This window comes from Vicia villosa, linkage group LG3 (assembly GCF_029867415.1).
Source record: "Vicia villosa cultivar HV-30 ecotype Madison, WI linkage group LG3, Vvil1.0, whole genome shotgun sequence".
Lineage (NCBI taxonomy): Eukaryota > Viridiplantae > Streptophyta > Magnoliopsida > Fabales > Fabaceae > Vicia > Vicia villosa.
The window spans coordinates 176,630,358-176,702,446 of NC_081182.1; the positions used below are offsets into that span (position 1 = coordinate 176,630,358).

At 35.7% G+C, this 72,089-nt stretch overlaps 3 protein-coding genes and 1 long non-coding RNA gene across 5 annotated transcripts; all 4 read right to left on the reverse strand.

The window, feature by feature from the left end:
• Positions 1-3,921: 3,921 nt before the first annotated feature.
• Positions 3,922-6,060, reverse strand: LOC131656948 (zinc finger protein ZAT1-like). Its single transcript, XM_058926493.1, has 2 exons — positions 5,826-6,060; positions 3,922-5,640 (listed from the first exon to the last, which is right to left on the reverse strand). Exon 2 carries the CDS (start codon positions 5,476-5,478, stop codon positions 4,171-4,173), a length of 1,308 nt encoding a protein of 435 aa, XP_058782476.1. The 5' UTR covers positions 5,479-5,640; positions 5,826-6,060; the 3' UTR covers positions 3,922-4,170.
• Positions 6,061-25,710: 19,650 nt separating this feature from the next.
• LOC131662606 (uncharacterized) lies at positions 25,711-27,421 on the reverse strand. Its single transcript, XR_009301736.1, has 3 exons — positions 27,249-27,421; positions 26,296-26,397; positions 25,711-26,205 (listed from the first exon to the last, which is right to left on the reverse strand). It is a non-coding gene; the product is annotated as an uncharacterized LOC131662606 (long non-coding RNA).
• Positions 27,422-28,078: 657 nt separating this feature from the next.
• On the reverse strand, positions 28,079-31,277 carry LOC131662605 (uncharacterized). Of its 2 annotated transcripts, none has more exons than XM_058932423.1 (3): positions 30,566-31,277; positions 29,897-30,050; positions 28,079-29,660 (listed from the first exon to the last, which is right to left on the reverse strand). In XM_058932423.1, exons 2-3 carry the CDS (start codon positions 30,042-30,044, stop codon positions 28,396-28,398), a joined length of 1,413 nt encoding a protein of 470 aa, XP_058788406.1. In that variant the 5' UTR covers positions 30,045-30,050; positions 30,566-31,277; the 3' UTR covers positions 28,079-28,395. The 2 variants fall into 2 exon arrangements, with proteins under 2 accessions (XP_058788406.1, XP_058788405.1); XM_058932422.1 differs by having other exon boundaries at positions 28,079-29,771.
• Positions 31,278-42,084: 10,807 nt separating this feature from the next.
• LOC131662607 (plant intracellular Ras-group-related LRR protein 7-like) lies at positions 42,085-47,750 on the reverse strand. The gene is made up of 9 exons (XM_058932424.1): positions 47,490-47,750; positions 46,231-46,300; positions 46,054-46,100; positions 45,427-45,535; positions 45,249-45,334; positions 44,532-44,622; positions 43,843-43,928; positions 42,551-42,637; positions 42,085-42,469 (listed from the first exon to the last, which is right to left on the reverse strand). The coding sequence occupies exons 1-9, from the start codon at positions 47,586-47,588 to the stop codon at positions 42,359-42,361; spliced, it is 786 nt and encodes a 261-aa protein (XP_058788407.1). The 5' UTR covers positions 47,589-47,750; the 3' UTR covers positions 42,085-42,358.
• Between the last annotated feature and the right edge of the window lie 24,339 nt (positions 47,751-72,089).

Genomic DNA, 72,089 nt, shown 5'->3' on the forward strand with positions numbered 1-72,089 from the left:
AAAACGTTTTTTAAAATATTATAATTTTTTATATTTTTTTTAAAATTAAAATAATTATTTTGATATCTTATAACATAAATATATATTATTGACGATCAAAACATAGTCGAAATAATAATTTTTTAAAAAAAATTTATCTTAAAAATGATTTTTATGAAAAGCTATTTGAAATAGTTTTAAAAATAAGTGATTTTTTGAAATTTTAATATCCAATTTTTTTTCTAATAAAATCATGAAATATCTAAAATAACATTTCAAGAACAACTATTCAAACCAAATTCTCATTTAATGTATTTATGAAAAAATTTGTAAAGTTTTTTTATACAAAATTATATAATATTATAAAAATCATTTTTAAACAAAATAAAACAAACGGGTTCTTAGCACTAATTTTTATATGTGAAACTGTAATACCAACCAAAAAGAACTAGGGATGTCAATTGCATTTCTTAACAGAAATCTTTGTGGAAATTATCTATTTAGAGTTCTGAAGTCAGAGATTTTCTTTCGTTGAGACAAAGATGGAAGGAAAATATTAGGGGCGTGGAACGGGAAAGCGTCCTCCGCACATTTGCTACCAGTGACATCCCTAACAGAAATCAAAGGAAAAACATAATGTTTTTATAGTTCATAATTCTAATGCTTTTTATTTTTAAAATTTCTAAAATTCAAATAAAATCTGATTTTTTTTCAAAAAATACAAAACACAAAATTGCCACATTTACTTCTCATCGGTAGCGATTTCCAGACACAAACACAAACAATTTCCAAACGAAATTTTCGGTAGACTCTTTTGAAATTTCCTGTACAACCAAAATTTACGGCATCCCCTGCTAAATTTACGGAATACCGTAAATTTCAAATTTACGTGATACCGAAAATTTCAGTATAATTTTCGTTAGTATCATTTTTAAGATTTTTTTCTTGCAGTGAAATTCAAAATTTCAGATGACACCACATCTCTTACAAGGTTGAAAGAAAAGATGAACGATTAGTGTAGCAGGAGGCTACACCTCCTGAATAACTGCATGTCTCTTGACGACGTGGTTGGCACGTAGAGCCGTCAACTAAGCCCAATAATTAAAAGCCCTCATTATTTGGCCTTTTTAAAGCCCCAATATATCAAGCCCTTAGTTATTGAGATTTATTTTAGGGCCTAAAATTCTAGGCCCCTTACATAATACTTTTTTTTTTGGCCCCATAGAGGGGGCCTTATAAAATAATCTCAGCCACTAGTTTATTTCATTTACTACTCAATTTGACAAATAGATGTAGGAAAGATCAAAGATATGCTTTTAAGGAAGATTAAGGGACCACGATCTGTGGTACTTCATCAATATATATATATGCTGTCAAATGTTATTTAGCTGTTGGTAGAACTTATAAACCTTATCATTCAATAACTTTTTATTTTATTTAATTGCTTTTCATATTAATAAAAGAAGAAGGGTATTCCAATTTACTCCATGGTTTATATCCCTGTCATTTAATCTATATATAATTCTGTTTTGCCATTTTTGTCAGTTATGGAAGGGTTGAAGTCACATAATTGAATTATTTAATACTTTTTAATATATTTTTTTTACTTTTTTAATATATTTTTTACTTTTTAATTTAATTTTTTTATTTTTTTTTTAATTTTTAATATAATTTTTATAATTTTGAATATATTTTTTTAATTTTTAATATAATTTTTATAATTTTGAATATATTTTTTTAATTTTTAATTTAAAAGTTATTATTATTTAATTTTTAATTATTTTATTTGGGGCCTTATGGCCCTCTTTTAAATTTTGGGGTCTTTTAACTTTGGGGTCTATGTATTTGAGGGCTTACAATTCATTGATTTTTTTTAGGCCCCTTCATTATGGGGCTGGGGCCTAAATTAATTGGCCCCTTAAATTGACACCTCTATTGGCACGTAATAACACTTCTTATATGCCAAGTGATATAAGGGAAACTAGTAAACTACCCGTGCTGCCGCACGGGTATATTTATTTGATATTATATATATATAGTTTGTTTAGATATTTAGAATATTGAATGATAAATATAATTATATAAAAAATTAGATATTCATGAGTTTGTATAGGTTAAAATAATTTTGTATAGTTAATTTGTATTCAAATGCATATTGAAAGCAATTTTTATCAAAAAAAATATTGTGTGAATTTAACTAATCGTGTTCCGTTACAAATAAGAATTGTTAATTAAAATGAAATGGTTATTTAATTGATAGTGCCCCGTGAGAAAAATAAAAAATTTTGACATTTGAAAATAAGAATTTTGTGTCTCAAATAAGTATAATGTCAACTAAAACAAAATATGTATTTTGTTCATAGTGATCCGTGAGAAAAGTAAAAATTTTGACATGTGAAAATAATTTTTTTAATAATTATGAATAATTTTGACATTTGAAAATAATTTTTTTTAATAATTATGTTAATTTAATTTATTAAAATTGTGAATGAAAAAATAATTTGTATAAAAAATTAATGATATTCATGAGTTTGTATAGGTTAAAATAATTTTGTATAGTAAATTTGTATTCAAATGCATATTGAAAGCAATATTTATCAAAAAAAAATTTGCGTAAATTTAACTGATCGTGTCCTGTTACAAATTTATTTAATACGATATAGATTTTATTTAAATATACATCTAAATTTGAAATGAGTTATTTAATTATAAAATGAATAATAATAATTTAAATTTAATTTGAATATTTGAAAATAAAAATTTTGTGTCTCAAATAAAGATAATTATTAATTAAAATAAAATGATTATTTTATTGATAGTGCCCCGTGAGAAAAATAGAAAATTTTGACATTTGAAAATAAGAATTTTGTGTCTCAAATAATTATAATGTCAACTAAAACAAAATATGTATTTTGTTCATAGTGATCCGTCATAAAAGTAGAAATTTTGACATGTGAAAATAATTTTTTTAATAATTATGAATCATTTTGACATTTGAAAATAATTTTTTTAATAATTATATTAATTCAATTTATTAAAATTGTGAGCGAAAAAATTAAAATAAAAGTGAAAATATTGGAGAGAAAAATGCAAGAGAGAAAGAGAGAGAAAAGTAAGTAGAAATGAAATGAAAAATAAATGTGGAGAGAGAAGTGAGATAGAATAAGAGTAGTGTAAGAAAAATAAGAAAATAAATATGAGTAAGAAAGTTGAAATGTAAGAAAGTAAGTGTAAGAAAAAGAAATGTGGGGGGAAATTTGAAATTTGAATGAAAAGAAGAAAAGGAAAAGGTGAGGATATGTGGGAAGTGTAGAAAAATAGTTGGTTTATGAAATGACCAAACAAACCCTTAAGTAGAAAATTAGTTAAAAAGGAAGGGCAATAATGTAATTGTGCAGGACTATTGTTTTGATTGCTAGATAATAGACAAAAGAGAAAGATGTCTGGTCAGGTTTTCATGGTAGGTGACTAAACAACTACCTTCACTTCCCTGACACCCCTTCATTATGTGTATATTATCAAATTTTGCTTTCCCATTCTACATCGTCTAAAATTTAACACAGTTAAACCGCAATTAAAAAACCTAAAAAAATATTTAATTTACCACAATTAAATCTTAATTAACTTATAGAGAATCTCTAAACTATCCTCTGAAACTTAAGACTAATGAAATTTGAAAATAATGTGTTCAACTAATATGATCAAGACTTTTCAATGTATGAGTCGTCTCAAAATTTTATATATTCGAGAAGCTAAACTTGTGACTCACTCAAAATATTACTTTCAAACCAAAATGTCACTAGAGGAAAATTTCATACGTATAGAATTTTGCTATGGTCAAAGTTGTGAAAAACAAGCCAACTTACAATTCCTCAAAATCCAAACAAGAAACCATCATGACCTTAAAATTTGCAGCATAGCATCTTATCATTCTTTGAAGTATGAACAAAGTAATCATCATATATCACTCTCCAAAAAGTTACAATATTCAAAAAGTAAAAAAAAAACAGTATCAAAAGTTTCTTGTAATGCAAGCTACTTGAAGAATAAGAGCAGAACAAAAAATAAGCTCAAAAATCAGAACATGATTCCTGTAAAGAATTAATGAAATAACAGCAAAAACAAATTCTATTTCTATACAGTTTCGAATCTTCACTCAAAAGTTGAATCGAACTGAACTACGAACTAGTGCTAGTTTGATAGTAGACCTACCATTGACTCTTGCTTGAAGTTACTTCCATCTAACCACCATGGTGTGTAAATCTCAGAATGACCATTTCTTTCATCAACAATACTTGCATCAGCAGGAAGATTAAGATCAAGGAAGTTCCTTATTTCCGAAACTTCTTTGATTTCATCGACAACGTCTTCTTTTTCTAAGACTCTTCCCTCATCAGAAACATTGATCTTCTTATCTACTTCAGCATTGCTTTCATTTTCACTGTTTTGATCAATCTTTAAAGCAAAACATCCTTTGCTTCTCTTGTGACCAGCTCTATGACCTCCAAGAGCTTGATACGAATGAAAAACTCGGTTGCAAGTAGCACACTCGAATTTTCCCTTCTTACGAGACTTTTTCGCGCCGATTTCAGCTTCCGATGAAACCTTGTTTTCACAATCATAAAACTTTTCCTTCATTGAAGTATACTTGCCTTTACTAGTGCTAGTAGTACCTGGTTTTGATCTTACATTAACCTCAAATGCTGAATCAGAATCAACCTCATTCTTCATCTTATCCTTAACAGAAACTCTTGTTTTCTTCATCTTCAATTCATCATCCAAAATTTCTAAGCTTTTCTCTTTGGACTTATTCGAAGAAACTAAATGAGTTAATGGAGCTTCTACTTCTAATTCCATAGAGTTGTTATCATTATTATCAGAAGATTCAGCAATAGAATTGAGACCAGACCAAGATCTTACATCTCTACTAAGCATCATCAAACTCATAGCAACCTCTTCTTGTTCATGTTCATCCTCCTCAGAGACCGAATTCGTAGCAAAATTCACAACAGAAGAAGAGCTCTTACCATTTACATACCTAGTTTTCAACCGTCTTTTCGATCTTCTCTTTCGACTCGGAAGAACAGCAGCAGCAGAAGCATCAGTGTTAGACTCTTGTTCATCCAACTCGAAACCATTGTTCTTACTACTCGAATGACACTTCATGTGACCGAATAAAGCTTTCCAAGACTGAAACCCTCTACCACATTCCTTGCACAATTTGTCCAAAACAACATCAAAAGCTTCCTCTTGATCATCACTAGCTGAATCATTGAGTACTCTCCAAGTTTTCTTTGGATTCTCTCTAAGACCATAATACCCTTCAGAACAACCTTCTTCTTTCTTCACTGTTGTTGAAGCAGAAACAACAACAAAACTCTCATCACCATCATCATCATGATCATGTGACCTCATGTGACCACCTAATGATCTACCACAAGGAAAACTCTTGCAGCAGATTCTGCAAACGTGCTTAATCACTTCTTGATCTTCTTCCATTGTTGATCCTCACAATTTCAAGAACTAACCAGAACAAAAAAAATATCAAAATTGAAACTGAATTGGGTTATCAAAAGATGAAAACGAGCATGACCCAGATGAGATTATCGACTGGAAATCATCAGGAGTTGAATCAAATCATCTATCTTGCAAAACCCATATCTGAAAAGTGATAAAAATTCAAACTTTCAAACTCAACAAGTGCGCAAAATCGATCTAATAAAGGAACAAAAAGAACAAAAAGAAGCTATAGTTAAGCTAAGTGAAGTTGTGTATAGCATTTGGAAGATGGGTTATGATGAAGAAGGAGAAAAAGAATGAAACTTGAAGAAGTGGAAGCGATTTACCTTTGGTGATTGTTGGTGATGAAAGCGATTATGAGAAAGCGTAGCGTTTGTTTGTTTGTTTCTTTTATTACTTTTTTTGTCTCTTGAATTGGTTATATGTATTTGGATTTGGAGGAGAAATCCATGCATGGAAGCAAAGATTTTTAAGGGTTGAAATGTAAATATAGAAAGTGGGAGAGAGAGGAGAGAGAGAGGGTGTATTGAAGTGAGGATTCTACGCTACTCCTTGATCCAATGGTATGAGAATTGTCCATGTCAGAGTCCTAATAGTTTGAGGAACATGTTAAAAAAATCTATGTATTCTAAGATATTCCTTTCTTTGTCTTGGTAGATGGGTTAAATAAATAAAAAATATTTGACTTCTAGTAGATGTTCTTATGATGGTGGATATGTTATATGACTAACTCTAGAGTAGGTAGGAAGTTTTTTTTTTTTTTTTAATTCTCAATTGCATCTAGCCTGTTAGGTTTACATTTGGGCCTATAGTATTTGTGCGTGTATTTTGAGGGAAACGGATTGTGTAACTTTCACGAGGGAAAGTTAGACTAACTTTCAGAGATTTTGGTTCATTGGATCAATTGAAAGGTACTCAATTTGCCACGTTACTTTCTCTTTCACTTTTTCTGTATTGAAAAAAAGTCGCATAAACAGCCAACGAACATGAAGACCGCTAACAGGTCGATTTTCAGTTGGTGATCCGATTTGGCATCCGCCCATGTCCCTCCTTTCACCACATTTCTTCGTTGCTCCGACCAAAGTTTCACCACTATGTCCGTCAATTTTTAAAAGAAAAAATAATTTAAATAAAATAAGCATGATGTCATTTCACAAATTTCATCTTCTTCCTCTCTTTGCACTTCCAGCCCATCTTCTCCATCCCTTCTCACCGTCCTCATTCAAGCCACCACTTAGGATTAGAATAGTGATGATAGAAGTGATGATACAAGTCTCAGCATAATTGATTCCGATGAGGAAAACGCAATTGACGGAGTAAGGAGCGGTGGTGGTAAGTAGTCGGCAATCGGTGGTGATCGGTGTTTGCATTCACTCAAAATGTGAGTATCAGATTTCCTGCAGTTACAGGAGGACACTGTAAAATATTTGAGCCATCCGATTTAGAACCAACAATTAAGATTTTTTACTATTTGGAATCATAGTCAATATTGTAACCATTAATGAATTAGATTAGTGAAGAACTGGAGATAAAATTTAAGAACTGAAACACAAGAGGTAGTGTTGAAGATGGAAATGTTTGGTTGAATGAGTAATTAAAATGACAAGAAGGCGACGCGTAGGGCTGGCAATGAACCAAACTAACTCGAAAATAGTTCGAAACTCGATTCGGAAATTAAATCGTTGAACTAGGTTCATGAACCAAATGAGCTGAGTATGAGCTAAAAACTAAGTTCGTTAACTAAATGAGCTGAACTTGAACTATACATAGTTCGACTCGTTAGGTTCATGAGTCAACTCGATTATATATGAGATTATTATATTGTCTTTAAGAGTAGGTTTAAAGATTTGCTCTAAATCTTAGTATCATATTTTATTTTAATCTAACAGTTATAATTGATAATTTATATTCTCAAGTGAGAAAAATATTTTTACAAATAATTATACAAATAAAATTAACATCGTATAAATTTCAATCTTATAACTTTTAATTGATTTCTATATTTTTTATTTAAAAATATTAATTTAAAATGTCAAATATATATATATATATATATATATATATATATATATATATATATATATATATATAATAGACTTTAAAAAATTATTTTTAAGTCCGTGAAATAATCGAGTTGAACCTAACAAGAGTAATCTAACGAGTTGAACCGAGATGTTCGTGAATTTCTAACACGTCGAGTTTGAGCTGAAAAAAAAGTTTGTGATAAACTCGAACTCGAACTCAAACTCGGTCAATTCTTAACGAGTCGAGTTTGAGCTGAAAAAAAATTTCGTCTTAAACTCGAACTCGAACTCGAACTCGGCCAATTCTTAACGAGTCAAACTGAGTTGAGGCGAGTTCGACTCGACTCGACTCATTTCCAGCCCTAGCGACGCGGTAAGGATGGTTTAGTATTAGCATGTTGGTTTGAGGATGATGATGCGGTAACAATGCTTGAGTCGGTTGGCTTGGATAAGGACGACATAGTAGTTGCAGAGATGACGATGAAAATTTTTTATGTATCATGTTTTCTTTTGAAAAACTTACAACAGGTGGCATCATGTAAAGCATGAGATTGATCAAATGATTCAGATTGGTTGAAAGTCAGGCTGCAGTTGGCGCCATAAAGTCATACAATCCAATCCTGTATTTTGAGATATCGGTTCGTCTTTTTTAAAGGTGAGAAAAGTACAAAGAAGAGGGATTTGAATTGTATTGACGTTTAAAAAAATTTATGTTGGTTTAACATAAACTCAAGTCAAACAAAAATAGTAAAATAAAAGCGACAAGGGGAGAGAATTTATCTTGGTTCACCCAACAACGCGGGGGAGTTATGTTCAGTGCCCTCACATTTGAGAGATTCTCACAATAATTCAACTATTACAAATTCACTGTGGCATCTCATGGTCCATCTAAAGAATATATTTTATTTCTCAAACACAAAATTGACTCCAAATGAGTATCTTTGTCTTCTCAAAGAATTCAGATTCATTGCTTGGTCACCATGTGACTAAACTCATCAGAGGGTAACAACTTGATATTCTAACAGAGGATCATCTAACACATATTCGATAATAATTTTGTTTGCGTACATCATGTTATCATCTAAACAAAATTGAAGATTATTGTTCTTTGAAATAAATTTGGTTTAACATTCTAATTTCCTTCACTATCTTCCACCCATCTTGGGAATTTGTTAGGCGTTGTAAGGGTTCGGTCTCACTTGACGGAGCCTTAAAATCTTTGGAAACTTTACTTATTGCTCTTATTGATTTCATGTATTGATATGTGATTGTCAAGTCTTTGATGTCATTCTCTAATGCTACAGTCAGTATCTTTCTGAATTCTCAATTTGTTGATGGAAATATGGCCCTCCCTTGCCAACCAATGTTTCCTTGATCTTGGTCCACTTCAAAAATTATTGGGGAGGGGAGCATTAGCCTAAACGTTATGGACTTGTATCGTCTTAAATTGAACTATCTAAGCATAATCAAAGAGTTTGTCACATCCTAGAAAAAGGTGGGCTCTGATTGTAGGGATGGTGACACGGTGATGGGCATATGCTATATAGATACCTTTTCCATGTTGGTCGTCTTACACCATGAAGGTGTTATCCATATTTGATTAGTTTATGTGGTTTTTTTCTAGCTTTTTATTTGTTTGGATACTAACATTGATATTTCTTTTTAATGCAACAACTATGTCACAAAAGAATATTTTCAAGAAGTTTCAGGCTAAATGGGGTAGTTCTTCTTGTATGGTATTGACCTAGCTCACGCCAAATCTTTTCTAGAAGGTGGTGGAGGTAAAGGATCTCCTTGTACACCTCTAGTGATGCCTTCTTGATATTAGGCCGAGAAAAATGTTACTTGCAGCCTCTACTATATTCCTGTCAACACCTAGTGGTCTTCGTTCCCTAGTACCAGATGTTGTTGTTGATCGGGTGCTAATCCTAGGCCTTAGATGTCATCGAGATTTCATAGTGGAGTGTGTTTCTCACCCTTCAAGAAGGATGGCCCTGACTTGTGTTGTATTTACCTAGGATGATGAATTTTCTCTCTTTAAATAGATGCTTAAGGGTCACCCCGTCAAAGCACAATAGGAGGCATGTGCTTCCACGGTAAAAGATGATAGTTTAAAGAATGTTCCAGCTGACAAGGAAAATAAACGAGTCCATGTTGTTTCCTTTCTTCAAAAATTTCAATATATGCTTTAAGCTCATCAAAAGGGTGAAATACTTTAGTGATCAAATTCTTAAGCTAGCCAACGAGAAGCGTGTCTTTGTATCATATCGAAAATTTCTCTTTTAGAGGAGAAAAAAATTGTTGAAAACCATCACTAGAGGCTCGAAGAGAAATAATGGGTTCTTACTACAAAGAACTATAAACTATGGAACAAAAAATTTATGGAACAAATCTGATTCTTAAACCCTGGTATGGATCTTCGAAATGGTATCAAATGCTCCAAGAATGTAAACAATGGGAGAATTGATTGAAATTTTGTATTCAAGGGTTGTGGTGGGTGTGTGTGGTCTTTATACTTATTTATTATTAGAATTTTTTGATGGGGTTATGCTCTTTGTACCTGGTATCCCTTTTCGATTGTAAAATTGATATTTGCCTCGGGTTTGTATCTCGACTTCTTAAGCCTTCTATCCAACCTATTTTGGGCCACATGATTAACTTTTCCTATATTTGTGGTTTCTAATTTAGATTTTCGTGTATATCTTTGGAATAAGCATCCCCGGCCAAGGGATATCATTTGCCTACTCCATTTTACCGGACTTATGGCCTAAGAGAGAGGGTGGATCACTATGGGGAGTCATTTGGTTTTTCTAGGGATAATTGAGATAAGGAGTTCATTTGTGATCTTTGGTGGCCCATTCAAAGCTTCAATCGTCCTCTATGTAAGGAATCATGCCTCGATATCGCTTGATCATCAAGGGACCGCTTTATTCATTTTTTTTGTTGGCAAACTATGCATATAAAATTCATGTCATTCAATGCAATGTTTTATTGTCTTTCCTTTGGCAGAAGATATGGACTCGGGTCAACATATGTACCCTTTTTGGTTCATGGCTTGGAGATTTTCTCAATAAGAGTTATTTGGATTATTTGTCTTGGGCTTGCTCTTAGTATGGAAATATATTGGAAAAGACCTTAATGAATTGAATAAGAAAAAAGCATTACTAATTCTACTTCGAAATGCTTAAACTAATTCTAATTGCATGAAATGTAAGAAATGATTCTAGCTTTTGGATGTAGAAGAATACTTGTGATCAGTGCATTTTGATGCACATTCCTCTACGGTTGTACCTATACATTTCCATGGTTTGCTTGTCTTATTTTTGTATTTTATAATGTTTTTATATTTTAAATTATTTTTATTGTTATTTGATTTTCGTATTTATTTTTCAGCTTTAGTAGTCTGCATGGAAACGATCATAACTGGAGTTCCGGGAGTCCGATTTAGGCGTTCTAATAATCGCCGGAAAGCTAAGAAAAAGAGCTACAACTTTTATGTTAGAGTCAAAGTCAGAATCGGAACCTATATTTCCCAGAATTGCGTTTAAAGCTGCAGCACTATTTAATTTTCAGTTTTTGGGTCGTTTAGTAGTGGGCCTGGTTTTGTCATTCGACCCAGTTGGGTCATAAACGTTTTTTGGCTGATTCCTAATAGGTCTAGCAGCCGTGTTACTGTTTATTACGTTTTACTATTCACAATTTTGTTTCCACTCTTTTGCTCTGTACGCTTGAATGGAGAACTAAACATCCAGAGTCGATCTACTGTAATCGAATTCCAAAAGCTTTGAGGTTTTTATTTTATCAATTCAATTTCGTTTCTCTTTCAATTATATTCTATGAATTTGCATTTGCTTAATCTGTTATTTCGTGGAATATTTTGATTAATTTCGTATGATTGTATTCCTAACTGTTAATCGTTGTTTACGTCGCTTCGTCGTTAAATTGCGTTTCTATATCGTGTTTGCTTAATTCGCGATTGTATTAACCCGTTTGCTTAATTCGGAATAGGAATCCAATCTGTTTAATATCTTTTACGCTTGTCAATTGATATTGAAATCGAATAGAGATCGAAGCCGCTTAGGGAATTGGTAAGGTAGAAACCCATGATAAGCCGGAACCGAAAACAGTAGATTGGCTTAATTTTATAATCACTTTTTCAAAACAACTTATTTCATTAATCGCTTTTGATAATCATTTTTTCTATAATTCGAACCTAAACCAACCCCCCTAAATCGATTTACCTTTGGTTAATAATCAACGAGAATCCTTGTGATACGATACGCGAGTCACTTGTCATTTTCTACGGTTTTATTCAAAACAACTCGTTTTTGATCCGCGCGCGACAGCGGATCAAATTGGCGTCGTTGCCGGGGATTCTTGTGAATATTAACTGATATTAGCGTCCTAGGTGTAGTGTTTGTGTGTTTTGGCCATAGTTTCCTCACGGTTTTGGCCAATTCGCGTTTAGAGTCGAAAAATTCAGTTTTTGAAAAAAATTGTGTTTGATTGTAAAAAGTTTTTTCCTACTGGAAGTAGAAAAATCGTACGATTAATACTCCTTTATTCTAGAAGAGTAAGGGAATTCGAGCCAAAATTGCCAAATTCATCGTTTTTCTATTTTTAATGAATTTTTTACCATTTTCATAGAGTCAAAAAAATACAAAAAAAAATCCTAAAATTCTAATTTGTCTTAATTAGATTAAATTTCGTGTTTTTATATTTTTCTGAATTTAGTTAATCGTTTTTATTCTTTCTATTCGTTTATGCATGTATGGGACATAATCGTTATTTCGGTGTATGTTGAACCCATGGCTGAACAAAGAACTCTAACGCAGTTGGCTGTCCCTAATGTGAACTATAATGGTTTATGTATTGACTATCCTGCGGGTGATGCACCTTTTGAATTGGAATATGGTTTAACACATTTGTTGCCTAGGTTTAATGGTTTTGCAGGTGAGGATCCACATATGCATCTGAATGAATTTCAGGTTGTATGCTCTGCACCTTTCGAACCTTCACTAGAGGATATTGTCAAACAAATGGCTGCAAATAATCTTCAGTATCAACAACAAATAGATTCTACTCTTCAGACTTTGCAAACACAGATTGGACAGCTTGCCACTTTGATGAATGTCATGCAGCAAGCTCAAGGATCAAACCAACAACCCTTGGAAGAGCGTTCTATTTTTCAAATAGATTTTCTTTCTGAAACAGTTGATGATACTTGTAATGATTTGCTTACATCTGATTTTCCATCACTGTCTGATTTTGATGATGTTTACTCATGTTCTGATTGTACTAACACTAACATTTGTGTTGTATGTGCTGAGATTGATGCTGCCTTGCAGGGTAACATATTTACTACAGGTGAAATTGTTATCGATGAAGTTGTTCATGCAGCTGATACTCTTAACATCCCAGCTGCCCCAAGCACTCCTTCCATTGAGCAACCACCTTCCCCCGAGTTGAAGCAACTTCCCGAAAATTTGAAATATGCTTATTTAGAGAGTAATGAAAAACTCCCGGTTATAATTTCTTCTAACCTTGATTTTGATCAAGAAAATAAGCTATTGCATGTTTTGAAGAAGCATAACAAGGTGATTGGGTGGACTTTGACCGAAATTCTCGATATTAGCCCATCTATGATTTTGCACAGGGTCTCAATTGAAGGGGAAGATGAAACAAAAATAGTGAGGCAGCTCCTCAATCTTTTGAACTTTGGTGTTGTAGAAAAGATCACGTGCCCATTCAACACTTTTATTTATCAAAGATTCTTCTTTGATCCTGGAATAAAAGGCGAAGGCACTAATAAAAATTTCAAATTCAATGGACATTACCCAAAGCTACTCCATGAGATCCCCGCTTTGAAAGGAGAAAATGTAGAATATATCTCTCTGGGAAAGGCTGCTTATGTGATCACATATCCTCCTTGACTCTTCGGGTGTGCTCTTTCCTTTCTCTCACTCTTATTTTATATTTATGTTCTTTTATTGAGGATCCACATATGCATCTGAATGAATTTCAGGTTGTGTGCTCTGCACCTTTCGAACCTTCACTAGAGGATATTGTCAAACAAATGGCTGCAAATAATCTTCAGTATCAACAACAAGTAGATTCCACTCTCCAGACTTTGCAAACACAGATTGGACAGCTTGCCACTTTGATGAATGCCATGCAGCAAGCTCAAGGATCAAACCAACAACCCTTGGAAGAGCATTCTGTTTTTCCAATAGAGTTTCTTTCTGAAAATGTTGTTGATACTTGTACTGATTTGTTTGTAGATGATTTTCCATCATTGTCTGGTTTTGATGATGTTTACTCTTGTGATGTTTGTACTGACACTAAAATTTGCTCTGTTTGTACTGAAATTGAGGTTGCCTTGCAAGTTGATATTCTTACTACAGATGAGGTTGCAAATGAAGTTGTTCATGTAGATGAAGCTCTCGACACGGCGGCTGCCCGGATCAAACCATCCATTGAACAACCACCTTCCCGGGAGCTGAAACCAATTCCTCACAATCTTAAATATGCTTATTTAGAGATGAATGAAAAACTTCCGGTTATAATTTCTTCTAAACTTTATTTTGATCAAGAAAGTAAGTTTTTGCAGGTTTTGAAGAAGCATACCAAAGGAATTGGATGGACCTTGGATGACATTTATGATATTAGTTCGTCCATGTGTGTGCATAGGATCTCACTTGAAGATGCAGCAAAAGTAGTGAGGCAGCCTCATAACCTTTGGTTCCTTGATGTTGTGAAAGATGAGAGCACCTTCACGTGCCCATTTGAAACTTTTACTTTTAGAAGAACATTCTTTGATCCTGGAATAAAAGGAGAAGGAGCTAAACCACTTTTTAAGGATGATGAGCATTACCGAAAGCTACTCCATGAGAGCTCCACTTTGGAAGAAGAGAATATAGAAGACCTCTCTTTGGGAAAGGCAGCTTATGTGATCATATATCCTCCTTGACTACTCGGGTGTGTTCTTTCCTTTCTCTCCCTCTTACTTTAATAATTATGTCCTTTCATTGAGGACAATGCTTGTTTTAGTGTGGGGGAGGGAATTCTTTGTTTTATTTTCTTTTGTTTTCTTGTTTTGTTTTCAGTTAAAAAAATAAATAAATATGCATCGTTTTGAAAGTTTTAGGCTATAGACTGATTTGAGTCGAGTTTGCGGAGACGTGGGAAAAATTCACAAGATCGGTATTGTTCTAACACCGTAAGTCTCCTGCATATGGAAATCGATTTGAATTTTTTATTATGTTTTAGCCTTAAATTCTCATTCTCTGACAGCTCTTGAGTAGTTTATTTCAGCAGTCGGCACCATCTCTCACACACTTTACGCAGGAAGCCGATGAATATAAGTGAATGTTCCGAAAAGAAAAGAAAAAAAGAGAAAAGAAAAAGGTAATACACCTTCTAAGTTTGGTGATCCTCACCCGGTCACTTAACCCAACGGTTGTGTAATCTTCAAAAAAAAAGTTTTCAAAACTCTTTGTTAGTTGGTTCAGCGGTTTCTGGTGCTGAACTTGGTAGGGAGGATTACGGTCCGATCCCCCGCAACTACATCTGAGTAAGCAAAGGGTTATGCCACGCAAGTACCGGAACCCCGTGCAAAAGGATCAGAGTCACTAACCGGTCGTCCTGCTATAAGTGTGTGGAGATAACGGGCTTAATGTGATTGCGCTTGAATGAAAAAGAGCAAAAAGGATGAGTAAGTTAGGCTATGGTATAATAATATGATTTGAATTGGTTTGTGTATTTAGGAGGCTTATGTCTGCATATCTGTGGTTAGTGTTCTTACGATGTCCTTAGTGTGCAAGATTAGTACCTGTCGATGCAAACTTACCGGAAGAAGATTGGTAGCCTAGGATGAGTAACTGTTGATGTATTTCTGCTTTCTTTGTTTTGTTTTTCATTTTGCTCGGAGTGCAAAAGTTCAAGTGTGGGGGAATTTGATCAGTGCATTTTGATACACATTCCTCTACGGTTGTACTTATACATTTCCATGGTTTGCTTGTCTTATTTTTGTATTTTATAATGTTTTTATATTTTAAATTATTTTTATTGTTATTTGATTTTCGTATTTATTTTTCAGCTTTAGTAGTCTGCACGGAAACGATCATAACTGGAGTTCCGGGAGTCCGATTGACGCGTTCTAATAATCGTCGGAAAGCTAAGAAAAAGAGCTACAACTTTTATGTTGGAGTCAAAGTCAGAATAGGAACCTATATTTCCCAGAATTGCGTTTAAAGCTGCAGCACTATTTAATTTTCAGTTTTTGGGTCGTTTAGTAGTGGGCCTGGTTTTGTCATTCGACCCAGTTGGGTCATAAACGTTTTTTGGATGATTCCTAATAGGTCTAGCAGCCGTGTTACTGTTTATCACGTTTTACTATTCACAATTTTGTTTCCACTCTTTTGCTTTGTACGCTTGAATGGAGAACTAAACATCCAGAGTCGATCTACTGTAATCGAATTCCAAAAGCTTTGAGGTTTTTATTTTATCAATTCAATTTCGTTTCTCTTTCAATTATATTCTATGAATTTGCATTTGCTTAATCTGTTATTTCGTGGAATATTTTGATTAATTTCGTATGATTGTATTCCTAATTGTTAATCGTTGTTTACGTCGCTTCGTCGTTAAATTGCGTTTCTATATCGTGTTTGCTTAATTCGCGATTGTATTAACTCGTTTGCTTAATTCGGAATAGGAATCCAATCTGTTTAATATCTTTTACGCTTGTCAATTGATATTGAAATCGAATAGAGATCGAAGCCGCTTAGGGAATTGGTAAGGTAGAAACCCATGATAAGCCGGAACCGAAAACAGTAGATTGGCTTAATTTTATAATCACTTTTTCAAAACAACTTATTTCATTAATCGCTTTTGATAATCATTTTTTCTATAATTCAAACCTAAACCAACCCCCCTAAATCGATTTACCTTTGGTTAATAATCAACGAGAATCCTTGTGATACGATACGCGAGTCACTTGTCGCTTTCTACGGTTTTATTCAAAACAACTCGTTTTTGATCCGCGCGCGACAGCGGATCAACTTGCAATTGTATTTCCTTATGGGGTATTTCCTTTGTTGTATCTTGTATTTATCTATAACAACTCTTGCTTCTTGACTACTCTGTTGGGACATGTTGTTCCCAACAAGTCTTGCTTTAATCTAGCTCAAACATATTTTAGATTCACATCCAAGCTCTTATGGGGGCTACTCTATTCTACTAGAATTATCATGCTCTTCCATGACCTCACTCTTGTGGAACTTTAATGAGACTGAAAATCATGATTTGTACGTTTTATATTAGCCTTGTTGGTAACTACTTCATTTTTTGTGTATGGTATTTCATCTTTAAATGTATCGTCGAGACAATCTCTAGAGTGGCCAACTTGGAATGACTGATGATGAATTTGTAAATGGAATTACATTCTAATACGAGCAATTGGGTCTTGACGCTCTGCCTATCTTGTTTTTGTCTAAACATCATCTACAGTTTGACATAGCCCAAAGGTTTGGCTCTTGATCATCCTTGATAAGGGAGAAAATCTCTATGGGTTAAATGTAAGACGTCAAACAACCCTGAGTACATTAGTTAATAGGATCTCCCTTATTAACTAGGACCAAGCGAACGTCAAAGTTATCCATTACTACCCTCGTCAAGTGAAGGACATGATGGTTTGCTTTACCAATAACTAATTCCTCATCAAAGAGCGACTAATTGAGTATCTCATCAACCCTGAGTATATTTTGATTTGTACATGTCTTTGTGCTCCTTAACCTTTCTCGAGAATTATGCATCTTCTTCCTAGAACTCATCATTTCCCCACGGGTGAAAGATATGTTCCCTATAATTGTCCAAGAGTGCATAACTTTATGTACTTGGATAAGGTGGCACATTAACTTCCCTGATAGAGTTGATATTGTTTTGTTTTTATATGTAGAAACTTTTAAGTTCACTTTAAATTTCTTGATTTGCCTTCACCGTCTCTTCATATTGGATATAATTTTTTGCTCATTCGAGCAAGTCATTGAAATTTTTAGGCTCTTTGATCCTCGTGATTTAAACATATCTTGCCCCTTTTGAAGTCATGGGTCAACACGTACCTCTTTATCTTATTGTGTGCCCTTTACCAAGATAGTTTGTTTAACATATCATCCTTTTTCTATCAGATCCCAACCATATCTTCCACATAGTTTGGTTGCCTCCTTAATAGGCTGAAGTGAATCGTGAAACATTTACACAATTTAAATCATGAGTAAAGGATTATGGATTTAAGCCTTTGACCTTGTCATTTCTCTTTCCTTCAATGTGAGGACAAAAAACTTTCACTTAGCTAGTCTTTTTGCCTCACAGAAGGTGAGGATTATGTATACGTCCTCAATTTATTTATATGGGTTGGTCATTCCTTCGTATGTTCCCATCGCAAAAGTTTGTTGTCGATCCTTGGGTTGAGGCAACTGTTGATCCGCTAGGTGAAAGTATTTATTCTTGGAGTATCCTCTTCTCCCTAGGAACTTTCTAAAGAATAAGATTGTCCATAATGTTCTGAGGGGGATCAATTTTTCAAGGGACATTCATTGGTTCTTTACGGGGGGAAATGAACTTCAATGCCTTTTACTGTGGCATCGTGGTGCTAAAAAGGCTTCCAATATCGCCTTTTCTACGATGGAGATCTTTGTTTGCTTTGAGCATATCCATTTCTCCTAGATATAGGGGAGGAAAAATGCTTCGAGCTTGTTCATTTATCTTCATGGAAAGGAAAATACTTTCCTCATCTAGTGGTGTTATGCATTGATTTACTCTTGAGGGTTTCACCGAATCTACATGGGGTTGGTTCTCAGTTTTCTCGACCTTTATCAAATGTTTATTCTTAGGACTATTATGGACGAACCGAGGCTCCCAATAATGAAGACAAAGTGATCAGTATGTCTTGGGGGTTTTGGAGTCACCCTTACGAACGCGCTGGCAACATTGGAACAAGGCATTAGTTTTCTCGTGACTAGAGTACCATTTCTCTTGTTCATGTGATTCACCATTAGCTCTAGAAATGAATCAAAATGTGAAAATGTTTGAGGACATTTTCCATATACATGTCCAATGATATAGTATAACCTTTATCTTTAAATGTTGTTGAGGATGATGGATTTGATGATGAAATCATTAACAGATTCCTTAGAGCTTTAAAATGATCTGATGGCACCTTTCTCTTTAAGTCTTGTTGGGGATGGTAAATCTAATGGGGAAATTTGTTACGGGGTCTTTGAGCTTTATCTGATGGTGGAGGTGTACCTGCAACCTTCTATTCATACAACTATCCAGGATACAAATGCCAGAAGATCTCGTATAGTACCATCTGACGGTTTCTCAGTTAACTCTGATCAGATGTACTGCTAAAATATAATCATTTCAAAATAATTCATTTTTAATTGATTGGAAATTAAATAAAATACTCTTTTTTTTTATTAAATGCTCGGAGATATCTATTTTAATATATAAAAATCAATTACCACCAAATTCCCTTAATTACCCTAATCACAATCAATTAAACATGGTTTTACATACCCCTGAGCGTCATTTTACATCTAATCATGATTACATTCCAACATCCAATTTAATGCAAAACTGAACACGCTTTTTTATTGCATCGGTGCATTTTCATTGGGTCATGCAGACATAGAGCCAAGTGAAGTCTGCATAATTTCAAATTTGCATACCTTTTCCATTCCTCTCATTCAATTTCGTTTGCCTCTTGAATCCTATAATAACTACATAATGCATCTCTCATCCACAAGTTCAACCCTAAACCCATTTGCTTTATTCCATACACAACATTATTTTTTCCTCTCATTCAATTTCGTTTGCCTCTTGAATCCTATAATAACTACATAATGCATCTCTCATCCACAAGTTCAACCCTAAACCCATTTGCTTTATTCCATACACAACATTATTTTTATTGCTTTTACGATTTAGTGTATTGGGAATTGTTGAACCATTGTATGAGTCCCTCCATCTATCTCTTTGCATCACCTTTTCTTCTTTCATTCTCTGTTATTTATTTTCACCTTCTTCATTCTTTGCATTCTCAATTTTTTATTCTCTTCCTTTGCTCCTCATTCACTGCTCTGCCATCATTCAGTTGCTCTGCTTAACTTCAGATCTTACTATTCTGCATATCTACGAATTTGATTTTCAATTTTAATTTCTGATTCTCTAATATAATTTTTGTTTGTTTCAGGATTTTAAATTCAGATACGTGAAGACAAAAGTTTTGCTTTATAATAGATTTGTGATTTGCACCATCATCTGCATTCAGTTTCCTTACCTTTAATTCATTAATGTATTTTTTTTGCAGTGACAAAGAGTGGAAAATTTGACTGCATCAAGGATATTAACGACCACAAAGAAACGTGGAGTTGATTTAATGAGATAAGAAAGAGAGTATGGTGTTTACTTGATTTTATTACAATAGAGAAGACATAAATCAGAGAAAGAAAAAATGATTTTGGATTGAAATAAGCACTTTTATAATTAATTTTGGAGATAAAAAGTTATTTTTACGTTGGTGCACACAAAATTTACATCACTGCATTCTCTTTCCTTCCTCATGGTTACTTCTTTTATTTATTTTTCTTTAATTTTTAATTAAATGGTGACATGTCATTTCTTACTTGATTTGAAAGATTCAATATAAAAATAATTAAGATTATTTTTATTAATTATTATTGTTAATTAAGAGTCGTTAGTTTTAATTATTAAGATTTAGTTTTTTTAATAAATAAAGTGAAAGGTTTTAATTTTCCCACTTTATTTTTCTAAACTCTTAACTTTTCATTGTTCTACATTACTCTTACTTTATTTTTTTGAAAAAGAAAAAAAAATATTAGAAATATGAAAGTGGAAAAGTTTAATTACAGAGCATTCCATTGAGAGAGATATATTTTGTTTATTTTTTATTTTTATTAAATATTTTGTTATATTATATGAGTATAGAATGAGTATTATCTTCTAAATATTGCTTTAAAAATTTAGGGTGTTATTATATATATATATATATATATATATATATATATATATATATATATATATATATATATATATATGACCATAAAATTATCTACTATCTATATAAGAAAATCAATAGCCGATTTAAGGTCATTTTTCATACCCTAATTATCTCATTAATCCACAGAATCTTTTTACGGCTATATAATTAACCTTCTTAATTATTTATTTTTTTCCAAAAATTGCAATTGTCTTTTGGTATTGAATGAAAATATGAAAAATGAATGAGAATATGAAAAAAAGACAATAATTGAATGAGAATATGAAAATATTAATTGAATGATAATAAGAAAAATATTTATTCAATGATAATAAGAAATCGGAAGGCAATAATTTTTTATAAATAAATATTTTACATGGACAATAACAATAGGTGAATACACAAAAATCACAAGATCATTTTGGTCCTATAAAAATGGATTTAATAAATTAAGTATGATTTTTTATAAATTTATCTTAAAAAAATATCATAAATTAAAAGAAAATAATTATATTTAATATTATGACTTAATACAAGAAAAAAATACTGAACTCCTTCTAATAAGAATTTCTGATGATTAATTTTGATTTCAAACTAATAGATAAAAAATATTTATTTAATATTTGATCTAAATTATCTTAAAATAATTGAAATATTCTTACATTACCAAAATATAATACGGTATAATCCTTTTTTTTTTAATTTTCTTATATATGTAATTCATATAAATACTTATTAATAAAACGTTAAATTAATTAATTCAATTTTATTTTGATTTTCAAATTTGTTTTTGATTTAGAGTGTCAATTTTATAGGCAACAATAATTTGCTTCTATAAAAATTGTTTCAATCAATTAAGTATGATTTCTTTTATAAATTTTTTAAGCAAAAATATCATATACCTGATAAAAAATGATATATATTATTATTACATGATACAAATAAAAATAAAATTGACATGAAAAAATGTTAGCATTTATTTATGATAAGATGTTAACATTTATTCTAAAAGTTGATACATATATTTGTTTTTATTAAAAAACGTGAGAAAATTTTGATTGATGAATAAACAAATTTTTTTTATGAGAGACACAAATTTATTTCTTTTTTATATTTAAAACAAAAGGCCAAGATATCAACTATTATATATTTATTTACTATTTATAAGAATATTATATATAAGTAGTGTACATTCTCATATTTAATTCTTTAAAAAGAACTTTTAATATATTTAATTGAAAAAAAATTGGTATATGAATTTCACGGGAGAGTTTAAAATTGGGATTGCAATTTTCTCACGTAAAATTTCAAAAGGAAGGATAAGATTTCACGGGAGAGTTTGACTACGATTCTCTCCTATAAAAAATTCACCAAAAGTAAAGTGTCTTCATGGTTCGGGGGACCATCTTAAATTCCAATAAATTAAATATATGATTCACTGAAGTTCAACGGAGAGTTAAAAAAGGATTAGGATTTGATTTAATTCATAAATTAAATATGATTTTTCAATTTATTTAGTTCAATCTAAATTAAAAATTAACTACACACAAATAATTATAAAATGCATTAAATTATTACGTGCCAAATATTTACGTTCCAATTAAATTATTACCATTTTTATTATGGGACTCTTTACGTGCCAAATATTTATGTTTCAAATAATTCAATCATGCTTTGTTTCTTTTTCCAATTTAATTATTTTGATTGTCAATGTTAATTGTAGCTAACAAGTCTTAAATGCATTATTACTTTAAATATTGATCATATATATATATAATCATATTTGACCTAAAGTCTTTTCCTAAACCCTATTATACTTCCAACAGTTTTTCTCGGTTAAAGAAATTAACATATTGGAAATAGAAAATTAACCTTTTGAATTCCCACTCTATTCATTCATCAAATTTTTGTTTTGATTTATAGTAGATTTATGATTCACACCAACCTCTGCGTTTGGTTTACTTGCCTTTTATTTATTAATGTATTTTTTTCAGTGACAAAGAGTAGAAAATTTGACTACATCAAGGACATTAACAAAAAAAGTGGAGATGGTTCGATGGGAGAACAGTCTCATTTTTCATTAAATTTTTATAATAATCAACATTTATTAATAACAATTATACATTAATCAACCTAATAAAAATATTATGTTGAGTTAACAGCCCCAAATTATTAATCATAGAAATAATAATATTTTTAAAATTAATATATAATAATAATAATATCTCTAAAACTTATTTATGGCTAAAAAAATTCACACGATTAACTTTTTTTTTTGTTTTCCAATCCTAATTTATTTAATAAAATATTAAATAGTTTTATTTTATTTTATCGCAATAAAGGACCCAATAGAGGTAGATTTTAGTTGTAGTAGGTTTTAGTTGTAGGTGGTAATAATTAATAGTTTTTTTAATTAGAAGTTTGAAGAAAATGTCATTGGGAATATGTAGTTTTAGGTGATAATAATTAGTCTTCTTTTTTAACATTTGCAATTATTAATATTTTTTAAAAAATAATTGATCTACTATTATAATAACTACTATCATAATAAGAAAATCGATGTCTACCAAAATTAATTTCATGTCCAAGTTTAAACAAATATTTTAATCCGATTTTCATGCCTTCAATTGTCTTTTTTCATCATCAACTCATATTAGCATGCCTTATGTCTTTAATATTTGACAATATCTAAAAACAATCATTATTTCTTTTGCATGCTACAAGTTTTCCAATCAATTCCAATATCTAAAAGTAATCATTACGGTTAATTAATCATAAAAAAGTGAAATTTATATAACTCTCTACCTTCCATACAATATCAACAAATATATAGTACCTTGACATAATTCAAATTCAAATAGAGGAATCAATATAAAATAATTGTAAATAAACATACAAAAAAGATTTTGTATAGAATTAAAAATTAAAAATCAAATGCATATAACACCTTTCAATACGCATGATTGTATCTTTCCCATTGAAAATAGTTGACATTACTTCTAATTTATATTCATTTCTTTAATATCTATAAAAAAAATATTTGACATTAATTCTAATTTATATTCATTTCATTAAATATATCAAATATAAAGAAAGAGTTGGTATATAAATCTTTTTCTGTCAAGATTATAAATAAAATTATACGTTATTTTTTATTTAATAAATGTTTAATTTTTGTTATTGGATATGCAATTTGAATTAAATATTTTTGCTGTTTTTATTTCATTACATTATTATTTTTGATTCGGTATGAGTAGCTAACACAAATATGAGAATTTAACGACATATATGTGATAAGTAACATTAATATTAATAATATACATCTTTTCTACAAATTTTTCTTTGGTAAATCAAATTAAATATATATTTAAAGTTAAATAATGAGATTTAAATGTGTTGCATTGAATTATAATATGTCATTTCATTATTTTTTGTTTCTTGACTTATATAGATGTTATAATTTTTTTTTGCAATTTTTTATTTTGATAATTTGAATTTGCAATTTGAATCATGCTCATAAAAAGGCGGGTAGACATACTAGGGGTGGAAGCCCATAAAAATTGTTGATAATGTGCGTCTGCGGAAAAAAAGGCGGGTAGACATACTAGGGGTGGGAGCCCATAAAAATTGTTGATAATGATAGTACATAATAACTACATTATCTCAATTTTTATTTATTTTTTTACTTTTTATCAAGAATTATATTTTTTCAGAGTTAAAATTCTAATCAACAATAATAATTAATTATTTTTAATATTATTTTAATTTTTATCTAACATAAATATCATCATTGAAAACAACTACAAATTGTCGCTTAATTGATATATATTTTAATATAATTCTTTAACCATAACCATATTATATTTATTTAATATTTATACCGACTTTACGTGACCCGTGCGGGCGCACGGGTCCTTTACTAGTGTTACTAGGAAAACATAAACAGTAAATAAACATTGAAAAAAAATTGTTACTAGGAAAACAAAAGTAATGGAATACTTGCATAATATTTAAAACTCAATAATAAAAATTTTATGGGAGATATTCTAAGAAAACATGTTAATAAATCAAGTGTGAAAATATTATTTTGAAAATAATGCATTTGATTTATTAAAAAAAATTAAAATATTTTTTCAATACAAAATTTATATATTTAAAATACAGCTTAAAGATACTAGTTAACATGATTATATTTAATTTTCTTAATGTTAATTTTTTTAACTTTAATCATATATATTTTTATTAGAATATAGATGTTCACATATATTATTTTTAGGATTTAATGGATATGCACTGATATTATAAAATAGTTTTACACTATTATCTAATAGAAAACCACCTGTCTATCATATCATTAATTTTTTTAAAATAAAAACGTGATGTGGCTAAATATTGATGTTGAAGGATAATTTAATATTTTTAATATGTTTAACTTTTGGGGTTCTAGTTTATTTTGTTTACTTAATTATTAAGTTTATTTTTGTTAAGGCCTACGTGGCAACCTAATTTTTCAGTGTATAAATAGACTAGTAGTAGTTTTAATTTAAAATTTAATCATTTTTCCTTGCACTTTTGTAGTCGTTATTGCATAGTAGTAATATTATTCTTTCACAACAAAAAAATCTTAAATTAGCTAGGGCAAATACACTAGCTAATTCGTATCTAATCTCTATCAAACAAAAATAGTTGGAGATTTGTTGGGGATTAACTACAATATATGCCCTAACATGGATTGAGTGGCTAATTATCTTGGCAAAAAAATTTCTAGCAAAATTCAAACTAATATTAAATTATTCCTAGCTAAACCATAACAAAACAATAGCAAAATTTCGAAGTTGAATTTATAATTCCCAACTAAACAGCTACAGTATAACTACAAAAATATCATAACAAATCTCAAGCTAAATATTTAAAACAATTTTACAACTATTTTTTATTTTCTTTTTTAAATAAATCTTAATTAGACTAATTCATACTTTTATAATTATTTAAATTAATTAATTAAATTATTAAATATAATATAATTTTTCTTTTATTACTAAAATAAAAATACACTAGTCATTAAATAAACAAAAAAATTAATTTTTAATATATTTAACAACACTAAAACAATAAACATCACAATAATATTCTAAAATCAATTTTTTAATATATTTAACAATACTAAAACATTATACATTACAATAATATTCTATTTTATTTCCAATTCAGAAATCACAACTCAGGTTCCATATTAATTCTGGTTTCCAAAATAGATTGGAAAACATTCTTTCACCTTGTATCTCCATGAATTTTTTCAGGTACTTTACTTTGCATGGGTGCTTTTGGCATGGATCGAATCAATGAAAGAATTGGCTCCAACATTGGCGCCAAATGTGTTTTGACAAAAGAAGTCATTGCCTTATCCACATCTTTCTTGATATCTTCCTCCATGGTTCTGGAATGACTAGTGACATCAACAAATGGGGCAGACATAGTTCTTCTAACATCTAAGCTACGATCCATAAATGTATGCCTTGTCTTTTTCTGGCCAGAAAATTCTACCCACACTTTAGGATCAATCATCGGATGAGTGGAAGAGTCTTCTCCATACTTTTCCAATATAGTCGTGTCTTATGACTCCTAAAAAACACATACGAAGAATATTTTAACTATATAACCTACATTCATGTTAAACATTACACATTTAATTTTTAAATTTTAATAACTTACAACAAATAACTTCGATCGTTGAGAGACATATTCTCCATCTTTTTTCTTATGAACTCGAGCATACACGTCTCTAAACGAAAATGTATGTTTCAACTCCTCCTCCTGCAATTCACATTTAAAAAGTATTCATAAACCACAATTTACATTATAGAATCAACAATAAACAACAATGACAAATTGTAAACAAAAATGTTCAATGATTAGCAGCCAAAAGTGAAATAAATGCTTCATTTCTATATAGATGCTCATGGAAAAGTTAACAACACCTAACAAATAAGTTTCTTGACTGAATTCAATAAGTTTCAATCTTGTAGACATAATATTAGAAACAGAACCAGAAGCATTTATGAGCAAAAACAATGAAAGAAATAGAACCAGAACCATTTGATACAATCAATATGCATCTTTAATGAGAAAGCACACGAATTAATTGAAAACTAAAGCAAAAATAATGAAAGAAACTGAACCAGAACCATTTGATCATTTTAACTATAATAAAGTGCAAGTCAGCCCCAAACAATAAGCTCATAAAATCTCATCAGAACTTATCATCCTTTTCTTATGTTCACCTAAGTTTATTGAACCTCCTGTGTGCAACACCGCATCAGGTAAGGCAGCCCTGTTATAACGATTTGCATCGGATTTCTTCTTCCACTCTGGTTTCAACCAAATGTCAACCAAACCGTCTCATACCTCTACCTTCATTCCTTTCGGACCATGACCCTTAGTGTCAACCAAATTCGTTCAGTTCACTTCTCGTAAAGCTATTTTTCTTGCATTTTTTAAGTGATCGGGATACCGATCCAAGCATGTTCTTTCCCATACAGTTCTTGCCATATTACAATCATAATCGGATGTAAATTTATATTTATCCTACACCATTATTATAATATAAGTACAAAGAATCTTATCTATAATTAGAAAGTATAATGCTATAAATTATAAATACTTACCATAAAATCCTTAAATAACTCATCCTTTGCTTCAATCGGATAATTTTTCCACTTTTCAGCTGGAATATGCATCCTCGTGATCACTCTAGATTAGTGATGGATCGAAGAATTGTTCTCTTCTTCTTAATTGATTATTTTAAATCAAATTGGAAAATAATTTTGATTTATTGATTGTTTACTTTTATCGTTTGTTGTTGTTTGTTTGTGGTTTGCACTTACTAGCTTGTTGATTTCTTATGGCTTGATATTATTATTTAGTTAACTGTTATTGTTTTTTGTCTTAGATATTTTACTTTTGTGTTTGAATGAGTTTTTTCCATAAGATGGTGTACTATAATATTTTGTGGATCTCTTTGATCTAATGGTTAAAAAAATGTTAAGCACCATACAAGACTAATCTCACTTATGTATGTTAGAAGAAACCCACATTTACATTAGGTAGATCATTTGAACATCAGAATACTAGTATTTTATCTGTCTCATTCATACTTTATATTCAATATTTTATACACATTCTAAAATATATTAAATTTGTTTTAATATTATATAGATTATCAGAAATTTTGAAAAGCAATGCAATTTATTCTTTGGCCTGAATTATGTTTACTCAAGATCTTCCTCTGTTTCCTTTGGCTTTAATATGGTTATAATTTATTAAAGTGTTTATCTGACTTGAAGAGTGACTAGGAGAATAACCCAAAAATCGAATTTGTATGCTAAAAAGTCTCTTTACTTAATTAGGTATTATTCTATTAAAAACTGAAACACATATTATTGCATCCATTGCTGTTCAATTGACTTCCAACTTGATAAAAGAATGCAAATATATCTGTAAGAATTTTTAATTTTCATTAGGGATCAAATATTGACAAATTACATCATAAAATGGTTTCTGTTCCATAAACCATTATCTCCCTCCCTCTAAACTTAAATCCACACCAGTGTGGAAACTAAACATAAATTAAGGAATAAGAAATTTTACACTTCCAAAAAAAGGACTTGAGAAGAATAAATGGGACATTAACTCAAACGAAATCACCTTCCAAAACAATATTTTACAATGAAGGCTACTTTTCCAACCTTATGTCAAATGTACAAAAGAAAATACGAAATCTCATCAACCTTGAGGCCTTATGCTAACTGAGATTCAATCCATGAAACCTCTTCTCATGTCTTGCCTTCGACCATCTCCAAAAACTTCTTCTATCATGCTACATGTTGGTAAAAAGTCCATCTTATTTTTAGAGCAAGATACAAAGCCAGAATCCCATCCGGGTGCATCACAGGGCTCCAACACATACCCTTGGCTATAACCATTGCTTATTCCATTGTAGTTACTGGTCCAATGATCACCATTTCCACTCTTCACTCTGGTCTCCCGTGAAGCAACTCCCATGTTATGTGATGTGTACTGATCATGACAAACAGATTGATCCTGGTGTTGATTCAGATGAGGGGAACCATTGGGGTGATGCATCTCAACAGCATCATTGTTCCTCCTTGTCTGATCTCCGAATCCGTTAACAGCACAAGTTTCATCTTCAACAAAATCAACCTCATAATCTTCCAAATGATTATCATTGCAGTTATTGACAAAAGTATCATCTTGACAAACAGGGTACTCCGCAACAGAATCATCATCCTCATGATCATCATTACCTTGATATTCATCATTATCGCTATCAGCACTTAATAGGGGGTTACTGTTCTGCTCTGCACGCTTCCGAAGCATGAAGACATTAAAGTAGTAACTCACTATCTCCTTTTTGTTTCGTGAGGGAAATACAATGGAAAGATAATTCCAGAAATTCTTGTTGGATGATGCTGGATTATTATAGACAACCTTGTGAAATAGATGTTCATCCTCTATTGTCCACCTATCAGCAACTTGTTCTCCCATGTCAGCAAACCCCAATTCATTGAATTTCTCAATCCCAAAGGTTTTAAATAGTTTTTCTCTTTCTTCCATTATATGTTGTCTTGCACATCTTATAGATCCCCTATATTCGCAGTTGCAATCTTTTCTTCCCTTTCCAGCTTCATCATCAATGGTAAATAACTCCATCTGAGGCATAGGGATTATACAGGTCCCCATCATTCTTTTTTCAGCTTCATCCCTGTCACAAACAGTGAGGTTCGAATCTGAGACAGCATTAGCAGCTTTTGGCATCCATGGGGGAACATCAGCTTGATGATTAGCTCCAATTGAAACAGGCTTGCGAGGAGATTGGTCAAGGAGTATGGAGTAAATGTCCTCGTAGCGAGTTAATGTCCTTATGGGTCGTTCTGGACTGAAATATAGTGGCCGTTCCGGACTGAAGTACTCAGGAAAAAGAGGAAGATGTATAGGCTGTTCTGATCGGTGATACTCTTCAGAAATGCCATTGGTGGCCCAAGAAGAAGCAGGAACACCTATCACAGGAAAGCTTGTTTCAGATTCCTCAGTCCCACTAGGCAGTACATCACAAGTTTCATCAGCAAGCTTGTCATTACAATCGCTACTACCTTTTGCATATCCTTCCTCTATTAATTACAATGTAGACAAACTAAATATAAGTACAATTTATCACAAACTAGAAACTCTCAGAAATGTATAGTTTTTACAGTTTGAATTTCAAATTACACAAAATTAATAACTAAACTCCCACCTGAAGTTTTTGGTAAATGGGTGTAGCAATCATCTTCAGGAAAAACAGATTCTGATAATGGTACAAGATCACTGGGACTTGCATGTTTAGGGTGCTTGAAGGACACCTCAAGCATCTCCTCAGCATCAAAAGGACGTTTCTGCACCATGATTACCTGCAAGAAAGGATTCATTCAAGCATAAGACAACAAGCTTGCACCACACGAGAACCAACAAAGTAGTTATTTAGAATTCATGCATCAAAACAACCAACAAGGTAGTTAAAAAACAAAGTAGAAAAACATCCTCAACATCTGTTTAGGTTGACCCTCAAAGTTTTTGCCATAAAAGGAGTACATTGGACTAAATGTTGACCATCATGTTCTTACTTCGGAATAAAAGAATGTCTCAAATCAAAAAACACTGCAACTCTGACATATGAATATTATTATAAAATTATTATATCATCATCATAAAAGAGGTGGGCCAACTCAGTGAAGCACATATAAGGACAACTCTGTAACTTCACATTAATTACCCAGCATCTCATTATTCACTACACAACAGAGACACATGCCACTTCACTGTCAAAACTTTAAATATAAAAAAATAAATAAAATAATATTTAGAATCACAAAAAAAATAAGAGTATTAATTACAGTAAATAAAAAATTTAATAATTTAATAATACCTTAAAATCAGTCTCTGTCAAATTAATGGCAAATCGCTGAATTAGGAAGTAATAAACCCGGAGAATCGTAATTACTCAAAGAAATTGAACTTTCCCCAAATAAATTCAATAAAACAAGAAAAGCCCCAAACTGAGAAAACCCTAACCCTAATTTTTTTTAAAATCGAACGATATCAAACAATTGACGAAGAATTACAACGATCAACACCAAGATCTAACAACCCCCAAAGAAATTTCCAGACAACAAAACCAAAATCGAACCCGTTGAATTAACCCTAAATCGGAAACAACAAAACGATTCAAACAAAAACGAATAACCCAAATCGAACAAAGAAAAACTCAATCGATTTATCGAAAACACAGATCGAGAAGATTCGCGACGGAAACCCTAAAAACCGACACGGTAAACCGACGACGACAAAATTACGATCGATCGAAAGAGAATTTCACGATCTAAGAGAGGATCGAATCGATCGGAGAGAAGGAGAAGAAATTGAGGGTGAAATCGAGGGGGAAAGAAAGGGGATCGAGATCTGAAAACGCGGCGCAAGAAGAAAGGGAAAACTAGGGTTTGATGTATTTTTAATTTTTTTTAGGGTTGGTGAGAGAAAGAAAAAAAGGAAACGACACCGTATTGAGGGAAAATAAACTCGTGTTGTTTTGCGTTTGTTTGTGCGGTGATAGAGAGAGAAATAAAAGAGATATTTGATGGGAAAAGAATGGGATGTGAGTGCGGTATATATGGGACAGTGTGGGAACGAGGTTGTGGGTAGATTCTAAATCATGATTTTTTTTGTTAATTGGGTTATTCACACGTGGCATTTTGTGAGTGGGTGATTTCTATTTTTTTAATTTTATTCTTATTTTATTTATGGGTCAGGAAATTCGGAAACAATAATTTTGGGAATTTTTTTAATTTGTTATATTTTAAAACCTACTACTATCATTTTTTAAAAATAATATAAATCCTCTCGCTCTTATCCTTATTCTAAGAAAAAATAATTTTTTTAAATTCATAGAATCAATGTATTTGATCTATATTTGAATCAAATACATTAATTATTGAATAAATAAATTTAAAAAATAAACTTTCTTTTATAAAAAGGATCAAAAAGAGTAAATAACTTACTTTTAAAAAATAAATTATTTGTTAAATACAATGTATTATTAAAAAAATAATAGATAATATATTATTGGAATATATCATTGTATCTCGTTAGGTGAGCTCGGCTCCATCATCCTTCTTCTCTTTTGTGTTTATGAGCCTATATTCAACAATTTTCACTGTGGCAAGTATCAAATACTTGTGGAAAATTTTTACATGGCATCCATTTTCTAGAAGCGGAGAATTAAAACACATGTTTAACATTGAGAAATTTTACATGTTAAACACATTTTATTTGTCATTAGTGTATGATTTGGTTAACATATTAGTAGCATATTTGAAAGTATGAACTTTTTCAAGTATTATATGTTTATATACAAGTAACTCTTTGATATTGTGAAACCTAGCATTAATATGTTTGATCCTAGTATGATACACTTGGTTATTTGTCCAATAAATGGTACTTTAACTATCACAATGCAACTAACTCTATCTTGCTCAATTCCTAATTCATTACTAATCTTGTAATTCATAAGGCCTCTTTAACATCCTTATATACTACCATGTACTATATTTTAGTTGTAAACATAGCAGTTATGAATTGAATTGATGATTTACAATAAATGGGTCCATTTGAAAGAGTTAAGACGTGTCATGTTATGGACCTATTATCGTTCATATCATGTGCATAATCTGAATCAACATATCTTACAATTTAAGGATCGTCGTGTCCACTACTAAACATGATATTGTGACTTGTTGTACACCTCGAGTACTTGAAAATCCACTTGGCTACTTTTCATTGACGCTCGAGTCACCTAACTTGTTGTATCCTTTAAGTTTGGACATAAACTTGCAAGCTTGAACTATAGCTTGTAACAAATTTGGTGTACTCCAAAGTCCAAACCATATCATACATTAAACAACTGAAATCACTAGCTTAAGAAACCTTTTTATATACAAAGTTTTTTGTCTTTAAACATTGACCAATCGAGAGTTTAAAGCTATTCACCTATAGAATAGTCACAACTTTCAAATGTTGCATGTTAAATATGTCTAACATCTTTTCAACATAGCTTCTCTAAGAGAGACATAAATTTTAGCACTTATATATCGATGAATTTTCATCCTAAGAATCTTTTTAGCTACACATAAGCCCCTTGTGACAAACTTTCCCAACAAGAATTATAGTTTAATTTTATTCATTAATAATTTGCAACAATCAAATTATCTTCCATATATAGTAACAAAAAAATAAAAAGAACCACCATCAATTCCTAACATAAATACAACAATCATACTCACACATCCAGTAGTTAATTAGAAACTGTTAGAACAAGATTGAGAATCTTTGTTCAGAATCTGGTTTTGATGATAACGAACATATATTTTATGAGTAACAATTTTATTACTAATGGTTTCATTTAGTGCACAGAGATTATGCTTATACAGGTTGCATCAGAATCAAACATGAAAGAAGAACCAAACATTCAGAAGATTAACTAAAGCCGAAACATCAGATGTTCTGATCAAGAATATGTCAAGCAAACATAAGACCACAGATCAGAAGCAAGAGAAGCAATAAGCAAGAGAAGCAATATCAAGGTCTACATACAACAGTCTCAATCAATACATCAGAAACTGCAACCCCCAATGGTTGGCCTAACAGTGGAGGCTTGGGTCTTGAGAGTGTGCTCCTCTCAAGGTTCTGAGTTCGAATCCTGCTAGGTGCTATCAATCCTTGTGTGGGCCAGTCCAAAAAATAAATACATCAGAAACTGCAAGGAAATAAACAAGAAAGATCAACTACAAGAAGCTTTGCAAACATAAAAAGATCATGTAAGAAGAAAGATTAGAAGTTCTTAAGCAAAAAGTTCTGAAAACACAAGGCAGCGAGATTCAAAGAACAAATAAAAAAAGAGTCACTTGTGAACCAATGAAGAATCTAAAGCTCAGCATACATAACAATTAAGTAAAATATAAAGAGCTTAGAACCTAAGGGAGAGCCGTTAGAAACATCATCATAAGTAAAACGATTGCAACATTAAATGGATCAACTCCCAAGGCTGAAAGAAGAAGTAACCTACATGCAACACATTGAAGAAAACAAAAGCATGGTGGAAACACGTCTACATTTATTACGCTTTTCGAAGATCAAGATAACAAACATATTCAACAGCTATAAAAAGAAGCAAAGATCTCTTATGAAGAGCATGTTTTTCCTAGGAAGTTAATCTGCTTAAGAAGAAGATCGAAGGAAGACATCAAAGAAGCAACTTTCAATGAGAACTGATGTTCTTAATCTGATTAAGAAGAAGATCGAAGGAAGACATCAAAGAAGCAACTTTCAATGAGAAGTGATGTTTTTAATATGCTTAAGAAGAAGATCGAAGGAAGACATCAAAGAAGCAACTTTCAATAAGAACTGATGTTCTTAATCTGCTTAAGAAGAAGATTAAAGGAAGACATCAAAGAAGCAACTTTCAATAAGAACTGATGTTCTTAATCTGCTTAAGAAGAAGATCGAAGGAAGACATGAAAGAAGCAACTTTCAATAAGAACTGATGTTCTTAATCTGCTTAACAGAAGAAGTGAAGAAGAAGAACTACCTAAAGAAGCACTCAACATATAAAACTGAAACTCTCACTCTACTTACTATCAAGAAAAGCAAAGATCTCGTTCAGAAGATGCATACAAGTAGACTTAAAATATTATTCACTCACTCATAGTGATTACTTGTAATTGTATCTCATAGTATGGACTTAGAATAGGAGACAATCTGCTTAACTAAGAAGCACACTTGTAATTTCCAGAAGATAGATGAACGTTATATCCTGCTAGGATCCTTTAACGATTCAGTATCAGAAGTTAGTCACAGCAGTTGGCTATGCAGAAGTCAGTCACAGTAGGTAGCTGTGCAGGTTACTAGTGTGATGAACGTTATATCCTGTTGGGATCACTGAACGGTTCAGTCAACTAGGGGTTAGTCACGAGCAGTTGGCTTGTGCAGGGTTCCTGAGTCAATGGACGTTATATCTCGCAGAGATCACTGAACGGGTCATTGTCCAGATGGTTAGTCACAGCAGTTGGCTGTGCAAGATGGTTAGTCACGACGGAGGTTCGTGCAGATGTAATCATGATTTGGTTATAGTGGATTAAGACCTCTGTTAAGAGGCAAATCACCTGAAGAAGGTGAACCAGGATAACAATGAATGTGTCTTTTACCTCTGCTTATGTCATTTTAACTTAGAACTTACAAACTTCAATCTGCAGAACTGTACTGAACTCGTCAGAAGTTCTGATATCTCTTAGAAGTTAAAATGAACATCTTATTGGTTATGTAGTTTTACACTTCATGCTTCCGCGACATCAAAGCATAATCTAATAGATGACTTAATCGAAGTAAGAAAAGACGTTAAAGAAAAGAAAGGGAATTTTAATTGATAAAGAACACAATTCAATCCCCCATTTCTTGTGTTTTTCTCCACCTTCAGAAACATGTATGGTATTTTCACTTAAGGTTGACACTTAAATATGCTTAAATTGTAAATATCACTAGGGTTATTTGTTGATGAGATAAGATTCCATTTTAATTGCTTATACCTAAAAATCCTTTAAGAGCCAAGCATTCAAACAAGGACATTTATCCATTTCAGTTAGAGATATGTTCATTTTTCTTCTTCCAGACCATGATATTGTGGCATCTCTTGAATTGAAAAAATTCATATGAATATAGTGTTCCACATGAAACTTATGAAAGTTCAAATCACTGTAAGTTGTCCTATTATTTGAGTGCAAATAATTGACTTTTTTCCCATTTGATTATCTAGGTGAGTCTTTCACAATTTAAACTTGGTAACGACTTTAATTTTTTGATTCAAAATGTATTTGAACTTTGCGAGAAAAGTCATTAATGAAAGTCATCAAAATACTTGAAACATCCATTAAGGTCTATTTGGTAGGTCCTTATACGCCAAAATATGTATAGTATAGGGTTTCCTTTTGTTTAGTGCTTATGGGTCTTAAATCGAATAGAACATTATTTCCCAAGTACTCAATACTTACACAAATCCATCTTCCAACTGCAAACACCCTTCTATAGATTCATCTTGCCTAGTTTCATCATCATACGCTCACTGGGATGACCCAGGCGTGTGTACTAAAAGGTTGCATCATTATTAAACTTAAATAACGTAAGATCACCTACAATAGTAGTCGTTAACAACTTGTAGATGTTACTTGTAGTCCTGTTTTCTCTCATTACTGCAAAGGCATCCTTGCTTACCTTCATAATGTCTCTATATCCATCAAATATATAAAAGAAACCATTTTCCTATAGAATTCCTAGACGAATCAAATTATTTCTCAATTCTCAAATGTATTTTACATCATTCAACCTTCGCACACTTTCATTCATCATAAACTTTCTACTTTGTATCATTCGAGTGGTCTTACATGTTTTATCATCACCCAAATAAACAAATCCAAAACTATCAGACTTGATATGGTGAAACACTCATTATTTTGCGTTATATTCTCATATTAGCAAATATCACAAACACACGAGTGTTTTGATCATAATTATTTTTTAGGGAAGTTACTCACTTGTATATTAGCTTTATTGAGTTTTTCACTATGTGAATTGTTATGAACAAACTTTATTTTTTAATTTAAGGAACTCCTAGAGTGTGAGGAAACTAATTCTTCTAGTGTGAGTCTTATTGGTTGCAGAAATCAAAATTGAATATAGTGAAAAGCCTTCAAAAGTGAAGAGATAGTACTAGCTTCAAGGTGTGAAGTGAATTGAGTCAAATTCACCATGTGAATCTCCTTCCATACTCTCTTTACTTTCAAGAATTTACTTCTTTATTTTTGTGTTATTAGAAAATTTTCAAAACCTTCATAATTCGACCCTGCATCCCACTTTATAGTACTTAAATTTGAAATTTTAAAGAGTTTTTACTAATAATATATTTTTATTTTAAGAATTTTTTTAAAAAAATTGAAGATTTGTGGAAAAATTGAAGCTCTTCCCCTCGATCAATCCTTATTCTTAATGAAAGAAGAGAATACAATGTGTAAAAGCTAAAAATATCAACTTCATCAAAGAAACCAAATATCTCACCTAGAAAATGTGGTAAAGGTGAATACGCCAACTGGAAACTGGAGGGTGTATGTAGATTTCAGTGATTAAATACAACATGCCCAAAGGACCATTATCCCAACACAAGCTAGCATAAATAGGTCGATCAATGGATCTTTGTGCATAAGCTCCTAAGAGAGGAAATTTTAGTACCAAATTAAATTATACTTATAATGTTGGAGAAATAATTTTCAAAATATTTATTTGATGAATGATAACGGTTAAATTCATTTAATGAAATTTTTGAATCACAAATGATTGTGTGGGTGTAATGGTTAAGGTGTTTGATATAAATTGAGACATGAGTATGTTGGTTTTTGATCATTTTTGAAATTTATTTGTTACTTTAACAAAATAAATGACAAAAAGAAAAACTAAAAGTTACACCCTATATATATAGAGAGAGAGGAGGGTTATATTTACTCAGGAGTAAGTTATTATAACTTACTCCAAATCTAAATCATCGATTCTTTTCAATCTAGTGGTTAAAAATAATAAGTAATTAAATGTGGAGAGAGAAAACTATTACTTATTATTTTTAACCATTAGATTGAGAAGAATCAATGGTCTAGATTTGGAGTAAGTTATAATAACTTACTCCTGGAGTAAATATAACCCTCCTCATATATATATATATATATATATATATATATATATATATATATATATATATATATATATATATATATATATATATATATATGAGGAGGAGGGATATTCTTACTCCAGGAGTAAGTTATCAAGACTTACTCCTCATCATGACCATTGATTTTTTTCAATCTTATGGTTAAAATTAATAAGTAATTAAATGTGGAGAGAGAAAAATAATACTCATTAATTTTAACCATTAGATTGAGAAGAATCAATGGTCATGATGAGGAGTAAGTCTTGATAACTTACTCTTGGAGTAAGAATATCCCTCCTCTCTCTCTCTCTCTCTCTATATATATATATATATATATATATATATATATATATAGATATATATATATATATATAGATATATATATATATATAGGGAGCATATTTATTCCTCTCATCTCTCATTTTAAAATGCTCTCACTTGATATGCTCCCTATGGGAGCATATCAAGTGAAAGCATTTTAAAATGAGAGACGAGAGAAATAAATACTAACCATTGGATTCATCAAGAGAGAGAAACTAATAGGCACATTAATGCATTAACATTCTCTCTCTTGATGAATCCAATGGTTAATATTTATTCCTCTCATCTACCATGAACCAAACTCATCCTAATAGTTATTTTACATTTATCATATATTTATCTTTATATTTTTTTAATGAACCAAAAATATTAATAACATCTCAATATATTTAATATCATTATCAACATTTATTAAAAATAATTATTGATTAAAATAAATTATGCAAAATTAATATGTAATTCACATTTAATTTCATGTAAATATCAAGTATGTGTTATGAATCAAGCCATAAATCAAATATATAAATTAATGATACACGTTAAACATAAATATTACTTTTAGTATATATATATATATATATATATATATATATATATATATATATATATATATATATATATATATATATATATATATATATATATATATATATATATATGTGTGTGTGTGTTTGGTTCATGGTAGATGGTAGAGGGAGGGAGGTGAGAAAATATATCTAATTAAATATGTTTAGTTCATATTTAAGGAGAGGAGGGGAAGGGAGGGGAGAAAAAAACCCCTCCAAAACATAGTTTTTGTGTCCTCCCAAATTAGGGAATTTGGAGGAGAGAGAATGTGATTTTTTATATTTAAAAAATAATTACATTTAATAAAACATTCTCAGTACTATTCTAATATTTCAAAATTATTTATTTTTTGGGTTACTCCTTCTCTTTTAAATGATTTTTCCCTATTACTTCCACCAATTTATTATAATTATTCTTATTCTTGAAATTATTTGTCTTTTTGTATTATAATCACTGTATTTTTTGCGTTTTTATAATTTTTGTGTTTGTTTTTTTTTTAATTTTGTTATATATTATATTATATTATATCTTCTTTTATATCAAATTATAAACAATTTATTTTATTTTTTTGTTTATTATAAATTATTTTAACGTATTTGTTTTGTTAGATGGTTCATCACGAGTAAAAAGTTGTTATCAACACATAGTTTAATTTATTTAAGAGACTTTAAATATGAATCAAATATATTCAAATTTTTATTCTTATGTGATAAGTTGTAACTTTTTTTTAATCAATCAACATTAAAAAATTTATGTTTAATTATGTATGCATATTTTATTATCAAAAAAGTATTTCTTAATTTTTATACTTTGAATATCATATAACTTATATAAGATCATAAGGATAAGGATAAAAATGTAAATTATTAATAAAATCACTCCTCTCCTCTTGTGAACCAAACATATTTTTAATTAAAGTTATTTATTTTCCCTCTCATCCACTCTTTTGAACCAAACAAATATAAAATTTACAAAAATCTCTCCCTTCCTCTTCCCTCTATTAAAATTTTTCCTCTCTCCTCCCCTTCATTTGAACCAAACTGACCCTTAAGATATCTAACAAATTAAACATTTATCCATAAGAAGTTATTTGCATGTACCATTGAATAATAATTAACACTTAAAATATTAAAATATCATGTGAAAAATAATGTGTGGATGAAATTACTTAATAAAAATTCATGAATTGAATTTTGGGTGCATGTCATTTGATGTCATTTGATGACACACTGATTTATTAGTAATATAATAGTGTAAATAAAATGTTAAAAATATCAAAGATGTTATGAAATTAATAAAAAACAATATTTTGCTTATATTCCTTTTTTTTTTTTTAGATATTTGATGTGTTTGTGAAGAAACCATATTTTGTGTCTGTTTTATTTTAGTAAAAAAAAAAAAAAATCAAAATATCATACAATCTTTCAGAATTAATTGAACCACTAATTGATAGATTTTCGACCAATTTAACAACTTGTTCCTCGTTATGTAAGCATAAGATTTTTAAGCATACTTGGATCAGATGTAGGTTCGGTTCACGATTCAACTAGTTGAATCGATCGGTTCAATATAGTTTTCAGGAACTTGATGCTAATATGCTCTATTAAGAAGCATTTGGATGCAACTCACCCTCGATTAACTCCAACAAAACAATGGCATGTTGGATGGCTTCTCAAGTTAACATGAAACCATTTAAACTTTTGAGAAACATTAGACTTAACTCAAATTTTACAGCTATGAGAAAAGAGGGAAATGAAAAGAATAAAAAAATAGTATACAAAGAAGATCGGAAACTTGTAGCGTGGCGACATGGATATAGGAAACGCGAACTCTAAAATAAATGCCTACTTGATTGTGTAGGCTGGAAATAACTTTGACGTTGTAAAAAGCAACAATGACACTAACTTCTCCCAAGTAACTACAATGTAATATAGTGAAATATGATACGTAACCTCTAAGTTTCTCTCAATATAATTTTACAAGAACTTACATTAAACACATTCTCTTAGAGGACTCGTGCTTGAGATGATGATAGACTCGAGTAACATTTTAAAGCATAATTCTCTTATAAGTCTCATGTTTAAGGGATAATGGACTAGAATATTACTCTTAAGTAGTACGACCTAATAGATCTTTTGTTTAGGGGGTCATGGGCCAATATAAGGTTTGAGGTCCATGAACCCAACCTCATACATGCATTGGCATATGACTCAATACCAAACGTCAGAAGTCACCCCTTAATGCCAACACGACATCATATAGCTAACCATAAATATGATCTTTTCGACATAAGGAGGGGGTGGCTACTACCTCTAGATGAACCTATAGCATATCTTTAGAATTCTTAAATCATGAATTGAGTCTAAACATATGAATATTTATAAATCCCAACAAATTCAACCTAACACAAGGATAAGCCTGTTAACCGACTCCACTCTTTTATCTATTACAACAGAAAGTGTTGTCAATTTCTATTTGTGATTATCGAGCATATTAATGGCCTTAACCAGGTTAGAATGTGCACCCCTAACAATTATAAATAAGAGGATCAAGATGAATCATAACCATCCCTTATACACTAATAAGGTTTTGTTCATCACACGCTACAAACAAGGTCATTCTCCTTTGGCTTAGCAAAAATAATACTAAACTAAGATGTTATGCATAAATTTTAAAAGTTCATGGTGTTCAAGTGAACATCCCCACACTTGAGTAGACCTACCTCACTCTAACCACATTACTCCTAAAGGATTGTTGATTCCCGTATACAAGTCATATGCTAAATGAGTGTGGCAAAACTGGGAGGGCATTTTGCTCTCTTTCGCGACATGTTCATCAGCTAGAACCTAATTTAAGATGTTTGATCATAACAACATTGTCTAATCTTTGTATCCATTGTATGCCAGATCCTCTTACCAAAAAAAAAAGCAATTTCTCTCTACACTCTTGTTCATTGGGGCGCACCTCTGAAAATCTAAAGATGCCCTTGAATTTATTCGGATATACATATCTAGACGCACAAAATTTCATTTTTCCAAAAATTTAGTTCGAAGATACATCTCCGAATAAACCCAAAATTAATTCGGAGATGTATTTTCGAAAATACCATTTATTTTTAAAGATTTAAAATTAATATATATTATTAATGCATAAATTTCTTATTTTAAATTATTTTAAAATATTTTTTGGATTGTGACTCTGACATCTACGTCAAAGAGATGCAAGTTGAAAACCTAAAAAGAACACTTTGATAATTACTTGTAAAATCTTGTTTTGATAAAATCTAAATTTATAATTTAAAACATAAGTGCTTACACAGTAAACTTAACAATCATAATTCCTCTACCTTCTTCATTCCAAAATAAAACAAATGATGAAATTTGCATTGAATCATATTTTTAAAAACACTAAAACTAGTTTCCGAGAAGTTATGAACAAAGCAACACACATGTTGAAAATAGGTTAGAAACCAAACTAAACTCACATTAGGAACAATCAATATGCTTCTGTTATATTTCACATTTTTACCGCAGGATCAATCCAACAGCTGAAAGACTTGTCACAAAACAGCAGCAGAAGATACTGAATCCGAGAAACCGAACTCAAGATACAATGATACCTTTCTAAATGCTCATTCAAATGACCATATATTTGTACAATATATCCTCTACTATCGCTGACATTTGTTTAGTTGAGGCTATCATATATGATTTGCAGGCAAACAAGGTAACAGAATAGAAGAATGAACCAAAGTAAAGTAACACAAGAATTATTTGCATTCTATTACAGAATGCAGTACCTTCCATATTGCATCAAAATTAGTCTTAATTTACAGCTGCCAGTATATATATAACATAACACCCTTTTCATTGTTGACAAACTGGCATCAAATCATTTATATGAAATCTTAAGACTATTGTTCGACATCGACTCTGTCTATAATCTAACATATTTGCAGGCAAAATGTACAATGCTACACCTCAAAACCATTTATTGCAACTTCCAAGTAGTTCCGGAAAATCCTGAGATATTTTATAGATCGACACCCTCATCAAGACCTTTTGAGCCAATCATTACATTTGAATCAATTTGTTTGTCGAATTTCTTTTTTCTTCTTGCTTCAAACTCTTGAAACCCGTCCATCTGGATAATCGCCAATACTTTAATTGCATTGAAAGATAGATAGGTGAAAAGGAAGAATAAAATCTGGGAACAAGAGCATACCTGTTGAAATTGGTCCATAGATATAGGATTACCATGCAGGGATATGTTCTGAAGAGCTTTGCAATCTTTCAATAGATTCAGAGGTATCTGCCCAAAAGGAAACCGAGGTATCACCAAGATATTCCGGATTACATAGACTCATAGAATCTTGGATTGGGAAAATAATATTAAAAGCATCTAGTATCTAAGCCTAATTTAATAGTATTGCATAAAAATTAATAAAGCAACCCAAAATAATGAAACGTAAAATATTCTGTAAGCAGCCAACAAATTAAGCTACGATGGCCGATGGGTTACCAGACCAGACAAGAATACACAAATATTGCATGACAATTCAAAATTGACAGACAATTTCATAAATCACAAGATATGGTTCAAAAAAGGCGTTATTACAATTGTAAATATTGATTCAGCAATTACTGCACTAAATTAAATTTTAGAAATGGTTGTAGTGAATAACGATCCATGCGTGTTTTAAAGAATAGAATTTGAGTTTCTTAATATTCAAGCCACACGATCTTCGTTCTTCAGTTATGAAAGCTATGTGCAGTCCCCTTGAATATGAAGCAATCTAGTGCAGCGAACAACTTATAATTCTTAGTGAGGGAAGTTAATAAGCAACCACTCATTCAAGTAATTTCCAAGTTTATGCTTTCATCGGAAATTATTGAGTTCAGATTTTTTACAAGCAAAAATAATAATCAAACAATTTTCAATGAATCATTCAAGTCTACAAAGTTTATAAAATGCTAAGTCCCAGATACGATATAAGGATCCTCTCTATTGTCCAACTATCAATATGGAATCGACAAGTCCCAGATACAATTTAAGGATCCTCTCTAGTTTTCATAAAATGGAGATTCAATTACTAAAGACTTTAGGTGTATAAAGAACTTATCACATTTCAAAAATTTCCTACATAAATTGGACATTTATACACCAAAACCGTAATAATGGAGATTTCCATTTCTTTCAAGAAAGGAATAGGATCTCTATCCCCAAGATGCAGTCTAGCCCTAGCTCTTATCAAAGATATTCGTTTTAAGAAAGGAATAGGAGCTTATTAAAAAAAAGAAAGGAATAGGATTTCGTGATTTTTTCCTTATTTAATAAGGATTTAGAGTATATACTAAATAGTATCTATACTATTATATAAAGGCAACTCCAAAGTTAACTAACTACCTTTAATAACTAACTTTGATGGGACCTTTTATAGACAAATTTACCCCTTAGCAACCCAATTCTTTTTCAAATTTAAATTAAATCTACACTAAAACCTAACGAAATGGTACCTGCTTCACATTATTGTTGTCTAAGCAAAGTGACTTCAAGTGAGAGAGACTGCACACTGAAGAAGGAAGATCTTCAATAAGATTATCTGAAATGTTTACAAAAAGTCTGAAATTAGATTCATTCAGAAGCAGCATGAAGCCAAATAAATAAGGCAGTGTATAATGTTCCAAATATCCAAATTTGATAATCGAAAAAATGGAAAATCACAAGGGTATTGGTCTTATGTTATACCACCATAATCATTCTTGAACCAAAAATATTGTTGTTTGTTCAAATTATAACCAAATTGTAACTTTTGATTAAATTAACTTAATCTAGACCAAGTAACTAGAAAGCATAAGACAGTGTAAACACCTTAGCTTTGATTTAGAGATAAAATGTAACTTGTAAGAGAAGAAAACTATTCTCAAACTTAAAATCTTAAAGCAATCTAATCTTGAATTTACATCTTCCGTAAAACAAAAACTTCCATTAGTAGAGAAATAACAAAAAGGTAGATTCTCCGAATCAGACTAACAATCAACATAATCCAGTTAAACTAAACAAATAACGCATCAATTAGGTAAAAATCTCACCAATCATTTCAAATTCTTACAAGGAAAAAACACAAGGGAAAAAAGACATGCATTACCATGCTCATGCACTGCAGAAATGAAAAATTGTGTCAAACCGTCAATCAGAAACATACCATCGGCTTGTAATTCTTCCAAAGAGAAGCAACTCCCAACTGATTCTGGAAGGGACTGTAGCTTGTTGTTTGAGACGTTTAAAATCAACAGCTGCATTATCAAACAAGATATCATACTTCAAATGTTATAAGAGTGCACAGATCATATCATAATTTCCCCCAACAACGCAAGACTACACGAGCACGCTCGGATTATGATCTAAGCCACATGCAAATCCAACTCATAGGTCTCTAAGCATACATCCATTGTTTATATAACATTGAAGATAAGAAAGATAGTGAAAATAAAATAATCTTGAGTTCTAAAAGAGTGTCCTAAGCATGGACAGTTAGAAAGAAAAGAAAAGTAAAAGGTTACAAAATTGACGACATGAGAAAATAAGTGTCTCATTATAATGAATAATGATGTCCGTGAGATATCAGCTCAGTGGTAGCTGTTTGACCTTGTTACCTCAAGGAACGGAAATCATATTCTTTCAAGGACGGTTCTAAGAAAGCAATGATGTGTTGTGTCTCAAATGTATGGCATGGAGAAAGCTTCCTTTATGAAATGTCTTAAGCTTAAAATGATGATCTCAAACTCTTAAGAATGTAATAAGCATGCATTGATGATACTCATATCTACACATAAATACAGTATGCATGCATTCTTCCAAATTGCATAAGCGATATAAAAAGTCAGACGATAATCAGGTTTCATTATTTATAATTACTTACGTTTCTCAAACTGCCAATAGTTGACGGCAAGGATGTTAACAAATTCCCTGAGATGGATAAGCGTTCAAGCCTTACTAACTGACCCACTAGAAACAAAATACACCGTAAGTTATTACTTAAAAGAGGGATAATAACATTTCTTTTAAAAAAGAATTTTATTTGGTGAAAGAGGAATTACATTCATCGGGCAAGGAAGTAATTCGATTTCCATCAAGGTTCATGAGCTTTAGAGACTGGAGTTTCCCCAAATTCACTGGCAGTCTCTCAATGACGTTGTCCGTTAATATCTGCGATGTTAGTTCACCATCAGTATATAATAGTATTTTTTTATCGATCATCAGCAACAACACGCTACAGCACTGATAAAAAAATTAAACAAGTACGCAACCATGACCTACACTCTACCATGGAAAAACAAATGAAAGATAGCCATGTGCTTAGAGCCATAACATGTGTGGATCAACAAAATACTAGATGGTAATTTCACTAGAGACACAAAAAGTGGACATGAAATCAACAATGGTACATACAACTGGAAATGAAACGTGGTATATACTATCGTTTCAAGTTTAAACACAGTTTTTTGGAACTTCACTGAAAATAAAACCAATCAAATGATAGTACAAAACAGCACATACTCGAGAAATCGAGTTAGTAATAAATGATAGAATATATACAGATAAATAACTTCTACAAAAAAGGATTGTCAAACTGCATGCCAAAATCTATTGTAGCTGATTTAATAAAATGCACAGATTTTAAGAGATAGATGCTGCAAGCATAGAGTAAAACGTCAGATTCTTACCAAGCGCTGCATATTAATCAATTTGCTAATTTCCAAAGGAATGTCAGCTACAGTCATGAAAATAAATTTATTAGCAATAAAATAACAGCATCAACAATGAGGTCAAAGTTATTACAACTACTTCAAAGCTAAGGCTTCTTAACCAAAATGTAAGTAAAAGGAAAGAAAATTGCTTACCTATTCGATTATGCGTTAAGTCAAGAGTGCGTACAGATCTGTCTAAATCAATAATTTCATCTGGAAAAGTCTGTTTTACAAGGAAAACAAAAGAAACCAAGGTAAGTCGCATGTTTTCTCATAAAAAACAAACACATGTACACAGGCAAGCAAATATTAATCTCCAACAGAGTCTGGGATTTCCTTGAGGTACGGAGATGAAAGATCGTAAAGAACAATCATTTCCAGCAAATATTCTTCCATAACTCACAAACTAGGGAACTTATAACCTATGAAACACGGACACCGGTAATAATTTGAAAAAAACGTAATCACAAGTGTCGGTGTTGATTTCAGACACGGCCACTGACACACGTTTCTTCAAAGGTGTCATTGTTATAGAGCTTATGACAACATGCATAGGGAACCTCGTGACAACACGCGTCTTGCTATCATGTCACACCATGTTGGTCTAATTATTTCTTGGGTGAACCTAACATAGTTCCATTTAAAAGAGAGCACCAGTGTTCCCTTCACGTAAGCCGTCATATTATAATAAATAAAAAAACAACTAAGGGTCACATAAAAATTGACAAAGCCAATTATATCCTTCACAAACTACTCATTATACAAAAGTAATAAAACTAGACTAACAAAGTACTCTCAAATAGAGTAACATGATAATCCAAACTACCACAAGAATCATATTAATATAAGAAATACCATTTCAACATCAATTCAAAACAACAAAACTCAACAACTTTTTAAACAGTTACCGCAACTCAAAACTTCACACACAAGGTAAACTCGTTCCAAGATTGAATACCTTATTAACCATCAAACAAACTTAATCAACCACAATTTCAAGTGCTTCAACAACATGTATAATCAAGGTTAATCACAGTTCACCTGTGGTTGAGAAAGTTACAACAACAGCACCTGATATACCTATTAACCATGAGTGTAAACTAAGTCAACCATTTTCTGTATCAAGGGTTTATCTGTGAAACTCATTCATACACATTAAGTGCATGAGGAATGAGGAATATTGCATGTTCAAAACCCTAACCAACCTATCAAATGTCTCGTCAACCTTCTAACCAATTGAGCTAATAATTTAATACACAAGGTTGGTTTATCAAATTCAACCCAGACAACATGCATCAACCAACTAGTACAAATTAAAATAAAATATACGAATTCAAAAAACCTAAATCGAAAAATTAAAATTGATCAAAAAACAATGAAAACAGAACGATGAAGGTAGAGTTGTTAACCACCTTCAATTTGGAATCGCGCAGAGCAACAATGCCAGTGGATCGCCACCGTGAGACTCTACTCGCTTTCGTCTCGGCGCTTTTGCTGGCGAAACAACCCATTTTTTCTTCTTCTTTGATTTTTTGGCTTTCCAATAACAAAAATGGTTATGATTTTGAAGATGAAGAAGAGTCAAAACAAAAGAAGAGAGAAACTGAAACCGCGTTTTTGTTCTTTTTGGGTTTTCCAACCACTGATGACGTACTGCCTCGGTGGTGTTTTCAGTTTTACTTTCTGTCTCTTATCTTTTTTTTTTTCTATTCAAATTTTGTATATATTTAAATAATTTAAATATGTGTAATTGGAAAGTATATTAAAAAAAGAAAATAGTAGAAATTTTGGAATTTGATTATTTTTTCCTATACTCCAAATTTTAACTAATTAAAATAAAAATATGGTTTATAAATAGCTAAATAAGAAATAAATTAAGACTCTTCTTTTATATTATTTTTTAATTTTTTTATACTATTTGATTTTTCTAATATATATATATATATATACATATATCTTTTAATGAAATATTAAATTTTAATGAAATATTTTTTTTTGTATATACAAATTATTTTTTTGTAAAATATAAAGTTCACTTTTAAACTATTTTTGAAATTTTATATAATATAAATTATGCAATTGAAGTAATAAAGAATATAAGTATTTTACTTTGGTGTATACAGATTCAAACAAATAACATTAAAAAAATATAATATGTTTAGAGCATTTTATTATTGAGGAGTGCTAGCAACACTCTCTTTTGAACACTCTCTCAAGCACTCACTTTTTTATTGGTTGAAACATGTGTGAGTCTCTCATTTTGAAAATAGGTCCCACATAAAGTAGTAGGACCCACACATGTTTCAACCAATAAAAGAGTAAGTGTTTAAGAGAGTGTTCAAAAGAGAGTGTTGCTAGCATTTCTCTTTATTATTATTCTAAGGGTTAATAAACTTTTTGGTTCTTCTAAATATCTCAAATTTCATTTTTATTCTTTCTAAAATTTTCCTTCAAAAAATAGTCCTCCTAAAATTTAAATTTTTAACTTTTGGTCCCTCCTGTAAATTAGCGACGGTTTTTACAGTTTAGCGACGATTTTAGCGATTTTTTTATTTTAGCAACGGAATTAGAGACCATTTTAGCTACGATCTTGTCATGAGGGACCAAAAATTAAAATTTAAAATTTTGGAAGGAATATTCTTTGAAGGAAAATTTTAGAGGGACTAAAAACGAAGTTTGAGATATTTAGAAAAACCAAAATGTTCATTAACCCTTAATCTAATATGGTTTTTCCATAATCAATTTTTTTTGTTAAAGTTTAAAATGATTGATTTTTCTGGGTTAATTTAAACTAATTACATTATTCATAATTAATATTTCTTTATCACTAAATTATTATTATTTACCATATATTTTTATTGTTGATAATTATTAACTGTTCTGGACTGGGCCAAGGCTAGGCCCAACACCGCTTTCGGCCCAATAAACCTCAGGGGCCCATGAATAGTTCATTCCCTCCCCGCACGCCTTGCTCGGCACTAACACCCTACCCGGAGCAGATGACCTCGCTCGGCGTTAACTCTCCCCCGGACGTCATCCCTGCCGAAGACCCTGCTCCGCGCAGGGCTCTTTCATATTCAACCCTCCGAATAACTCGGATCCCACGTGGCTCCTAGAAGACCACGTCTTCCCTTGGACTTCGGAGCGGTTAACCAGGACAGAGGGCGTACACGCACCTCCGATATTTCCGCTCAGGAAACCTGGCAGTCTCCTAGTTGGGCTTGGGAATCCAACCCAATAGCGAGATCATGGCCCAGCGCTGGGGGCTATATATACCCTCTTTGACTAGAGGGTCAGGTATTCAATTCTTACTCACTCTTAGCTAAGTACTTGCGCTCCTTTGCTCGTCAACTTACTTTGGCATTGGAGTACCTTGCAGGTACACCCCCCCTCCTCCTTCTTAGAAGATCCAGTCCGAGCAGCCTACGACGATTCTTCTGATCAGGTACGATCAGTGGCGCCGTCTGTGGGAAACTTGCTTCCCCATCTTTAAAGAACAAAGATCAAAGCTAATCATCTCCAATCGTCATGGCTGACAATAACAACATCCCAAACGCTGACCCTTTCCTCCTTCACGAGCTGATCGAGGAATCCTCCCGCGAGCTAGCTAATCATCGTCGGGGGGATCGTCGGCGACAAAGGTCCGGGCATGAAACCCAGGACACCCAGCTGTTGCAGGTCCTACAACAGGTCCAGAATGTTGACCATGTTCCTCCAGAAGGGCACGTTCAGAACGGCGAGCAGATCAGAACGACCAACGTGCCGGAACATGCCCAGAATGTGAATGAGACCGACCTCCGAGACGGGCAACATGCTTCCTCATTCACCCACACCTTCGAGAGGCGGAGAGCCCGTCATGGGGAAGAAGAGGAACCGCTCAACATTCCCGAGGATGCTGACCCCATCACTGTCCGCTTGCTCAAAGAAATACAATTGACGAACAGCCTCCTCAGAATTCAGGACGACCGAATTCACGAACTGGAAAGACAGCGGCGACGTCGCCCCTCTCCACGGAGGCGATACAGGTCACGCTCCTATTCCTCCTCGCGCTCACCGCCGAGAAGATACCGTCGGCGTTCCCCGTCCTCTTCAAGGTCTCCCCCGAGAAGACATCGCCGCCGGAGGACTCGTTCCCGTTCTCCACACAGAAAGAACAGGAAGAACCAGAAACCTGAAACCGCTGAACAAAGAAGCCCCTCCCCCGAACAGGGCCGTCGGGGCCCCTCCAAAGCTGCGTCGGGTAACAACCAAGAGGATCCCCGACGAAACAGGCACTACCATTCACCAGGACCGAGCGACGAGGAGGACTTCCGCAGCCCCTTGTCCGCCAGTATCCGGAGAGCCCGCCTCCCTCGGGGGATGGAAAAACCGCCAGTATTGGACCAATACGACGGAACCACTGACCCCGACGACCATATCCGGAGCATCGAAGCGGTCATGGACTATCACGTCGTCAGAGGCTCGATCAAGTGCCGCATTTTCCCGACCACCCTCAGGAAGGGAGCGATGAATTGGTACAGGAACCTCCCTTCGAACTCCATCCATTCTTGGACCGAGCTCAAAGAACTCTTCTTGAGCCACTTCACAGCCTCCCGACGGCAACCGAAATCGGAAGCCAATCTCGAGGCCGTAGTACAAGGATCCAACGAACCTCTTCGAGATTACCTTGAAAGATTCAACAAGGAGGCCGTCCAAGTGCAGACAGAAGACTACATGAAGAGGTACATCTTGGAGCGAGGACTTCTCCCCGGCAGTGACTTCAAGAAAGCTATTAAGATCGAGAAGGTGCACTCGATGAATGACCTCCTCAGCAAAGCAAAGGCATTCATCGATTTTGAGGAAGGCGAGGCAGCCGCAATCAGAGCCCCGAGGGGCAGTGGTGCCGCTCGCAGCTCAAACCTCGAAGACCCGGGGTCACGCCGAGGACAAGACAAAAGAAGGGACGACCGGTCCCGAGATGTCAAAGAACGGCGAGGACCAGCAGGGCGTTTCAACGACTACACTCCTTTGAACACCTCCCGGGAGAAAATCCTGGCCGACTGCCAGAACGCCGAGTTCAAGAAATCCAACATCAGGCCCCCGAAGTCAAATCCTACAAGACCGGGGACGGACAAGTCCAAGTACTGCAAGTACCACAAAAGCCACGGGCATATGACTGACGAATGCATAAATCTCAAAGATGCCATAGAGACCCTGATCAAAGAGGGCCACCTGGCAAGATACACCAAGAAGGGAGAACCCCCCAGAAGAGGCATCCCTCGAAACTCTGACGAGGGGAACTCACCGGACAGCAGACCACTTCAAGTCGCATTGTCCATAACCCGACCGGAAGACTTCATCCCTTCGGTCGGCGTGACGACCGCCCTCAGCACCTGGGAACATTTCCCCACCGCTATGGTCATCTCCAACGGCGGGGACCCCGGCTCTCTCACCGTCAGTTCAGTCAAGAGAAAGTTCGACGAGCTACTCAGCGCCAATGCCGATCTCGGCCCTACTCTGCGGAAATTCCGAGGAAAGTCAGAGCCAATCACTTTCTACCTCGAAGAACTGCCCGGCGGAGCTCCAAACGCCACCATTCCCCTCCTCGTCCGAGCCAGAATGGCAAACTTCGATGTTCGACGGGTCCTGGTAGATGAAGGCAGTTCAGTCGACATTATGTACTCCCACCTCTTCCAAACACTTCAGCTGGACGACTCGCACCTCACTCCCTATGTGGGTTCCGACCTCCAAGGTTTTAACGGAGCCACCACCAAACCATGGGGCTACGTCGAGCTGATTGTCACCTTCGGGGAAGGGGAAGCGTCCAGGCAAGTCAAAACCAGGTTTTTGGTAATCGACTGCAAGACATTGTACAACTGCATCATCGGGCGCCCCACACTGGCCGAGCTAACCGCCGTACCCTCCACGGTCCATCTGAAGATGAAGTTCTACACGAGGACAGGGAAAGTGGCCACCATCAACGCCGACATTGAAGCTGCGAGAAGGATCTTCGATGCATCCGTCAAAGGACTAGAGCTGATCGCTCCTCCGACCAGCTCCAACAAAAAACCAAGAGCCGAAGACAAGCATCCTCGGGAAGATCAGGTTCCAACGGCCAACGTCAGCTCAGTCGACCTCGATGCGAGGTTTACGCAAGAAGAACTGAAGACCGGGGAAGAGACACAATCAAAGGCCCCTCATCCCGTCCGGCCTGTCCCCGACGGAGACTTCGAGCTGATCCCCCTGGGGGACAACCCCAACAGAGCGGTGAAGATCGGCAAAGGCATCCCTGACCTGCCGAGGAAGCAACTCGTAGCCTGCCTTCGAGCCAATGCCGACCTGTTCGCATGGAGCGCCGTAGAGATGCCCGGACTCGACCCTGAGGTCGCCTGTCACCACCTCTCCATCAATCCAACCGCCAAGGCCGTAGTACAACGTAGGCGTCGGCAGTCTCCCGAGAAAGCGGAGGCTGCCGAGAAAGCTGTAAAAGACCTCCTAGAGGCAAATTTTATTTCCGAGGCCAAGTATTCAACTTGGCTCTCAAATGTTGTACTTGTTAAAAAATCTAATGGAAAATGGAGAATGTGTGTTGATTATACTGATGTTAACCGGGCATGTCCAAAGGACGCCTACCCTTTACCTAATATTGATAGACTGGTCGACAACTCGGCCGGCTATAAACTGTTGTCCTTCATGGATGCTTATTCTGGTTACAACCAGATTCCCATGGCGAAATGCGACAAGCAATGCACGGCTTTCATGACCGAATCGGGCAATTATTACTACAACGTAATGCCCTTCGGACTCAAAAACGCCGGAGCCACTTACCAGCGGATGATGAACAAGGTCTTCCGAGGAGAAATCGGCGACACGCTCGAGGTGTATATGGACGACATGATCGTCAAATCTCGAGAAGACTCCGACCACACGCTACATCTCGAGCGGGTCTTCGAGCAGGCCAGGTCCTGCAGGATGCGCTTCAATCCAGAGAAGTGCACCTTCGGAGTGCGGGCGGGCAAATTCCTCGGCTTCTACTTAACAGAACGAGGAATAGAAGCCAACCCTGATAAATGCCGAGCATTCTCAGACCTCCCTACTCCCACCAACAAAAAATCCATCCAGGTACTAAACGGAATGCTCACGGCATTATCCCGCTTCGTCGCGAAATCCGCCCAGCATGCACTTCCATTCTTTAAGCTTCTTCGGAAGGAAGCAGCTTTCGAGTGGTCCGAGGAATGCGAACAAGCATTATCCCACCTCAAACAAGTGCTCTCCAAACCCCCGGTGCTATCCCGACCAGACAGCAACGAGGTTCTCTATCTCTACTTGGCCGTTTCTGGCGAGGCGGCCAGCGCGGCCCTGATCCGAGAAACGGAAGACGGGCAGAAGCCAGTGTACTTCACTAGTAAAGCCCTACAAGGACCCGAGGTCCGCTATCAACAGATAGAAAAAATCGCGCTGGCCCTAATAACGGCCGCCAGAAGACTGAGGTACTACTTCCTCGCCCACACTATTATCGTCCGGACAGACCAACCGATCAAACAGCTTCTCAGCCGACCAGACATGGCCGGGAGAATGCTGAGATGGTCCCTCGAACTGTCCGAGTTCGACATACAATACGAGGGCAGGAAAGCGCTAAAAGCCCAAGCACTCGCCGACTTCGTGGCCGAGATGACGACGATCTCCAACTCCCCAACACCCACCGAGAATAAGTGGACCATCTATGTTGATGGCGCCTCAAGCCACGCGGGCAGCGGAGCCGGTATCATCTTGGAGAATGACGAGGGGCTCGTCATCGAAGTATCCTTAGTCCTCTCCTTCACCACATCGAACAACCAGGCCGAGTACGAAGCCCTCCTAGCGGGCCTACGCCTTGCCGAGGACGTGGGCGCTCGGGAAGTCATGATTTATACCGACTCACAACTGGTCGCGTCGCAAGTTAGCGGCGATTACCAGGCCAAAAACGACACACTAGCCGAGTATCTATCGCTCGTCAAAGAAAAGATGAAAGGATTCGCAAAGGCAGACGTCGCGCACATCCCTCGGGAACACAACTCGAGGGCCGACCTCTTATCCAAGCTCGCAAGCACGAGAAAGAAGGGAGGGAACAAATCGGTGATACAAGAAATCTTGTCCGACCCAAGCGTAGGCAAAAACGCGCAGGCCATACAAGTGTTTGCCATCGGAGACGACCATTGCTGGATGACTCCGGTATACAATTACCTCATGAACGACGAGCTCCCCGATGATCCAAAAGAGGCTTCAGCCTTTAAAAGGAGAGCCTGCTCGTACACAGTCATCGAAAATAAACTCTATCGGCGCGGCTTCTCCATTCCCCTTCTTAAATGCATCGACGACTCACAGGCAATGGAAGTACTGCAGGAGCTTCACGAGGGGATTAACGGCCAGCATCTCGGCGGCCGGTCGCTGGCGAGGAAAGCCCTCAGAGCCGGCTACTATTGGCCGACTATGCAGCAGGACGCCAAAGAGCATGTTCAGAAATGCGACAAATGTCAGCGGCATGCCGACATGCACCTAGCTCCCCCCAACGAGCTCAAATCCCTCTCCTCTCCTTGGCCTTTTTCCACCTGGGGAATGGACCTCCTCGGACCGTTCCCGGTCGGCTCGTACCAAAATAAATATCTCGTGGTCGCCGTCGATTACTTCACGAAGTGGATAGAGGCCGAGGCCCTTGCCAAGATCACATCTCAAAACGTGCTCCGTTTCTACAAACGAAACATACTCGCCCGGTTCGGGGTCCCTCAGGCCATAATCACCGACAATGGCACCCAGTTCACTGACAAAAAATTCCAAGAGTTTGTGGCCAAGCTCGGCACGAAGCAACACTTCACCTCAGTCGAGCACCCTCAGACGAACGGGCAGGCCGAGGCAGCCAACCGAGTCATCCTCCGAGGACTGAAGAGAAGGCTCGGCGAAGCCAAAAAAGCTTGGGTCGAAGAACTACATAGTGTACTTTGGGCGTATCGGACGACACCCCATTCGAGCACAGGCGAGACTCCTTTCAGATTAACCTACGGCACCGAGGCCGTAATTCCCGTAGAAATCCGAGAACCTTCTCGGCGCACCGAATTCCCCCTCGAGGAAGAACTTAACGACGAGGCCATGAGGGAAGAACTCGACATGGTAGAAGAGATCCGAGCAGGATCAGCCCTCCGAGAAGCTAAACTAAAACAGCAAATAGCTCTTCGCCATAACGCCAAAGTCATAAAGCGCGAATTTGAAATCGGCGCCCTAGTGCTCCGCAGAAACATGAAAGACTCGCGCGAGGGCAAACTAGCCCCAAACTGGGAAGGCCCGTACCGAGTTTACGACAAAACCGAGAACGGCGCCTACTACCTCGAGAATCTTCTCGGTGAAAAACTTGCTCGACCCTGGAATGCTGAAAAACTCAGACGTTATTACAGTTAAACATAAGCTAAAACGCCCGGCCTCTGGCCCAAACTCAGGTAGCGGACGGGCACGGACCCACGTCGTCGGTACGGACGTGAGTATTCCACGACAGCAACGGTCGATCCCCCTCGACAGATGGACGGGCCGATCCCTCGGCGGATTCTACACCTAGACCCTCCGAGGAAGTACCTGCATGGCAGAACCCCAGCTCGCGATGGGATCGTTCACGCCGCGAACGCTTGGCCGCAACCGCGGTCTCGCGCTCGCTTAAAGCGCACACCTGCTCTGCGCACCCGGCCCGTACTCAACACGCCCGGGCAATCAATCAAGGCCGAGCATAGTCCACATAACCGATATTATCACAAGTATATAAAAAACCTCCCCGGCGTACCCGAGCGTAGCCGGATGCTAACGAAAAATATCCTAAGTATGGAGGAAACACCTTATCTACTCGTCACTCTCAGAAATGTTATCAAAAACGAGCAGGCAACGATAGTACTTTAACAGAAATGTTATCAAAAACGAGCAGGCAACGATAGTAGTTTAAGGATGTGAATAAACGAATATAAGCAGACAAAGCTATAAAACATTAAAGATGCCGACCAGACCGGCCGACGATATCCAAAGTTACAATCAAATGACGGGCACGCAGGCCCCCAAAGATAATCCGGGCATTACCCAACAAAAGAGAAAGTGGCACGCAGGCCGAAGAATACAGGCACGCAGGCCCGGGATCACCCTATCTACTCGTCACTCTCAGGAGACTCGGGCACCAACACACCGTCCACAATCTTCGAAGAAAGGCCGATGTTGTCCTCCTTCAGGCCGGGGTTCAGAAGCCTCAACTGGTTGACGGCGCGCTCGAACCCAACTTCAGCCATGTCAGCCAAGCTTATCTTCAGGCCGTCCACTTTCTCCACAAACTCAGCCCTGGATTGCAGAGCAGCCACATCCGGCGACTCATCTGCCGAAGAAGCCCACTTAAGCTCAGACTCGGCAAGCTTTTTCTTCAACTCCGCTATCTCCCCGTCCCTCTGTTTCAGAGCCACGTCGATCTTCTTCTTCAGCTCCTTGCGGTCGGTCTCCATGACCTTCATCTTCTCCTCGGCAACCTTCTTGGCCGTTTCCGCTTTCTTCAGAGCCTCGGCCGAACCCGAACCACCCTTGGCCAACACTTGGGCCATTCCCAGGATCCTCATCACGGCGGCACCGTCGCACGCCAGCTGCTTCTGAAGTGACGGGGAGTCCATGTCACCAATCCGACGAGCTTCGTCCGGAGCGATAGCCAGGGGGAACTTCTCAAAGTAGCCTCCATCCTTATAGCAGGGAGGCAATACGAAGGCCCGCTCGGGACCCAGATGCGACGGCTCGTGGCGCACTCTCTTGGGAGACGACTCATCTACGTTGACCCGAGGAGAACCTGCCGAAGCAGAATGATCCCCGGCACCAGCACTCCGACCCTTCTTCTTTTGATTCTTCTTCGCATCCAGAGCCATCTTCAGGATCGCCTCGTCCTTCTCCGGCATAGCATCTGCGAAAGAAAAGTAAAACAAGTTAGCAAAAACACAGGGCAGAAGAAAAAAAGCAGAGCGAAGGGACACGACCTAACAACGCCCGAGTCTCCTCGGGAGACCGACAAGCCAACAAAGCCTTAGTGTTAATGGGCCGCTGCTCCACGACCTGCACACCGTTCTCGTCCAATACGGGAGTCCCGTCCTTCGTCACCCACGGGGACATAGTGAAGCTCTCTACATACTTGCACAAGACCGAATAAGACTCCGCATCTTGCTCGTCCAGGTCCCCGTCCTCCCAAACATAATGTTTAGGAGGAGAGGAGAAATGACCCTTCCACCAGAAAAACGGGAACCTTGTGCAGAATTCCCTCGCCACCTGTCCATCCTCGCCCCTTAACACCTCCCCGTCTCCATCGCGCATGACCACAAGGTCCGATACCTCCGTGTAGGCCAGTCGGCTGATCGGCTGGACGATAAAATACCGATCCTTGAAGCCTTTCACAGAGTCAGTGTACATCCCGAAGAGTTTTCGCTCGGCGTTTCTGAATGAGACCCAGCTATATCGGCCGTTTGCCGCCTGCCTTTGGACGCGGAAACACCGGCCGAACAATGCGGTCGTAGCACCGATCCCTAAATAGTTACAAACAATCTCGAACGCTCGCATGAAAGCAAAGGCATTCGGATGCAGCTGGGACGGTGCCAAATTTAGAAATGCCATCATCGATTTCTGGAAGTCGGAGAAGGGTAATCGGAAGCCGAGTTCCTTGAACACGTATTCATACATTGCAAAGCCATCCACGTTGAATCGAGAGCATATGCGCTCGTCTTGGGACGGACGAACCACTTGGTAATTCGGCGCTTCACCCTCCCCCAAGGTTTCAATCTCTCTGAACGCTCCATCCAAAGACTCAGTATACCGAGAAGCGACCGTCAAGGCTTCGTCGGCTATCCAGTCAAGCGCAACCGTACACTCGTGGCTAAACAAAGGCATGGGGGAAACCCCTCCCTCGGCATCCGGACCCGGGGAATCGACATGGTCAGGTCCTGCCGGAGAGGACGCGTTTTGATCCTCGATGATCTCGACCTCGGAGCTAGTGGCCGTCGAATCGTCCGACCCACTCCTCCACGAGTCAGATTCCGAGCCAGATTCCGAACTAGCGCTCGAATCAGATCCACCTGCAGGCAGAAGGGAAAAAGTGAATTCGACAGTAATCAAATCCACCCTTCCACCGCGATACGAGCGAAAGGGTAGAGCAGGAGCAGCGGAGCCCCCGGCTAAACCCCCATCGAGGAACAACGCTCGTCAGCCGAGGACTCACAGATGACACGACAACGGGAAAGCTTATCTAAAGCAGTTTAACGCCAACGTGCTCCGGCCTGCCAACCCACGCTGAACCCCGGGCATCGCTTAGATAACCCGGAGAAGATGATGATGGCGAAGGCCTCGAAAGCGAAACACAAATCCTATGAGAAATAGTAAAGCAACGACAGGCTAAACGAACTTACTTGCAGACATGATGGTGATGGCCGAGGAGAATCCTTCGCTAGGCGACGACCTTGATATGATGAACAAGCTGAGAAATTGTTCTCCGAGGGACCCTTGATCGAAGCCGAGCAGATAAACAGAGAAAGGAAAACTCCCAAATGAGAAAATTCGCCCCCTTTTATAGGAAAAAGGCTCGGAAGGCGAAGCGTCACCCCTCCTGACAGGCGCCGCCTCCTAGACCCTAGGCCATCATTGCCTATGCCACGTCAGCGCGTGCATCCCACGCGCGACGCTTCGCCCACCACTGGATTTTCCTCCGAACGCGTCTGCGTAACGAGGATCGATTCACCGAGCAACCGCGAGGACAGGGGTCCGTGCATAGAAGCAAAGTCACAGCTTCTTAACCGGAAAGCTCCGACTTGGGGGGCTCCTGTTCTGGACTGGGCCAAGGCTAGGCCCAACACCGCTTTCGGCCCAATAAACCTCAGGGGCCCATGAATAGTTCATTCCCTCCCCGCACGCCTTGCTCGGCACTAACACCCTACCCGGAGCAGATGACCTCGCTCGGCGTTAACTCTCCCCCGGACGTCATCCCTGCCGAAGACCCTGCTCCGCGCAGGGCTCTTTCATATTCAACCCTCCGAATAACTCGGATCCCACGTGGCTCCTAGAAGACCACGTCTTCCCTTGGACTTCGGAGCGGTTAACCAGGACAGAGGGCGTACACGCACCTCCGATATTTCCGCTCAGGAAACCTGGCAGTCTCCTAGTTGGGCTTGGGAATCCAACCCAATAGCGAGATCATGGCCCAGCGCTGGGGGCTATATATACCCTCTTTGACTAGAGGGTCAGGTATTCAATTCTTACTCACTCTTAGCTAAGTACTTGCGCTCCTTTGCTCGTCAACTTACTTTGGCATTGGAGTACCTTGCAGGTACACCCCCCCTCCTCCTTCCTAGAAGATCCAGTCCGAGCAGCCTACGACGATTCTTCTGATCAGGTACGATCATTAACTTTATAGAATTTTGTGCTTATTTCAAAAGGATACGTTTTATTTTCCATTTCAATAATCTTTTCACTACACTCTATGCATTTATTGAGAACTCCGCAGTCAGAAAATACATTCTCTCCTAAAATCATCAATTTAAACATTCTCTTATAAAATTATCAAGTACATTTTCTCTGCATCATTTGCACGAAGCTGAAGTATAGGAATACAGAAGATTTAGACTGCACCATTCACATAAAGTAGAAGCAGAGGAAGAGGAAGACGAAATAAGCAGCTGCGCCACTCAAAGGAAGTCGAATAAACGAAGTATAAAAGACAACATACCAGGTTTACGCTTTCGTTTTTCCTTTCATATCAACTCGATAGTCTACGTTATTCATCATAATATGTTCTATATCACGCATTTGAATCAATGTTCTATTATTTGCACTTGCTTCCATGTGTTATTTCTTTGACATGTTTAATGTTTATTTTCAGTCATTTCTTTGTCCATATTGGTTTTTCGTTTTGGACCAAGTTAGAAGTATTGTGAAATTGGTGTTGTTGTTATTGTTGGAACAAAATTGATGTGTACAATATGCCTTAGGTTTTTATGATAACAAAGTATTTAAAGAACAATTGGATAAACTAATGTGTGTTCAAGTGTGCATTACAAAGATTAATATATTATGAAGTCAGTTTTGATACTACACCGAACACTTAAAGAGAAGGTTAAAGATGCAGATTCTAGAGATCAAACTCTGAAGAGACAGCCTCCGAAGAAGTCAACTTTTGATGATCAAATTTTGGAGAAGGTCATCATCTGAAGATCACAACCTGAAGATCCTAGACTTTGCTCAAGTCAATCTCTGAAGACTAAGAGTCTAAAGGATCATAAGCTAAGACTTATACATTGAATGATCAGAACCTGAAGCCAATCAAAGCTCGAGAATCAAGAAGTTTCAAACAAGTTGCTATCAGACTCTAAGGTTAATCTGTCTTCTTCTGGTCACGTGAAAACTTAGCAGAAATTTAAAGAAGCCTGAAGAATTGGAGCTGATAATTCCTTTTGTAGCAAAGGAGTTTTCAAAGGCATTGCAATAGCATTAACCATCTCAGAAAGCTTTGCAACAAATCTGATATTGCTTCTCTAAAAGGCCCACTTGTGCAAGAAGTTCTCTCCAACGTCTCTTTTATGATTCTCTATAAATGGAGCTAAAGGCTCGAAGACAATATAATGTTGCACCTTGATAAACAAAGAGAAGTTAATCTGTCAAAACAAAGAGCACAAGCTTAACTAAGGATTTCTTAACTCTTGTATATTCTAGAAATCCCTAAGTCTTAGAGTCTATTTGTGTTGTATTTTGCCTACACCTCTGACTGTATATCAAGTGTAGTTTATCACATTCTATTAATTCTTATTATAGAGTCAAAAGTACTTGCTTGTGTGCTTGAGCATTTGGAAGTCTCTTGTTTGTGCTCTTAAGTATTGAAGTTTCTTGCTTGTGTGCTTGAGTATTAAAGTCCCTTACTTGTGTGTTTGGGCATTAGAAGTCTCTTGCCTGTGTGCTAGAGCAACTTGTAATCAAATTTGGTTATGGTGGAAATCTCTTGGAAGGGCAAGGGGATGAGACTACTCCTAATTTGTAGGAGGGACTAAGATAATTGCTTGTGTGTTTTATTTCTTTCTTCTTTATTTCTAATCAAATTTATTCTGCTGCTAATCATCAAACTATGACTCAGATTCTACCCTTATGATCAGAATCTGATAAGAGATTTGTAAGAGAGAAAAAAAATGTTAACACAATTCAACCCCTCTTCTTATGTTTTTCTCACCTTTGTTTGGCATCCAAGCATAGTCTATGCTTAACACTTAACAATGATAGAGAAAAGATCATGAGAGAAAACTATGGTTGAATCATAAGTTACTGGCAACTCCCCCAGAAACAATGCTAATCAGAGTACTTGTGAAAGAAATAATTATATTTCTAAACCTCCAACATTTAGTGGAAATTTTGAGTGGTGGATAAGAAAAATGTATACTCATATCATAGGTATTGATGATGAGTTATGGGATATTCTTGAAGATGGAATTGATTTTGAAGTAGATGGAGTAGGTATTGTGGCTGATAGAAAGAACCTCACACTTGTTCAAAAAAATATATGCCTCACACTTGAAGAATGTCTTGGATTGATGTAGCCCAGAATAATCTTGTGCCAGATCCTCAGATTATCATGAAGATAAACACCTTTGTAGTTTAACTTTTCAGAGGAGTAGTTCTTGAAGATAGCTTTGTTGATGGTTTCCTCCAAAAACTTAGATTTTCCATCTTTGCCATAGACCCTTTTTCCTTCCAGAAACTTCATCCCAAGAAGATCTTAAATTGATTTCTCAATTTTTTTCTATATTGATATTGTCATGAATTAGTCTCTAAACTATTATAGATTTAGAAGGAGATATGTTTGTACTCCAAATTTATTTAGTTCATTCCATATGAGTAAAATGATGAGATTTAAGTAAGTAACTCTTAAATAGGAGTTAGACTCTGATGTCAGTTGTTTGACAAGTGGTTCTAAACACAAGAGGGGTGAATGAGTTGTGAATGTTTGAAAATCTTTGATTGAAAACAAATATTTGAGAAAATCAAAGTTTAAACTGTTTGTAAAACAAATAAAGAATCAAATAGTGGAATAAAAAAACAAATGAAAAATCAGATAAAAGAAAATAAATAAAAGAGATCAGGTAAGGAAAAGTCACCACTAAATTATAAAGATTTGGTATGAATGAAGGTGGCCTAATCCTCTCCATAAGAATTCTTCTTAAGAGTTTTCACTATCTTGAGAGCTTTTAATAGGGTATGCCCATGAACCTCTTTTTACAAGGATTTGATGTTTTTCAATGGCTAACTTCCAACCAAACGACAAATAGAGTTTTGAATAGCTATCCTCTAAACCAAACAGAGATTTTGTACCAGATGACCTCCGAATCAAGAGGGGGCTATACTCGGGCTAACAATCAAACTAAATGGAACTTTTACATCGGACTGAGCTCACGAACCTTATGGTAAAATTTACATAGGCTAATCTTTGCATCTTTACCTGAGATTGTATACGGGCTAATCTAAGAACCTTACAGAGCTTTTATACGAGCTTAGCTTAAAAACCTTGCACGAGATTATACACTAGATAATTTTGAAACAAAATAAAGCTTTTACACAGGCGGAGCTCTAGACTTTTATGGAAATTTTGCCACTGATCTTCATGAACCAATCGGGAGCTTTTGTAGCAGGCAAAACTCAAGAACCAAACTGAGACTCCTAAGACAATCCCAAACCAAACACGGGCTTTTAATGGTTTAACTTAAAACTAGACAACTTCTTACAAAAGATACTTTACTCAAGAGATAATACACTATTGGGTAAATTACAAATATGCCTTTCACTCATAACAAAAATCGTCACTAAGCACAAGAACACTCTCAAAGCACCAAGGAAAATTCAAGTGAGGGAAAGATAAATTTATAGAAAAATAAGAGAGTGATAAAGTAGGATCAAATATCTATTTATAGGCTAGAGTGTGGTATAAGTTTTAAAATGATTCATGGGTTATTTAAGTGTCATAATCTATTAGCCTAATCGATTGTTACACCCCAAAATTATATTTTGTATCTAATCATTTACAATCATTAAGAGGCATGTTACAATCAAATGTAAGCATTACAGGTGAAATAACTAATTATAGCACTAGGGTTAATCGATATGTGTTTGTATAACAATGCTTTCAATTTATCAGACAATTCCCCAATCAATTAGCTAGGCCTTTAAAACATTTTTTAGGTTGTTTTATAAAATCAAAAGAGACTTCTCAAAAGTTTTAATTGTGTGTAATTTTGCATTAGTAATTCTAGAAACACCTTTGTGCCTTTATAAGACTTTGGTCGCTCAGATCGACACGACCAAACGAGCTTTCACACTCTCTTTTTTCACAACTCTGCAGCTTTAATTCTTAGCATGATTATCTTTAACTTTAGCATCACACAAGAATTTTGAATCTTTGGTTTGATGAATCTTGAAATGTCTTCAAGTTGATTAATATCATAAGAGAGTTAAAAAACGAAACCACGAGAAAATCTTGAAAAGTCTTCACTTGAATGTCGTTGGACAACAATGTTGACTTCAAAGAGATGACTTGTTGCTTAAGTTAAGTCTTCTAGGCATTTGAACAAGAGTATCATTAAAACAATAGCTTTATAAAACATCTTGGTACTGAGAGAATCTTCGACCTCTTGCATTATATTTAAGAGATAAATACTTCACTAAATATAGTTAGATATTAGGTTTTGTCTTCGTCAAAACCAAAAAGTTAATTGCAGCTTTGACATCAACAAACTCTGCCATTTTGGATCCCCTTGACAATACCTACAAGCACATAAATCCACAAGGTTTAATGTTATTCGTCATATCACTTCCAAGTTTAAGGTTCATTGCTTCATTTAATTATTATTATAGACCTCAGACCTAGACCTCTATGAGCATTAGGCTGATAATTTTTTTCAAAGCCACCGTGACAATATTCCTATTGTTCATATCTACAATCCATATGAAGTTTTTTATGCTTTCTTTAATCTTTTTAGAAGAGTTATTGGCCAAGAGTATATAGAAATTATGTAAGTGAAAGTACTTTGGATAGTGGAATTCACTAGAGAAGTTTTACTTGCCATGGGTATGAGTGCTCTTTTCCAAGCTGATGATTTGGATAGGATTTTTTTGTTAAAATATGTAGGTATATGGCCTTGACCCTACCTTTGAAGATTGGGAGTCTCAAGTAATTGAAAGGAATATTTACTTTAGTGAAGCTTGTGATACCTATTATAATATTTAGCATATTGCTGGTGTGAGATATCGGATCGAACTCTAGTATGGTCGAATAGTAGCTTTTTGGTTCGACAGGATTAAGCATGAAGTCAAAGGTTGTTCACATGCTGGTGTCGAAGATGCTAGGGTTGTTAGTGTTCTGGACCGACCTAATCGATATAATTGGGTTAACCCAACCTTCGGCCCAAGTCAATTTAGACCGCGCGTGCCAAGGTTCACCCGATCGCTCCGGGCATATTAACGAGGCTACCGACCACGAGGGACCCTCGTGCCGGGTAAACAGTCAGTTCACGCGTCACCTAAATATCCGCCCCAGAAGGAGGAGTCCAACTGGCACACAAACATCTTATAAATAAGCGCTCTCCTCACAGAGGGCAAGGTAATCTTTTCTTACCCCAAAAAACTCTCTCACCTTGTTATACCTTGTGGAACATATACTCACTTTGGCATCGGAGTGCCTTGCAGGTACAGCACCTTTTTCCCTATCAACTCTTCGGAACTTCAAGACTTCATCGTTGCTGGCCATCTGATCTGCTCGGTAAGATCAGTGGTGCTGTCTGTGGGAAATCTAGCTCCCCAGTTCCTTATTCTTGCACTTTCTTGATCCATTCTTGCCTCCTGCAAGAACCCAGGAACCAAAGCTCTAATCAAATCATCACTCATGACCGGCAATAACGAAGACCCCTCTTTATTAGATGCTGCAATACTCAAGAAAAACGACATCTCCGTCGTTTCGCCTTCCATAAACACATCCCTCAAGACGGTGTCACAGCGTCCCCTTCCCCAAAAGATCTCCAAGATGATCAATTTCATCGCTTCGAAGATACGAGCGGGAAGGACAACCACGAAGAAAGCCTGGGCAATCCTTTCCTCTCCAAAGGACAGACTCCTCAAGATCAGACCATAAACGCTGTTCTAGCTGCTCTTGCCCAAACCAAGGCGCTCATACAACAACAAAGTGACCGAATCGGGGCCCTCGAGCAGAAGCGCCGCTCAAAACCCCCCCGATCACAAAACTCGTTCTCGACGCGAAGTAGCCACCAAGAAACGCCCTCGTTCCCCCTCCCCCAGGGAGAATGCAGGTCCATCTTCCAAGAAAGGGTCGAGCGACCAACGTTACCGACACCGTTCACAATCCCCTCAGCCAAAAAGGAAGTCTAGATCACCCCCGACAAGACACGACGACAACCGGAGGCGACACAGGCGTAGCCAGAGCTGATCTTTCTCTCCGTCCGCTAGCAACGACGAAGAGGAACGCCATGGTCCTCTATCCCAGGCAATCTTAGAGGCTCCCCTACCAACCGCTCTCGAAAAGCCCCCTCCGCTGGGCACATACGACGGGACCATCGACCCGGACGAACACATAGAGAACATCGACGCCCTTCTCGACTACAGAGGAGTGCCCGGTGCTATCAAATTTCGTTTGTTCCCTACCACCCTGCGCAAAGGAGCCATGACTTGGTATAAAAGTTTGCCCAATGAGTCTATCACTTCATGGAAAGTGCTCGGGAAACTTTTTTCCAGACACTTCACGACATCCCGGAGACACCCCAAGTCAGAAGCCTCCTTGGACGCCATCATCCAAGGAAAAGATGAGTCTCTACGGGCGTACATAGAAAGATTTAACAAGGAAGCCATACAAGTATCCACCATTGCCCATATGAAGAAATTCTCGCTCGAGCGCGGCCTCCGACCACGCTCGAACTTCGCTAAAGCCGTCAGAATCGAAATGCCGGCCACTCTTGACGAGTTCTTCCTCAAAGCTCAGGCATACATACAATATAAGGAAAAAGAGGCCGCTCACGCGGTACGCAATTCCAGACAAGAAGAAACCAGCAAGAATGGTCGCCAAGACGATTCCCGTTGGGGAACAGACAAGAAGAAAGACGACAAGGGCCGGGATCCCAAAGACTACAAAGCCCCAGCCGAGAAATTCCGAGAATACACCCCGCTAAACGCCTCAAGGGAACGCATCTTAAACGAGTGTGCAAACGCCGAATTTCAGATAGACAAGGTCCGCTTTGTCATACCCCAAAATTTGCCCGCATTATTTTAAGCTTGGTCATTACGAAGATTTCGGTCTATTATTATTGACACTGTGACATTAATTAATTTTGCTTATTTAAAATATACGATGGTTTACTTTAAACTATTCTTATCTTTTGAATAACAAATATTTGCAAATGTCATTCAATTTTGAATAAATAAGTTGGCACGATTGGTAAAAAGGTAAGGCTTACACCTAAGAGGTCTCAGGTTCGAATCCCGCTTGCTAACATTTGTTTTCTTTTATTTACTTTACTTTTAATTTCATTTTCACAAAAAGAGATTTTTTTTTATTATTTAAATTTTGAATATCTTTGTGTTAATATTTGTTATTTATTTTATTTGTTTGGGCTTTCAGTTATTTTAATTAAGATCCATATTTTATTTCTCACTTAACCTAATATTACTATTATATATACTAACACTATTAAACCCTATTCGGGGGGAGGAGGACATAATGCTAACTCTCATTCTCTCTCACAAAAAAAAAAACACTGCTTGTGAAATAACAAATCGTTGCCTCACCATGTCCGTATCCTTCAACTCTCTTCCATCATAAAACAGACAACACAGGAACAATAAGACCGGATCCGAGATACACAGGTTATTCACTCATTTAAAATCACCTGCAAATTCTTTTGTTTCTCTGTTTTTATTTTCAGACGCATCAACGATCGAAGCAACACTGAAGTTTTGGATTCATTGCCCGAGATTCATGGTGTTATCGTAAAAGAGGAACTCGTCGAATCAAAGCCAATCATCATCGCGGACACCACTACCACGCGGCCAGCAATCAACGACAACCGTTGCCGAAGTCGAGCCCTTTATCCTTCACGCGACCACCGGATCACGCGCCCCTCTGACACGCGAAGTCGAACCACCACGTCTCCGTCCTCCGCCCCTGAAACGCGGCCTCGGCGAACCTCCGCCACCACAGGACCGGGCATCAACTCAACAACTCAGGTTCCTTTTTTTTTACATTATTGATTTCAATGTCGATCTGAATTTGTTGTTGTGCAATCAATCTCTTGGAAACCATTAGTGACTGTAGGTTCATGAGAGGTTAGAGGGATGAATTGATTTTGTGGCCTTTTCCTTTTTTTTGTTCAATTTATCACTTATATATATGGAAGATTGTTCTATTTTTCATGGTGAGAACAAGGTGTGTACTGGTTTTGTTTAGAAGCAGAGAAGTCACGAGGGAGATACACAAAATCTTTTGTTTCTATCCATTCCTTTATTCCTTTATTTATTTATTTTATTTTTCATAAATGCCAAGTGTCCATAAATACTAGTCTCTCTTTTTTTTTATAAACGAGAGCATGTCCATAATTTACTTTGGTAAATAAAAAGAATTAGGAAAATCATAATTTTGCTGATGTCAGGAAGTATGACGCCCCATTTGAATTTGTTTTTATTTTTTATTTTTCTACATTAAGTTTAATCATTACTAATCATTTCAATTTAGAAAAGATTAATTTAATTTTTTAAAACTCTAGAATCAATTTAGTTTATTCATTTAAATAATAAAAAAAACACAAATAATTCAGGTTATTATTTTAATTTCGTTTTAGAAGTTGATACGGCTATTGCAGATTTTTATTTTAGTCAATAATCATTTGTATTTTTATCATTTTTGCATATATATTATTTTTCTATCCATCCTACCATTTTCTTGTTTATTACGAGGTACATCCGAGCTGTTCATCTATTCTTGCAAATATTCGCAAATTCATCCTCAATCTCCTACCATCCAGATCTAACGCACACAAAGCTGAAGGTTTACCATGCACCCTCAAAGGCTGCCACAATGAACCAAAGCTAAGTCCTGACTCTATACTTATTTAAATATTTGTTATTTTGCCTCTTTTATTTAAAATTATGGTTTTATCTTCAATGTCAATGAACTGGCCATACACTCACACTTTCTTCTGCCTTTGTTTTGCCATATATTTTCAGGGTCGACCCCGAGGCTTCCTCCGACTGTCAACCATATCAGATCAAATGCAAAGCTAAGTCGCTTTTTAGTTATTTATTTAAATTCTTTATCTTTTGTTTTTAGGGTTAACTGTGTTTACCTTCGAACCGATAATGCACTCACCCCTTTCTGTTTATTCTTCCTTTCCAATTTTTAGGGTTTGATGACCGCCGAAGCTACGAGTTTGGTAACCCTAAAACCCTAACCTTGATATGTTTCTTTGTTTATTATTACTTGTGTCAAACCCTATTAAGGGATCCACTGGTTACAATTTCCCGCCCCCCTTTATTGCTTTATATTATTGTGTGGTTAGTAATTTAGGGAGTGCAAGATTGTAATTAACCTAGAATCACTAATTTACAAGATAATATATTGAATTAACCACGTGATTGTTGCACACACGCACCCTTTTGGGGTAACCTCTCTGTTGCCTTGTTGCCTGTTGCCTGTTGCCTTTGTGTTTTTGCAGAATAAGCTATGTCCCTCGAATTTGAGGATACCTCAGCCATGCTGCCTCGATAATAAAAGGTCATGCGACCCTAAATGATGCTGCCTTCGATACCCTAAATGATGCTGCCTTCGATACACAATTATGACCTCGACCCTCGGATGTTGCCTACGGAAAATGGCTGAGGTATCTTCTGGATGCCTACGAAAAGGCTTATTCTGATCCTTGCCTTAGACTACCTGCCCCTCTATGGCATGGGACAGTCTTATGGCCAAGGATGCTTCGATGACCCTTCAACCTCCAAACGAAAGGCTTCCTGCCCTCTTATGGCAAGGATAGACCCTTTCATTCTGAAAGGCTAAAAAGAGACCTATCATCTGAGTTTAAGGTAATTGCCCCTAATTGCCTTGCAATGCTCATCGTTAATATTCTTTCTCACAATTCTTCGAAAACTGGCTACGCTCATTTACGAGCTAAAGTCCACTTTTTTCTTTCATCTACTTTTTCTAAAAACAAACGAGCAAGCAAAGCAATTAAGAGCCCATGGAAAACCATGGATGCAAAGGGTGCCTTACACCTTCCCTTTGCATAAATTACCCCCCGAACTTAGATTTCTTTAAAAGGTTTTTTCTGTTTCTTTTAGCCTTTCTGAATTTGTTTGGATAAAATAAAAGTCGGTGGCGACTCTTGCTTAACCGCGACATTTCGATTGATAAAAAGTCAGTTCACCGTATTACAGAACTGGCGACTCTGCTGGGGAGAAATTTTCGATAAAAGAGGGGTTACCTTAAAAGTTTAGGATTCATTTAAATGTTTTCTATTGTTTGCTTTGTTTGATTTAATTTTGCAGGGTTGTTTTGGGTATTCTGTTGTGTGAAAGATCCTAACCCGGATCTGAGTACCTTAGGTATATGGCATGAGATCAAGGAGACTGCACATCGTATACTGATGTGGTTGATCTGATGGCCATCGTTAGTGTGGCACATTGGTTTGTCCTGGTGTTCCTTGGGATCCGACCTGAGGAAATGCTTGGCTGCCGCGTGGTGTCATTAAGCACTAATTCGCCCTTAGAACCTTAGTCGAACTTGACTTTGGCCTTTTAGAAAGTAGCGAGATGGCTGGCTTTGGTTCCGACTGAAGTTGGTTGATACTCGAAGCTACACTCATATGGACTGGACTTTCAGGACCTTTTCGGTTGGCGATTCGATTGCCGAACTGAGATAAGCGCCTTCGAGAAAGGTCAATGATATGAGCTCCCTAGAACCCGATCTTTATATAGGACAGGTTTGAACCGACTAAACTTCAGGGGGAGGGTACGCACCTCTGGACTACATGCAAGCCTTAAGCCAAAAATTGTGTGACCTGTTTATGTTTGCTACTAACCTTCATTCTTTGCAGGTTTTGTTAAAAGGACGTGTTTGCCCTTACTATCTCACACTATGCCTAATGAATTGCATTCGCATAACATTCATGACATCATGACATCATAAGCATAACATGATTTAATTAACCCTTTCAAGGATCTTAGGGATTTAGGGCGCACAATTTCAGGTGCCCTTATCAAAGGTTGATCTCCTAATCAAGGGGCAAGAGGATTTATTTTTCTCTGGCCACATACCTTCCAATTCAAAGACACAATACCTAATCAAGGGGCAAGAGGATTTACTTTTCTCTGGCCACATACCTTCCAATTCAAAGACACAATACCTAATCAAGGGGCAAGAGGATTTATTTTCCTCTAGCCATATACTTTCAAATTTAGAAGTATCTCGAATCAGAGGCGATGACCCACTCGATATGGTGAGCTTGATTCTCAAAGAAAGACGTTCAAAGATAAAGTTCAGATTTCTTCAGACAAAGGCGCGACCAAATCATTTTCTAAAGTTGCTAACTAAATTCCTAAAGATCCTTGAAAATATTCCATTTGCATTCATAACATCGCATAACAAGTTTCTTACAATAGGGCTCTCATCCTCCCTCGCTGTTTATTTCAGCGTCATGGACCTTGAACAATCTGTCCGAAATCTCCAAGCTCAGAACAACCAATTCCAAGAGATGATCTTTAACTTGGCCAAGGGACAACAAGAACTAAAGGCACTTCTGATCGAGAAAGAGAAGGATCAACATAGGCAACAAGATGGTCAAGGTAAATGGAAATCCAAACCCAAGCGATCATTCACTCCGTTGCACATGCCGGTGTCTCAAGTTCTGCAACAACTGCTCAACCAGAACTTCATAACCTTATTACCTTCATATTCAATCCCTACAAATCCTGCTCCTGGGTATAAGTACCATGCAAGATGTGCTTATCATTCGAATAGTCCTGGCCATGACACAGAGGATTGTGGACCATCGAAGCATAAGATCCAAGACTTAACTGACGACAAGATCATTGACTTCAATTTAATCAAGGGACCTTACATGGCTAATACTATGCGTAACCAACAAGTTGGGGAAGCTCTGATCTCCACATTAGCATCACAACCACAACGTAAGCATAACGCGCCTAAAAGACAATTCACAAAGATCAACATGACTTTGGCTGAAGCGTTGCAACATATGCTGAAGAAAGGACTAATGACTTTGAGGGATCCTCCTCGGAATCCTAACACTTTATCTCATCGTTATAATCCTAATGCAAGATGTGCTTACCACTCCGACAACATCGGACATGACACTAACGATTGCTGGCTATTGAAGAATAAAATCCAAGACCTCATTGATGATAAGATCATTGATTTCAACTCACCTGAGGAACCTCATATGGCTAATGCTGGGAACAATCGGAAAGGTCACAATGAACCCAACCAATCTGTGGGGACAATTCTGATCTCTATACCAGTTCCACAACAAAGATGCAAGTCAGATGCACCTAGGCGTCAATTCACAAAGATCAATATGACGTTGGCTCAGGCATTACGACACTTGTTGAAGTCAGAGTTGATTACTTTGAAGGACCCTCCGAGGAACCCTAATACTTCTTCTTCTCGTTACAAGCCCAATGCGAGGTGTGCATATCACTCCAATAGCCCTGGACATGACACAGAGAATTGTTGGCCATTGAAGAATAAGATCCAAGATATGATCGATGCTGGTGAAATTAAATTCCCTCATCCCAAGACTCCTGTAGGGATCACTACTCCCAGGCGTAATCACGACAAGACTGACTAATGTCTGAAGTGGATGAACTTTTAATCATTAGCTTTACTTTCATTTGCAATTTCTATCCTGTTTGTTTAAACATTTGACTCATGATAGACATTATATATTTTAATAATTATCATCAGT

What these genes read in the sequence shown, in the direction of transcription:
- LOC131656948 (XM_058926493.1), bottom strand. Translation starts at nt 5,478, where the DNA reads ATGGAAGAAGATCAAGAAGTGATTAAGCACGTTTGCAGAATCTGCTGC.
- LOC131662605 (XM_058932422.1), bottom strand. Translation starts at nt 30,044, where the DNA reads ATGGTGCAGAAACGTCCTTTTGATGCTGAGGAGATGCTTGAGGTGTCC. An exon ending in CCATTTACCAAAAACTTCAG is followed by an intron (nt 29,772 to 29,896) that starts GTGGGAGTTTAG and finishes TGTAATTAATAG; the next exon opens with AGGAAGGATATGCAAAAGGT.
- LOC131662607 (XM_058932424.1), bottom strand. Translation starts at nt 47,588, where the DNA reads ATGGGTTGTTTCGCCAGCAAAAGCGCCGAGACGAAAGCGAGTAGAGTC. An exon ending in CTTAACGCATAATCGAATAG is followed by an intron (nt 46,101 to 46,230) that starts GTAAGCAATTTT and finishes TCATGACTGTAG; the next exon opens with CTGACATTCCTTTGGAAATT. An exon ending in GGAAGAATTACAAGCCGATG is followed by an intron (nt 43,929 to 44,531) that starts GTATGTTTCTGA and finishes TAAACATTTCAG; the next exon opens with ATAATCTTATTGAAGATCTT.